The 72089-nt window shown below is 34.1% G+C and overlaps 2 protein-coding genes and 2 long non-coding RNA genes across 4 annotated transcripts; 2 read left to right on the plus strand and 2 right to left on the minus strand.

Annotated features, from left to right (window-relative positions):
• Window positions 1-6041: 6041 nt before the first annotated feature.
• On the minus strand, window positions 6042-6814 carry LOC120195720. The gene is made up of 2 exons (XR_005523100.1): window positions 6640-6814; window positions 6042-6344 (listed from the first exon to the last, which is right to left on the minus strand). It is a non-coding gene; the product is annotated as an uncharacterized LOC120195720 (long non-coding RNA).
• A 15618-nt stretch (window positions 6815-22432) lies between these two features.
• On the plus strand, window positions 22433-23577 carry LOC120195702 (senescence-specific cysteine protease SAG39-like). The gene is made up of 2 exons (XM_039197642.1): window positions 22433-22871; window positions 22957-23577. Exons 1-2 carry the CDS (start codon window positions 22433-22435, stop codon window positions 23547-23549), a joined length of 1032 nt encoding a protein of 343 aa, XP_039053573.1. The 3' UTR covers window positions 23550-23577.
• A 25211-nt stretch (window positions 23578-48788) lies between these two features.
• Window positions 48789-49543, minus strand: LOC120195716. Its single transcript, XR_005523099.1, has 2 exons — window positions 49375-49543; window positions 48789-49078 (listed from the first exon to the last, which is right to left on the minus strand). It is a non-coding gene; the product is annotated as an uncharacterized LOC120195716 (long non-coding RNA).
• Window positions 49544-65082: 15539 nt separating this feature from the next.
• Window positions 65083-66227, plus strand: LOC120195704 (senescence-specific cysteine protease SAG39-like). Its single transcript, XM_039197644.1, has 2 exons — window positions 65083-65521; window positions 65607-66227. Exons 1-2 carry the CDS (start codon window positions 65083-65085, stop codon window positions 66197-66199), a joined length of 1032 nt encoding a protein of 343 aa, XP_039053575.1. The 3' UTR covers window positions 66200-66227.
• The last annotated feature ends 5862 nt before the right edge of the window (window positions 66228-72089 follow it).

A 72089-nucleotide genomic window follows, 5' to 3' on the forward strand; every position in this document is an offset into this window, starting at 1 on the left:
CGATACATGGTAGTTGTGTGTACACAATATCCAAAGCTTGAAATGATGGATTCTCTTTTCAAACCATCTAGCATGGATGATGATGGTATCATGAGGGAAACCTTATTGGATTTCTATACAAGTCCAGACAAGGTAAGCCCATTTTTATCAAGGGCAAAAATTTGTTGGGGCAAGAACAAATTGACACGAGTCAAGAATTGCCAAGATGCACACTGGTGCAAATAAAGAGGGAAGACAACCGAATCAAGGATAGAATGAAGAGTACTCATGATTCCATCCCTAGCCATTTAATCAAGAAAACATACATCAACATATACATACATGTTACATGAAATTGCATCTTTGAATCATACATTCATCATCGCATTGTAATAAAAAAAGGTTTTTTCATACTCATTAGGATATTTTTATAATTGCGTTTGAGAAATTGATTTCATATTTCTAAAGATTGTCTTTCTAAAAACATCAATCTAGTCTTTCTTAAGATTGTTTTTCCTAAAATCCTTATTTCATTTTCTCTCAAATGTCATTTTTCTCCTCTCACGAGGACATCGTCTAATTTTCCATTCTCATCATCTAATTTTCCACTGACCAGATCTCCTCAACTCGAAGGAGCAGTGTCATCCTCAGTCAATCAGATTTCCTCATCACGTAGGAACCGTGTTGTCTCCAAATTATCTCTAAAGATGACTAGATGTCCTTATCACGAAGGAACAATTTCATCCATCGATCAGATCTCCTCAACGCGAATGAGTATTGTCATCCTCATACAATTAAACTTTCTTATCACGTAGGAACGTGTTATCTCCAAATTATCCCTAAAGACAGGTAAACGTCCCCATCGCGAAGGAATAATGTCATCCACCGACAAGATAGCCTCAACGTGAAAGAGCAGTGTCATCTCATATAGTCAGACTTTCTCATCACGTAGGAACTGTGTTGTCTTTAAATTATCCCTAAAGATGGCTAATCATCCTCAACATGAAAGAACAATATCATCTACCGACCAGATCTCCTAAACGCGAAAGAGCAGTGTTATCCTCAGACAATCAGACTTCCTTATCACGTAGGAACCGTGTTATCTCCAAATTATCCATAAGGACGACTAGATGTCCTGAACGAAGTAACAATATCGTCCACCGACAAGATCACCTCAACGCAAAGGAGCAGTGTCATCCTCAGATAATTATACTTCCTCATCACGTAGAAACCGTGTTGTCTCCAAATTATCCCTAAAGACTGCTAGACGACCTCATCATGAATGAAAAATTTTGTCTACCAATTAGATCTCCTCAACGCGAATAAGCAGTGTCATCCTCAGACAATCAGACTTCCTCGTCATGAAGGAACCGTGTTGTCTCCAAATTATCACTAAAGATGGCTAGACATCATCATCACAAAGGAACAACGTCGTCTACCGACCAGATCTCCTCAATGTGAAAGAGAAGTGTCATCCTCAAATAAACAGACTTCTTCATCACGAAAGAACCGTGTTGTCTCCAAATTATCCCTAAAGATGGCTAGACATCTTTATCACGAAGGAACAATGTCGTCCATTGACCATATCTCCTCAACACGAAGGAGCAGTGTCATCCTCAGACAATCAGACTTCCTCAACGTGTAGGAACCGTGTTGTCTCCAAATTATCCCTAAAGACGGCTAGACGTTCTCATCACGAATGAACAATGTCGTCCACCGACCATATCTCCTCAATGCAAAGGAGCAACGTCATCCCCAGATTGACCTAACTTCCTCAACAAGAAGGAACAGTGACATTTTTAGCAAATAATTTACCTAAAAACGGCAAGAACTCTTCAACATAGATGAGTTGTGTCATCTTCAACACCAAATTATCTCCAGATTGACCAGACATCCTCAACATAAAATAATAGTATCATTTTTAAATCCTCTATTTTCATAAAAGGAATTGGAGTTCCAGATGTGGAGCGAACATTGTAGCTAGATAAAATTAGGCCACTATTCGTCTTTGCTTCGTCATTGTTTACACAACAGATGAGCAAAGAGGGACCCTAATTTTGTCCTAAAATTAAAGAGGGAACAAAATGTAAGGACCAAACTTTTAATTGTACCATTTTCTGAAAATTAAAGAGTGAATGAAATGTAAGGACCAAACCTAATATTATACCATTTGTAATTTGGTGGGGCATTAAAAACCAATCAAAAACGGAACCCCCTCTCCCATTTTTATAAACAATAAAGAAAGATTAAAAAATGGTCTATCTTCTTCATATCGTGGTGTTTTTTGCTTGTATTCTTCCTTTTTTAGGATAGCTAGGTGTAGGGTTCCTCTTCGAGTTCCTCTTTGGAGCCTTTCGGCGATAAGGTGGTCGGTCTAGGAAGCTGGGTGGTCGGGAACAACTTCAAATTGAGGCTTTAGGTGAGGTTTAGGGGAAACATTTGGTTTTGTTTCAGTATTAGTTTTGGAACCCAACCACCGTGGTGGTGGTTGGAGAGTGAGGTCGTCGATTGTGGTCGTTAAGGGTGTTCGGTTGAGAGTCTTTTGGTCGCTAGGGGCATTGTACGTCATCTTTTTGTGTGAAGAAAATGGGAGCCTTGTCGAACGGTGGTCAGTGGTTGTAGAATGGTTGTTGTGTAGTGGCTGCAGAGTGTGATGGTCTCCAGCCCGATGCCCAACATGAGAAACGCCACCATTAGGCGGTGGTCGGGCCTAGCTTGGCCTGGGAGGAATTCTATTTGTGAGGCAGAATAGATGAAAAAGCTTTCATCTTGTTTTTGGGTAAATTATACGAAGGTCTCTGGATCTTTAGTTTGTTCTTACCTTTTGTCACATATTTCATGGGTAAATCACGTATAGGCCTCGGGTTTTAGCTCCACTTCACGTTTTGGTCACCTGTTTTAGGGGATAATCACCCATAGGTTCCTTCACTTCTGCCTTGTTTTTACATTATGGTCACTGATTTACTTTTATTTTATCTATTCTAATTTTAGCCCCCTGTTTTGCTTTATTTTAATTTGGTAACTATTTTGCTATTTTATTTTATTGCATATTAACCACTAGCTTTTATTTTATTACACTCTAACAATTGTTATTTATTTATTTTTTGTTTCTACTATTTTATTTAACCTTGTAGTGACCTGATCTAGGGTATGATCTACATTATTATGGCCCGAACTTTGCTAACTCCTAACTGTTTTTTTTATTAAATTATTTGAATTATTATTCGACCTTGTGGTGACCCGATCCTGGGTAAGACCCGTATTATTATGGTCCGGACTCTGCTAACCACTAACCACTAACTTTTTCTAATAGCTAACATTTCTAACCGCTAATTTGTAACACTCATTTCCCGTATACCCTTTTGTACACGATATACAGATGTCAATTCACTTTTAAAGCATTACCTCCTTTAAAACCCCGTAAAATTTTATTTCTTTTTATAAAATATTATAATTTAATAATAATAAAACCTTCATTAAACTTACATAAGTAAATAAAAAGTAATGTTCAAACATTTCATCTTTTTACATCATGGTAAATCAAATACTTTTCAGAGTGTTATTCCTAGGTCTATTACATGGCAACTAAATACATCAAAAGTAGACATGGTTGTCGTACAGTTACTGATGAGGTGACCCTTGATCCACGATGTCAAACAAACTCCTTACTCCTCTACTCGTATTAAAACCTACGCGTGAAATTGACACACACTAAGTAATCACTTAGTAAGGCATAATAATCATAAGGTAAATTCTAAACACGAGTATATTATAACAATTTGAATATCACTTGATTATTTCAATGCATTATACATTCTACGGTTTGCACCCGTAGTGCCAATACAGTAATTCACAAACTCATTATGAATTACATGTGGTTGCACACTTAGTGCCACTACGGAAATTCATAAACTTATTATGAATTTCTTAGGTTACACACATAGTGGCAATACGGAAATTCATAAACTTATTATGAATTTCTTAGGTTGCACACACAGTGCCAATACGAAAATTCATAAACTTATTATGAATTTCTTAGGCTGCACACACAGTGCAATACGAAAATTCATAAACTCATTATGAATTTCTTAGGTTGCACATATAGTGCCATTCGGTAATTGCAGTACATATATTAAGCAAAATGCATCTATGACTATCATAACATATAAGTACAAAATAAATGCACTCACCTGGCCTGCCTCACTATTATACCCAAAAATGTAAATCCGACTAATCGGTGACTTTATCTTTGCCTTTCGGTTTGCTTGACTCGGGAGCTTGATTACGATCTACACAAGAATTCATTAAAGACACATACCATATCAAATGTTAGTATATTCCCTAACATTTATACTTTAATAATACTCAAAAGTATTATTATTTAAATTTTTATAACAAATTTTAGCCTATCTTATAATTTCAGGCTCAATAGTATCGGTAACCCTACCATGGTATAGATACTTCTATACTATGGTACCGATACTCCCTTTCAGTATCGATACCATTTCTACATTATGGAATCCATGGTATCGATGCCTTTCTCTTAGTATTGATACTCATATTCTATGGTATTGATACTCCATTGCAGTATCGATACCATTTCTGCCTTCTGTAATCCATGGTATTGATACCTTCCATATATTATCGATACTAATTGCATCAGTATCGATATTGTTCATCTGATCTTCCCAAATTTAAACCTATAGTATCGATATTGTTCTTCCAGTATCGATACTCTTACCCAAATTTTCTATTGTTCAGCCCGATTTTTACCCAAATTAAGTCAAATTTCCTTATTTTTATCTCCAACAATACTATTAAACTCTTCTTTACTTATCCCAACTAACTTTCCTTCATTTAGCTTCTTATAACATATAAAATCTCTAAAGAACATCTCAAACCAAGAATCATACCACTTTTTCTAACATGTTTTTAATCCCATCCAATGCTTCTAATCTCTTATTTACTTCTTTGACAAGTCAAATATACTAGTAAACATCAATAAAAACTCATATTCCAACATATCATTCAAAAACTCATTTCCATCAATCTCAAATATTTCACTACTCACTTAGTTTTAATCATCCTTGAACTTCCCTTAAGCTTCTATATTACTCAGTGTTTCAAGAACAAATAAAAAAAAAGGTTTTAATCATCCTTGAACTTCCCTTAAGCTTCTATATTACTCAGTGTTTCAAGAACAAACCAAAAAAAAAAAGGAAAAACTAGCTAAATGAAACCTTATCTTTGGTTATGGAGGAGAGCACTTACACGGGAGAGAAGAAGGAGACGAGATAACTTTGTGGGTTTTTAACTTTCCACTTTTTCTTCTTAAATCCCTAATAAGGAAATAAATTTTAAATTCATTTCCCCTTAAAGGTCCAAAATGCCCTCTTTATTCATCCATTGTTACTAATTGGTCTAAAACACTATTCCAAATCATTTCTTATCTTTTATCATTTATTCAAATAAATCCTCCAATTATAAATCTTTTTAATAAAGTCATTGACATGTTATTTGGGGTATTACATAATTACTAATTGTTAACCTTTTATTTATTTGTTTGTTTTATTTTATGTTCGAACCATGTACGATCTTGCGACGACCCACCCCAGGGTATGAATCGCATTATTTACGGTCCGGGATAAATACTAAAATTCGATACTAACATTTTTTATTGCATTTTATTTCTATTATTTAATTTTAATGCACTTTTAAATTTATGCCTTTTTATTTTCTTTATTTAATTTTAGTCTTTACGTTTTACTTGCTTTAATATTATAATCGTTTATTTTTGTCTCTTTTTTCAGTACTTTAATTTTATTCCTTTAATTATTGTGTTTTATTATATGTTTATTTTACTTCTATAATTTAATTTTTGCATAGTTAGATTTTGTTTCCTTACATTTATACCTTGTATGGACATTGTATATTTGTTCATATTATTTATGTATGTATATATTATTTGTTCTTTGGAATTGGTTTTGAATGATTGTACAAAATGTTTGTTTCATTCATTTTTAATGCCTTTTTACTCGAATATTTTCAAGAACACTTATATATAGAATGGGCATGGAAAGATAAAACTTTATTTGTTGATTGTAAAGAATGTAGAGTAAGGTTTACATTCTTATTGAGGAAAACATAAGACTATGGATGTGCATTCTTGGGGAATGACAATTCAGACCTAACATATTACATTAATTATTATCACAGCAGTCCAATTTCAGTATTTTTTGGAGTACATGCAATTGGAAGTAGGGAGAAATTGGTGTCTCGTTTCTAAAAACAACAATCATCACCGCAGCATACTTTGCCACATCGAAGCATGAACTGTTTCCCAACGAAAAAGCAGCAACGGCAGCCTGCAAATATCATGAATATCATCATCTTCTTCTTCAAAGAGTCGAAACCACATAATAATGATAGTAATGTTATGTTGTAATTATGGATGGATGTAGGATCTTATGTTATGGAAGCGAGTTTGAATTTATAAAATTTCAACGAGACAAATAAAAACTACATTAAAAATTCAAAATATATCATAATTTTAAATTTTCAGGGGATGACGGTCTACACACACCCCTCGGTCCATCACTGATTGCAATCACTATTAAAACTCTTTTCTGCATTATAATTAAGCAAAATCCGTATGTATACCTTGGGGATAAACGGCTTGTTGGAATGTTCCCCGGCGAGCACCGGCCGTTGCATTCGCGCACAAAGCAATTGATAAAACCAGTGAAAGCCACATGAGACAAGTCACAGTTGTATTCCCTCTGGCCATGGTCTCTTGTTTTCTATAGCTGGTTACGTGATGGTCCAAGTACTTGTATCTCTTTCACCTCTACTTATACTAAAAGTTGGGTCACTTGGTAAACGAAGCATAGTCAGAAAGATAGGAATTTTTTTCATTTCACTTACTTATTTTATTTAGCCATATAAATTCGCAGGCTTGCCTTGGCATGCAACTTGGGTTGCAATTTTTGACCAAGATTCAACTTATTCTTTAATAATGCATTTGTTGATAACATATGTATATTTTATATACACAAATATTCTAATTTGAAATTTCTAAAAAAAATATCATTCATCTTTATCACTGAAATAATTTATAAGTTCAAGATAAACTCAGTTTATATGTTCATATAAATAAATAAATATCTTATAATCATCTTAATTATTTGAAAGAAAAAAAAAGAGCTTATCCTATTCAGATCATCATTGCACCAACGTAAGCGGAAGAAATGGTGGCAAACAATACCATTGAAATATCAAGGGATCGTTTTTATTAGGTCTACACTAGGACCAGTACTGTGACAAATTGCAGAAGAAAGCAATTTTTGTGGGGCTATATATGCATTGAATCTACCACTTTTGCGCCTACTGTTCCAAAGCATTATGTCTTGAAGCTTGGAAGTCAACAATTTCTGTGGGCTAGATTTTGAAATACTTGGTTCCAATCCATTTCGCTTCAAACACCTAAAGACCAGATATCTAAACGGAATGGATTAGGTCAAGTTTTCGTCAACTTAATCTAACTTAAAAAATATATATTCTTCATTCGAATTTGATCTAACTTAAAATATATATATCTTTTATCTAACTTGATTCAAAAAGCTTACTTTCTCTATCCCGACATGATCGAACCGAAAATTTTAGAGTATAAGCTTCATCTGACCCGACATAAAATAGAGATCTAATTAAAAATTAATAGAGAGAGAGGAGATATTAAAAAATTATCCATAAATTTATATAAAAAATTACATTATTACCCCAGATCGAGTTGGATCGGAGATTTTACATTCTTCACTCATATCCGAGCTAATCTCACTCTATATAAAATCCGACTCTAACTTGACTCAAACCTAATTTTTTTAAAACAACTCAGTCAAATCAAATGGGTCAAAATATATGGATTTCAAATTAAATTATTATTCCTACATATACCTTGTCATGAAAATATGACTTATGTCGACTTATTATAATCCTAACTACTAAATTTAATCTTAACTAGATAAACATAATTTTTTAAATAATCTAATCAAATTATAAGAGTATTAATAAATATTTTTTTTATAAAAAATGTATTTTAAAAACTTATGTAACATTTAATAAAATGCTAAAACAATTAACACCACAAGCATTTAACATACCAAATATACCTAAAATAAAAGCAAATTGGTAACTTTTGTCCTTGTAGTAGACTCAATTTATCAATTTTGCTCTTATCGTATTTTCGAATCAATTTAGCACTAGAAGTTTCTCAATTGCATCATTCTATATCCTACCCGTTACTTAAAACCCTAAATTATAAACCATAACCTCTAAGTCATAAATCATAAACCTTAAACCATAACTTAGGGTTTATAATTTAGAGTTCTAAGTTATGGGTAGAGTATAGAATGACGCAATTAAATAACTTTGAGGGCTAAATTAATACGAAAATATGATAAAAGCGAAAATGATAAATTAGATCTATTACATGGGTAAATGTGACCCTTAAGCCTAAATAAATAATGTATACAAATTATATATAAATTTATAAAACTCTTAACATAAAATAAATAATAGAAATACCAATATAATATTAAAAAATAACATAAAGATAAAATGATTAAAAGGACTCAACATAAACATTAAAACACGTTAAACATATATAGAATAATTTATTGAAGTATACAATTTATAATAGGATTTATACTATGCAAACCTAATGTTAGCTTTCAAATCGATGGTTTAGAGTGCACATATCAATTTATCTTAATGATTAAATAAATTTTTGATGTTTTTAAAGTTTATAAATTCGAGTATCAATGACTGTAGTAAGGTGATTGAATGTTAATTATCAAATAATTGAGAGTATTTAGAACAAATACTACTTTAACCATCTTAGCTAATAAAAAAATTGAAGGCTTCGAACGAGTTCAAGGATTGCTTTAAATGGATTATATATATTTCTTTCAATTAATTAAGAATAGGTTTTAATTTTAAATTAAATTTTGTTAAACAATAATTATTATCTGTATTAATTTTGTTAATTATTCATTGAAATACATATATTTATTGTTTCAGGGAGTAGTTAACAAGTGGACTAACCCTTTTAAATGCTTTAAAAAAAAACTATTGTTTCTCTGATTGATCTTATACATCTCCTATTGAAAACATCTACCAAATTTCTTCAACACATCACTTAAAAATAAACAACACAAAAACTTTTTTATCCAAAGGAATTGAGTATAATGTGTAATTGATTTACGAGTGAACCTTAAGGACAAATCCTTTTAAGTGCATCATTTATACTTAAATTTGATAATTAGTAAAATAAAATTAATTTGTAAACATGTTTCACAATTGATTCGACATAATTTTATATTAAGCTATGTTCATGCGTGAAGTTTGGAGTGTGGATCAATGTAACGCCTTGAAAATTACCTTGCCGGAAACTGTGAGACTTTGAATTAGTTACCGCGATGAAATTTGAAAAGTTAATCATATTTCGTTGGAGTTGGACGAGGGGATTATTAGGTGGTATGTGTTTAGAAAAAATTAGTCTTTTAATACATATATTATCGACGTAATTGATTAAACTCGAGATTTATAATAGAACATTCTCTTTTATCATTAAAATCCGTCGATATATTTTGTAGTCTAAATATTAAATAATGAGTTTTATATAAATTTATATTTTTATTATTAATATTTTAATAATTCAGAGAGATTACTTTTATATTGATGAGATTAAAAGTTAAAAATGTTGATATTTTTATTGTTAATATTTTAATCAATTTACGTTTTTAGACTATATAAGTGGATCGATCCTCATATATATCAAAATAACTCAGTTCTCAAATTATTTATCAAAATAACACATTTAACACAAACTAAATTATTTTAATGGTTAAAGGAATGATTGCTATGTTGATTATATCTCATATTAAGAGTGTAAATTCCTTGGGAAGAGTATTTAAAGAATATTCCTCACCTTTCTTTGTTGAATATAGTTAGATGACTCCATCCTGGATAAGGATGGGCATGAGACCCAAATCCGACAGGTTCTAATCTGATTTGATCGGGTTTGATTTTTAAAAAAAAATCGGATTCGGATTGAATCTGGTCGGGTTTTTTAATGTGATGTTCGGGTCGGGGTCGTGTTCGGGTTTAGGGTAAAAAAACCCGACCCGACCCGAATATATATATATTTACCTTATATATTTAAGATTAATTACAATAATACCCCTCTATATATTATTTTTTTCAATTAAGTTATTGTTTTTATTAAATAAAAATATTTTTTTATTATTTCGGGTCGAGTCGAATTTTTATGTTATATATCGGTTCGGTTTGGGTCGAGTGAAAACTTGTTTTGATTGGGTCGGGTCGGATCTCAGGTGGAAGACTCCTTGTTCTCGGGTCGGGTTGAGTATACTAAAAACCCGACCCAACCTGACCCATGCCCATCCCTAATCACACACGCGGTTGGTCGTGATTGGGGTCATATGTGTTTCTAACACGTTCGTGTGTATCTTACCTTTTTAGAGAAAATACGAAAGAATTTCTTTGAAATTAATGTTTAAAATGTAAAAAAAAATTAAATTAAATTGATCAAATTTGAGTTGTTAAACGTGGTTAGATGACTCCTGGCACGTGTGTCGCCGGCTCAATTTGATTATGAAAGTAATCATAATAATTCGTGTCTTCGATTCGTCCATAAGCATTTTTATCTTTTTATATAAAATATAAAAGAATTTCTTTGAAACGTGAAATGAGAATTTTTAAAACGTATTTATAGGCAAAATATTTTTTTTTAAATTGATCAAATGCGGGTTGTTGAACGTGGTTAGATGACTCCTTCACACTAGCGCTGTCGCTGTCCGGTCGGCTTGGCTCAACTAGACTCAACTCTGTTTGGGTTATTGAATGTGGTTAGATGACTCCCTTACACAGTCGCCGCGGTCCGGTCGGCTCAACTCGGCTTCATCTCGTGTTCATTTGGGATTAATCGTTATGAGTTGTGAAGGTCGAAGCTTTTAATGTGTTTAAGGAGTGGGTTTAGCATTTGATGTTTGGTTTAAGGAGATTTAGATGAGAAAGGAGGGACTCAATTTTACTCAGATTTTGGTTTGAGTTTAACCGACCACTATTGATGATGTAAAAACCCTAAATGTTTAGGAAAATCACCCTTTAGTCCCCCATAGTTAGCCGTGTATTTAAAAGTTAGTCACTATCTTTGCATTTTTTAATTGTTTTGCGAATCTGGCATGCTATTTTTATTTTTATTTTAATTTGGTCACTAGTTTTCTATTGTTTATATCACTGCAAATTTAAGGGACCAATGCTGTAATTTTCCTATTTGAATTACTATTTTTTTTATTTTTTCTTATAACATTCAATACAACCTCGTGGTTACTCGTCCTAGGGTACGACCCGTGTTATATGGTCCATGTAAAATTTAATTAGGCACTAACTTCTAATTTCTAACCACTAATCGCTAACTTTTAATTCTTGTATTTAATCAATTTTATGAGATTGTGATGACTCGCCTCGGGGTACGACTCACATTGTTCTGGTCTGAGTAATTTTAATTTGTTAATCTCTAATCACTATTTTCTAAAATTACTCGAATTAGTTCTATGATCTCGTAATGACCTGTCTCGGGGTACGACTCACGTTATTACGGTCTAGGTAAAAATAAAAAAATAAACTACTAACCCTCTAATTTTATACGATTGTAATTTCTATCATTTACATTTTTGTACTTTAATTTTTTAACATTTTGATTTCAATTCTTTAATTTTCAGCATTTACATTTTAGTCCCTTAAATCAAAACATTTAATTTTATACACTTTTAATTTGAACCTTATATTTTGTTTTCTTTCATTTTAGTCCCTTATTTGATATTTTTAATTTCATCTTTACAATTTAGATCATTTCTAATTTAGTCCATAATTTGGTCAATTAATATTTTTATTTAGCCCTTTAAATTTAGGTTTCTTTAAAAATGGTCCCTCAACTTTTTTAATTAGGAGAATTTTTAATTTGTTTCACGCTTTATGCTCGAGGTTCCATTATAATTATTCGATTTCATAATTGATTAAAATTAGCTAGGATTAATAATTAGAGCCTTAATTTTAAGTTTAGTTTCACTTTATTCATGCTTAATTTGGTACTCGCTTTATGCTTGAGGTTCCATTTTGATTATTTGATTTCATAATTGGATAAATTTCATTAGGTTTAATGTTAGAGCCTATATGTTTAGGTTTAACCCTTTAGATTCTTTAAAATTTTCAAAATTTTGTACTTTAAATTTTCATTTATTTTAATTTCAATTCTTTAATTTTCAGCATTTACATTTTAATCCCTTAAATTCCAACATTTAATTTTATGCACTTTTTAATTTGAACATTATATTCTATTTTTTTTTCATTTTAGTCTCTTATTTGATATTTTTAATTTCAAATTTACATTTTAGATTATTTAGAATTTAATCCATAATATGGTCAATTAGTATTTTTGATTTAGAACTTTAAATTTAGGTTTCTTTAAAAATAGTCCCTCAACTTTTTCTAATAAGGAGAATTTTTAATTTGGTCAACGCTTTATGCCTGAGGTTCCATTATAATTATTCGATTTCATAATTGATTAAAATTGTTAGGATTAATAATTAGAGCCATACTTTTAAGTTTAATTTCACTTTAGTCCTTTTAATTGGGGGAATTTTAATTTGGTCTTCGCATTATGCCTGAGGTTCAATTTTAATTATTTGAATGCATAATTGGATAGAATTCATTAGGATTAATGTTAGAGCCTATATTTTTAGGTTTAACCCTTTAGATTATTTAAAAATTATAATTTGACACTTTTGTCAGAGGGAACCCTTAATTAATCCATCTAGTGTAATTAGGTTCAATAATCAATTATTTGATTGCATGATTCAATTTCAAAACAAGGCCATATTCATTTATTAAGGGATTAATATTGTATTTCCACTTTTTCTCGGGGTGACCACTATTGATTCCCGAAGTAAATCAAAAACCTTTTCAGAGCCCCACATCATGATTTTAAAATTATTAAGACAATGTTCATTTATTTGTATTAATAATGAAACTTCTGTTTGTGCTCAAGGGTATTCGTTATTGGTCCTAATAAATTGATATCCTTTTTAAATTTGAATACTTAATGACTTTTAAATTTAATAAAAAAAATTTGAAATCAAAATTTTTAATTTTAAAACATAATTTAATCGATTAGGTACCAATTTTTATGCATTGCGGGGGTATTAATCCTTCTCCATGCATAACTGACTCATGAACTTGATTTTTGATTTCGAAGACCAAAACATCGATATTTTGATAAGATAAAATGTTTTATTAAAATTACTCGATTTTTGGTATTTCAATCCCACATTAAAAATGATTTGTGGTGACTCCCATTTTTTTATTTCAAAACTTTTCAAAAAACGCCATGTTTATAACTAGTTGAGTCAGTTTTCCCTTGGAAGGGTCAGTTACGATAGCTTGGTGACTTGCTGGGGACTTTTTTTTTCTAAAACAAAATAGAGAGTTGAGCCACGAGTCGATTACTCTTTATTTTAAATTTGGAAATTTTGAGTTTGATTTTATTTAATTAATGACCCATTACGTTCTTTTGAAAAATGAAAAAAATTCTCTCTGGTTACGGTATTCTATGTTTGAACATGTTTAGAACTGCTGCATATCATAACTCGATATTTAAGCTTTGTCTCGATTCACCTAAGCAGGGGAAATGGTACACCATCGAGGAATATTGTTTTTCTTTATATAGGTCTAGTAGAGTACTTCTAGAAAGCATTCTTTAAGTCTTCAAGGATATTATTTTCTTTTATAGGCATTTAGATATGTGATCCCCTAAACTGAATCCGATCTACAAAGTTTGTAATTGGGCTAGGATCTAAGTCATTATTTACCTTATTAGGTTATAAGGACAATTTGAGAACCCTGTTTAGAAGTAAACAATCACATAGAGAATTTAGTAAGCCCACCCCGCTAGAGTTGTACAAGAACCGTAAGAGAACTAGAACGCATGCTATTAGGGCTTTAAATCACTCTTTGTGTGGGTTTTCTTCACAATGCTTATTTATGAATTATTTTATTATCTTAATTTTTTTGTTAAATTGCATTTATTGTGCTTGTTATTTTAATCTTCTTGTATTATTTTTTTTCTTTTGTTTATTTGCCATGTTCTATTCATTCATAAACATGGGTTTAATTTATGAGTAATTGTCAAAAACAAAAAGCTTTTAATATGATGACATCATAGGAAGGGGTAGATAGAGGTAGTTTATGTATTCCTTAATGTATTGAGACGTTGTTTGTTCTTTGAAAGTTGTTCTATAATAATTACATTCGAATTAACACATGTTTCATATACAAGGCATATCATGGAAGGTTTTGATTCACGAGTTAATTAGTCACATTAGAAGAGTTTGATGCATCTTATTCCCGCATAGATGCATCGTCAAAGGACTATAATGTGCCTCAGAAAGGATATCTTTCTTTATTTCATCATTATCGGCAATGCAAAGTCTTCCACGATAGTATAAACATCCATCGTCCCTCATTACGAAGTCTTTGACCTTTTCTTTTTCGACTTGTGCCATTCTCGCCAAGCATTTCCCATCTCGACCTTGTAGTTCTTTTACTCGATTCAAAATAATCGACTTTAACTTAAGTTCAGAAATCAAGGCACATATTTCTTTAAAGACATGCGTGCATCCAAAGCCCGTAGAGCTGTAAAAGTATTTTGATTGAGCGCATCAACTACCACATTAGCCTTTCCAGGATGATAATCAATAATTAAATCATAATCTTTTAAAAGCTCGATCCATCTTCTCTGTCTCAAATTCAATTCTTTCTAAGTCAGCAAGTACTTTAGACTCTTTTGATCCGTATAAACATAGCAACGCTCACCATATAGATAATGACGGAAAATTTTCAAACCAAACACAACCGCTGCCAATTCCAAGTCATGTGTTGGGTAATTTCTGTCGTGATTCTTCAAATGTCTTGAGGCATAAGACACAACTTTCCCTTCTTGCATCAGCACACATCCCAGTCCATTATGGGATGCAGCACTGAAAACGACATAGTCTTTACCTGACTCAGGTTGTACAAGCATTGGGGCCTCTCTTACTATTCTCTTTAATATTTCAAAATTTTCTTGGTATTTCTCTGTCCAAACAAAAGGAAAATCCTTCCTTAACAAATTAGTTAGCGGCAAAGCTAACAATGAAAAGTTCTTCACAAACCATCTATAATAACCAGCAAGCCCCAAGAAACTCTGAATTTTAGAAACATTCTTTGGGGTTTTCTAATCCACTATAGCTTGAATCTTTTTGGGATCTACTCTTATGCCTTCTGTAGAGACTATATGACCAAGGAAAGCAATCTCAGCTAACCAAAATTCACACTTGGACAATTTGGCATACAACCTCTTTTCTCGAAGTGTCTGAAGAACCACTCGAAGATGAAAATCATGTTCCCCTCTTGAATTGGAATACACTAGAATATAATCTATAAATACCACCACGAATTGATCCAAGTAAGGTTGGAATACTCTGTTCATCAAGTCCATAAATGTCACCGGAGTATTAATCAATCCAAATGGCATTACCACGAATTCATAGTGTTTGTACCGAGTCTGAAAAGTTATCTTTGTAATATCATCCTCTTTGATCTTTATTTGGTGGTACCCCGACTTCAGGTCTATCTTAGAGAACATCGTTGCGCCTTTCAGTTGATCAAATAGATCATCAATCCTTGAAGATGATACTTGTTCTTTATCGTTACTTTATTTAACTGATGATAGTCAATATATAACCGCATAGACCCGTCCTTCTTTTTCAAAAATAGCACAGATGTTCCCAAAGGAGAAACAATGGGTATGATAAATCCTTTATCGAGTAACTCTTGTAATTGGTCTTTTAATTCTCCTAACTCCATTGGAGCCATTCGATATGGAGCCATAGAAACAGGTCTGGTGCCCGGGTAAACCTCAATCCTGAATTCCAACTCACGATCTAGAGGTGAACCCGGTAACTCCTTCGGAAAAACCTCTGGAAACTCCTTAACTGTTGGGATATCATGTAGTCTCACTTCCGACACCCGAGTTTCTATCACATTAGCTAGAAACTCTATACATACATTTGACATCATTTTCATTTGTAGTCATGGTCGATATCATATTGGATGGTGATTTCGATTTTTTGCCGATCACTACTACTTCAGAGCCTTTCGCATCCTTCAAGAATAATTGCTTCTTGCGAAAATTAACCCATCCATGATGTGGAGAGAGTAACACATGAGTATATTGTTTAAAGCATAATCATAGTAAAAAATGTCATATAATATTCGCGTTCATTTAATCCTTGATTTGACGTTCTCCTGTATTTTTAAAATAAAATTATCTTTATGTATGTATTCTCTATGATTTTTAGAAATAAATTTTATAGATGTTTCATACAACTTTTTTATCAGCATTGGTATTTGTGTAAATCAAAGTTGGTGTAATGAGATGTATGCTGCCAATTGTCATGCATTGTTAATAATTTGATTACTTGAATTAACAAGGATTAATTCTTGTAAGTTAAATATTGGCAATCCTTGCATGACACAAGAGTATATTGTTTAAGCATAATTATAGTGAAAACTGCCATATAACATATGCATCCATTTAATCCTTGATCTGATGTTCTCATGTAAGTTGTAGCACTGCCTGACATCTACCTTTCTAATTTACCTATTTGTTATTACCTTTTATTTCATCATACATCTTTTTGAAAATTTCCACACAACTCTCTTATAGTATGTTTTCCTCTACTTGGGTTCGACATCATAAGCTTTTATAGCTTTCACTTTAATACTTTAATACGATAGTGTATGATTTCACTTTACTGTAGCATTATCATAGCATCAGTGAACCCAATGAAGATAGGTAAAATAATGACACGAAAAAGATAGACCTCCACCATTAGAAAGAAGAAATCAGACCCCCACCACACTTTCCTCAAAGATTGATGAAACAAAATAAAGACCTTCAAATTAAGAAATTTGTAGATATCCTTGATCAGTTGAAAATCAATGTACCATTTCCAGAGGTCGTTGATCAAATGCCTACGTATGTGAAGTATCTCAAGGATATAGTCACCAAAAATGGAAGGTCGAGAAGTATGAAACTGTTGATATAACAAAAGAGTGTTATTTTTTACTGAGCAGTTTACCACCTATGCAGAAGGATCTTAGAAGATTTATTAGTCCATGCTCTATAGGTGATAATTATGTGGGAATGTCTTTATAGAATCTTAGCTTTAGTGTTAATTTAATGCCCAAATCAATGTTTATGAAGCTTGATATGGGAAATATAAGACCAACCACAATTATTTTACAATTGGCAGACCGATCCCATGTTCATCCTAAAAGGATAATTGAATATGTCATGGTGAAGGTGGAAAAGTTTACTTTCCCAGTTGACTTCCTCATCCTTGATTACGAAGCTGATGATAATGCACCCATCATTTTGGAATGACAAGTTCTAGCCACCAGCCAAATTTTAATTAACTTTGAAATGGGTGAATTCACCATACGAGTGGCTTATCAGAAGGTAACTATCAATATCTTTAACAACCTCAAATATAAGGATGATTTTGAGTAGTGTCAATACATTCAAGATGTAGGCTCTATGGTAGAAGAGTAAGTTGCAGAATTTTGTTGTAGCAATTTTTTGCAAATTGAGGATTTCTTGAAGCTCAATGAACAAGTTGAAAAGAAACTCCAGCAATTTCAAACGGAGGTACAACGTTCTAGCTTACTCATAGCTAAATCAGGTACGCAATTCAAAACTTTACATTTTACTAAATTTATTCCTTCTAAATCATCACTTGATCATGCATCTACATTAGAATTAAAGCCTTTTACATCACACCTTAAATATGTGTAGTTGGGTTGCAATGAGACTTTGTTTTTGATTATTTTCATCTAGTCTTAAACCTAAACAAGGACGTAGTTTGATAAATGTTTTAGCTCAACGTATGAAAGCTTTAGGTTAGACTATTGCTGATTTTATAGGAATAAGCCCTACTATTTGCATGCACAAAATTTTGCTTGATGAATGCATGATAATTCTATTAAACCCCAAATAAGACTCATTCTAGTTATGAAGAAGGTGATGATAAATGAGATAATTAAATGGCTCAACGCTAGAATTATTTATCCAATATCCAATAGTTCGTGGGTTAACCATCTACAATGTGTAACCAAAAAATGAGGTGACTGTGGTACATTTCAACTCCAGAGGATCAAAAGAAGATAACATTCACAATCAAATCTCTATACTGCCAGAGGATCAAATTTCTATACACCTTTCAGAAGATGCCCTTTGGACTTTGTAATGCTCTATCCACATTTCAAAGGGGTGTGTTAGCCATATTTTCAAACATGGTTGAAGAATTTTAGGAGATCTTCATGGATAATTTTTCTATCTCAGGAGATAACTCCGATTCTTAATTGGGAAATCTTGCAATTATGCTTAAAAGATGAGAAGAAGCTGACTTGCTACTGAATTGCGAGAAATGCTACTTCATGGTGGCCAAAGAGAATGTTTTAGGGCACAAGATCTCAAAAAAGGGGTAGAAGTGGATAAAGCAAATATTAAAGTGATTAAAAAGCTACCTCCACCCATTACATTGAAAGGCATTTGAAGATTCTTAGGACATACATGCTTCTATAGGATATTCATAAAGGAATTCCCCAAGATCTCCAAGCTACTATGCATTTTGCTACAACAAAATCAACCTTTCGTGTTTAAGGACAATTGATACAGCGCATTTAAGGACTTGAATGATTGACTTATCTCAACACCCATTGTTGTTCCCCTGTATTGAACTTCATCATACGAGCTTATATGTAATGCGAGTGACTACGTTGTGGGAGCAATACATAGGAAATGTCGAGGTAAGATATTTCATGTTATTTATTATACCAGTTACACTTTAAAAGATGCATAAATTAATTACACAACCATTAAGAAATAATTGCTAGTTGTGGTATTTGCATTTGATAAGTTTAGGACATACTTGATAGGCCCTAAGGTAATTGTACATACCAATCACCCAATTATTAAATACATAGTGACTACAAAGGATGCAAAATCTACACTTATTAGGTAGATACTTCTCTTGCAAGAGTTTGATTTAAAGGTTAGAGATAGAAAGAGGACTTGAAATCAAGTTGATGATGATATGTCTATGCTAGAGAATAAGGTTGAACTCGATGAGGAAATAAAAATTAAAGAGGAATTCCCTGATGAGAAATTCTTATTTGCTACGACAATTCTGTGGTATGCTGACATTGTTAATTTTCTTGTTAGTGGTATTTTGCCTCATGATTTGAATAGTGAGGGAATGAAGAAGTTCAGGCATGACGTGCCCTTATACTATTGTGATAAACCTTACTTATTCAAGCAATGCATGGATCAGACGATTCAAAGGTGTATCACCGAAAAGGGATAAAAGGAGATTCTTCACCATTTTCACTTTGAAGGTTCAAGGACTACTACAAAGGTCCTACAATATGGATTCTATTGGATGACACTTTTTAAGGATGCTCAAGACTCTTACAAGTCTTGCGATAGGTTCCAACGAATAGGGAATATCTCTCAAAGGCATGAATTTTCTATGTATAGGGGATTGAATTCATGAGTTTATTTCCTTCATCGTTCGAAGATTTGTACATCTTACTAGCAGTGGACTACGTATCAAAATGGAACGAAACATAATAACTCCAAGACCATCATGAATTTTCTTCAAAATAATATATTTACAAGATTCAGAACCCCAAAAGTCATTATAAGTGATGAAGTAACCCACTTTGACAACAAGTTAATTGTTAGAGCACTTTACTGATACGAGTAAGGCACAAGATGTCCACAACATATCACCCACGAACAAATGACCAGACTAAGGTATGCATATATGATTGCATTGATGTTTGATTGATGGATATTTGTAATGAATGACTATATGAAACTATGCCAATGTTATGTTTCAGCTATACTTGTACTAAGGTTATATGATGATTGGGTTTCTCTCCATGATCTTTACCTGATAGCTATGTGAGACCAAGAGAACATTTGTATAATAGGTGGGAATTTTACCGAGGCTTACATGATGCCAGGTTCCCCATATGTGATTAGTACCTGACGACTATTCTGATACCGTGTATTATCATTATGATTGTATGTTAATTGTGTATTGCATATGATGATGCCTATATGTGTTTTGTTTATTAGCGTTCAAGCTTCGTGGCTCGAGCCTTATTTGGATGGGTGTTTGAGCTTTATGACCCAAGTCTCGTCCTTATGTTTTATTGTGATTGAGATTATGATGTGGATATACATGAGATATTTTGCTAGATAACATTGATGACATTGATAGTTTTTCTTCTCTGACTATACTTGTTGGCATGCTTATGTTATGAATGCATGTGGTATGGTAAAGGTTTTGTCTAACGTTGAGCTTGTGAGCTCATTGTTATGAATGTGTTTCCATTTGCAGTTTAGATGTTATATAGAGTGTGATGGGACAATGATATCATCAAAGGAGTCTCAGCGGAGTATCAGAGGTATAACGATGATGACTTAGTGGGACAGTGAGGTTATGATTTGAAAATAACTCAATTTGTAATATTTCATTTATTTATTTATTGGGTTTTTCTTAAATTGGGATCTCACTTTTGTAAATTATTATGTTTTCACAATTGGTTTAAATGTTTTAAAAGTTGAGTATGATTTCGAAGAAAATAGTTAGTAAGTTTAGTGATTTCGTATGACACTTTAATACGTGAGATTAAGGTGTTACAAATCCTTTATCAAAATGATGGCATGACATGTTAACTCATGGGATAATGTACTAAAATGTTAGTGTGATACTTTTATAAATTTTTAATGATAAATCTAGAATAATTCAAAAAATTTCTTTAAAAATTAGAAAATTCTAAACATATATGAAAAGTAATAGTTTATTTTATGAAACTAATAAAATATTTGATAAGATAACAACAAGTATAATGATCGCATGTTAAAATAGACACCAAGTTTTGACTAAAAATCATATTGCAAAAAAAAAAGGTTAAAAGAAGAGAATTTTAACTAAAGCCCAAAACAGAAAAATAGAAGAGGATTTGCAAAATAGATTCACTTCTAGCTCTAATCCTTACTATTTAATAATCAAGATAATTACTTGGTTAAAAAGAAAACTTATTTCATAAAAGAGATTGTTTGTGTGAAACATTTTTTATAATTAAAGTGAAAAGAATTTGTCATAGTTTGTCATACTCTATCTAGAAGTCATGTGTTTTAAAAATGCACGAGATGGTTCTAATTTTCAAGGCAAAAAAAGTGCATCTTTCTTACGAACTCAATTATTGCACGTTTGAATGTCATAAGTGGATTCAAAATTTTAAGGCAAGACACGTGCTTCATTCTTACAAAGGCATTTATTGTAAAATAAGTAAATATAAGGGATCATGATTCGAATTGATATTTTGATGAATATAGATTTTGTGGTATTGATATGTCATTCGGTAATGTTGTAAGCATGATAATAAAAATATGATAATTGTTTTAATATGTTTGTCTAGTTTTACATGTTATTATTTGTATGTATGATTAGCATGTTTGAATTTATCATTCTCATGTGGCATAATAAAGTAATTTTGTCTCATTGAACAACAAAACTCAACGTTAGAAATCATTCTCTATGCATCAAATCCGAATAGTCTCATCATCGTATGAGGTTTAACTTTTATCATTTAGATGGTACCTTTACTTTCTCAAGTGGACATGTGTGAATGTATGAACTTTTAGTTATAATTGATTTGTAAATTCTATTAAATTTTTGCTATTTCATATATTAGGCAAATGTGAAAAATGTGAAAATGGTATTCATTTTATAAGTTAGCCTTTTTGATGACCAATATGGCAATTCAGATTCACTAGATTTTTTCAAGTTAGGTTTTGGGGTGTTACAAAATTAAAATTTTCAAAAGATTTTAAGGAGCTTAAAGGAATTTTCCATATTTTTCACCCATTATAACCCTCCCCTGGCTGATTACCAATTTACTCTAATTCTAGCTTGACAGATGAAGGAAACGGCACGGTTTGATTGATGCATGATGAGAGGGTATTTGAATACAAAATCAGACTGCTCCGAATTTCAAATTTTCCAGCAGCAATAATACGACAACGTACAAGTCTAGCAATATGTAGATGAAGTCGAATCCTAAGATGTATACAAGCTGAAATATGAAGTAGAAGCCTAAGATGAATACAAGCTGAAATATGTATATGAAGTAGAAGCCTAAGATGAGCATTGTAGAGGGACAGAACGCTTAAGTAGAAGCCTAAGATGAGCATTGTAGAATGGGTTCCAAAAAGCAATTCACATATTTGGCTATAATAGCCTTGATAGTATTAGTGGGGGCCAACTTAGTGTGTGAAGCCACCTCCCGCACTACAGTTGAAGATGCATCAATGTACGAGAGGCATCGACAATGGATGTCGCAATTTGGACGAATTTACAGTGACAACAATGAGAGGCAAAAGCGTTTCAACATTTTCAAACAAAACGTGGCGCTCATTGACTCTTTCAACAACGCCAATAACAAGCCTTACAAGCTTGCTGTGAATCAGTTCGCAGATCTAACAAATGAAGAGTTCACTGCTTCTCGAAATGGGTTCAAGGGCCATATGTGTTCCAACAAGGCTACTACTTTCAAATACGAAAACGTCACCGCATTGCCTTCTGTGGATTGGAGAAAGAAAGGAGCTGTGACACCTATCAAGGACCAAGGCCAATGCGGTCTGCTCTAATCTTAAATATTATTAACCTTTGTTTTACTAATGTTCTTTCTAACTAATTGTGTTGATCTAATTCTTATTCACAGGATGCTGTTGGGCGTTTTCAGCTGTGGCAGCCATGGAAGGGGTTACTAAGCTAACAACAGGTACATTGATTTCCTTGTCTGAGCAAGAACTTGTCGACTGCGACACCAAAGGTGAGGATCAAGGCTGCCAAGGTGGTTTAATGGACGATGCCTTCCGATTCATCCAAAAGAACAAAGGCCTAACAACCGAATCCAACTACCCTTACAAGGGAGTTGATGACACATGCAATGCCAACGAGGAAGCCAACCATGCAGCTACCATTAAAGGCTTCCAAGATGTGCCCGCCAATAGTGAAGATGCACTGCAGAAGGCCATTGTCAACCAACCGGTTTCGGTTGCAATCGATGCCGGGGGCTTCGATTTCCAGTTCTACTCAAGTGGTGTATTTACGGGACCCTGTGGCACGCAACTGGATCACGGAGTGACCGCCGTTGGATATGGACAGGATGACGATGGGACTAAGTATTGGTTGGTGAAGAACTCGTGGGGCAGTACCTGGGGTGAACAAGGGTACATTAGGATGGAAAGGGATGTTGATGCAAAGGAAGGTCTTTGTGGCATAGCAATGCAAGCATCCTACCCCACTGCGTAAACATAACTTACACTATAATCCTCCATTCCCATGCAGAATGTTCATATCGTTAATATATGAATGTACTGTATTAGGATGTAACAAAAATTTCATCATAAATATATAAATGTACTGTATCTAAAATTTTATCATAAATATATGAACTACTCTATCTAAAATTTTAAACTAAATAATAGATGGTTGAACTGGAAATTTGATTTTTACAAATTTGGTAAATTATGCAATTAGAACAAATTTATGTGCAAGCCTTCCTCTTTGTCCAACCTAAAAAATTAAAATATGATCATTCGGCCCTTAACAATCTCGTAAGAAAATGATGACGGGACACATTAACTCAAAGGATAATGTATAATTTTACTCTTCAACTATAACTAGCTTGTCAACGTCATACATTTAGAAATTTTCTAACATCAATTCATAAAAATATATCTAAAAATAAAAAATTCTAAAACTGAATATCCAAATTGACCAAATAAATAGCTGTTAAACGTCGAATCTCTTGTTATTAAAAATGATTTCGTTTCTGAATATCCAAATTGACCAAATAATGGCGAACGGAAGCATTTTCCTGATGGGACTTGACGATGCTAACGCACGAGCATGAAACCAGGATATAAGAAATAGAGGGGTCCGAGTGTAGAACAGCGTGGAGGTTTCAAAGTTTAAGAAAATATACCCACACTAACCATGATACCGAACATGAGAATAACGGGAGACTTTCACTTTGTCTCAAATTCGATCGATCATCAAAAGGATCTTAGCTTCGGATTCATGCCAGTTACAATTTATATGGCCCAACCTCTATAGGTTGTTTTCTTTTCTCAAGTAAATCGATCATCCAAAATCAATCTTTGGATCTCAGTCCTTTTGTGAACTAATCGAGACAATCATTACTAGAGCCAACTCAATTAAAAGATTTGGAAAAATCTGACTCGGTCTATAGCGTCTCAATGAGAATCGAATCTGATCTCAATTTTCCTTAGTGAAACGTAGTTAAGTGTGTTCACAAGAAGTCGAATATGCTACAAGCTGATCCTTCGTCTCAATTGTTAATCAAACGTGCACTTTTTGAAAAAGAAAGCATTTTTTATTATAAAAGGATGGCCTATTGCCTATCATTGATTCCAGAAAACTCAGAATGTAACATAAAGGGTATGAGGTGTTTTTCAATTCTCACGATCGAAATTGAGTCATAGCTTCAGCCTTTTACTATGAAATACTTAGCTAAGCATGGTAGAAACCATACTTAGCAATTTAAAAATAAAGAAAACAAAAAGAAAAGAAAGAACTTTTATAAAACTAATAAAGAAAGAACAAGCGAATCTGAGATATGTGAGATGATTCTTTTGGCACACCCCGATGGGTATTTATACTCTCCTAGAACCTTAAAAATGAAATTCTAAATAATAAAAGATAATTTCTTGAATTTGTTCAAAACTAAATCCTAAAGATAATTCCTAAAAGATAAAAAGATAATTCATGAAGATAATTTTAATTCAAATTCAAAAATGAAACTGATCTTCTCGTCTGCCTTCCAGAATTACTGACTATACATTCTAGATGCCACGTGGATGTCACGTCGGATATTGTCATGCCTCGAGTCAATCCCACTAAGCCAGGCTTGATTCTAGAAAAAAATTACAGAATTGAGCCATTTTAGTACTATTTCTGGAATCCAATGTCCTGCACAGAAAATGAACGAAAATGCCCGAATCAACAACATAATTAGTTCAATCAAGGAGCAATTATCAAAACAATATTATTTATTTAAATCACTCTTCACAATTAATGAATTGGAAAGTGTAATGCTATTTTTTGAGAAATATAGAAATGAAGGGTTTGAGTCTTGCATGGATATTAGCATAAGCATAACAACTGATATGAATATAAAACCAACACTTCCAACAAAAAGAAGACAATTTGGTGAGAATGATAATGAAGAAGAAGTACAATCACCCAAAGAATCTTTTAGAGATAATTATTTTCATGTGATTATAGACTTAACTATAACTTATTTAAAAAAAAAATAGATTTGAACAATTAAAATTATTTGACAATATTTTTGGATTTTTATTTGATTCCAAAAGATTAAAATGTTTGGGCAATGATGAATTACGAAAATCTTGAATGAATTTTAAGATTGTTTTTTCTCATAATGATTTGTCTGGTATTGATGCGTAAGATCTTTTTTTTAGAATTGGTGTTACAAATGACTTTTCCAAATGAGTTAATGTCAGCATTTGAAATTCTCAAATTTGTTAAAGTAGCGGATTGTTGTCCAAATGTTTCAATTTCTTACTGAATTCTCTTAACTATGATATTGATGGTTGCATCAACTTAAAGAAGTTTTTCGAAGTTAAAATTGTTGAAAACCTATATGAGGTTGTGTGTCACAAGAAAGATTGAATGGTCTATCATTTTTATTTATTGAAAAAAATATGTTAGATCATATTGATATAGACATTATTGTTAATGATTTTGCATCTAGAAATGCTCATAAAAATTGTTTTATGTAGTAGTTGAATGTTCAATAAATTTTCTTTATGTTTTTATGTGAAATTTGATATATTTATTAGATAGTTTGTTGAGTGTAATAAAAAATATAATTTATAAATAATTTTTTTTAATATTTATAATTAGAGACCCAATTTCTAAATTTATCCTAGGCCGCCAAAATCTTATAAACGAGTATAATGATGAGAAGACTTAAGTGACGCCAGACAGAATAGTGATTATCCTGTAGGCTAGCTCCGACAGACGATTCACAAGAGAAAATTCGCCCAAAAACCAGAGAAAAAGTCTCTAGGGTTTAATAAAATATTAAAAAATCAAAACTATCAAAAAGCAGTCCACAAGCCGGACTGTTATAGCAAAAAAATCGTCTTTATTCGAATTTTGCCAAAAATAGCAAAATCCCGAAAATCACTCTAAATTGAAATTCGAAATAAAATAAGCAATCTCCCAAAAATCCGGCCTAAATCGGATTTAAATTGACTTCCTAATTAACAATCGAAATATTACCATAAATAGTAAAAAATAACTAAATCTAGTGATTCAGAGGGGAAAACGGCAGAATTTGAGGTTGAAAAAAAGGCCACATGGAGCATAGCTCATGTGGAGAGCGTGCACGTCGAAAAGAGCTTTCCGGATTGGGGTCTTATGCGCGATTCTGACACCTGTAGCAAAAGTTATGGCCAAAAGACTAAAACATACTCAAAACGACCCCAATGAGGAACATGTCACAATCAATTCCCGCCTTTGCGCTGATCTGCCAACTCATGGTATCTCAGCGCCATCAACGTGCAATCTGACAGCTCAGCATCATCTGTCTCGGATCCCCCTGCATCAGTCACCCCGGGTTGGAAAGAACTCGTCCTCGAGTTCAGAGTAGTGTCATCAGGATCCACAAAACAATGACTCAAGTGCTTCACATTAAAGACATCAGAAGTCTTCAAGTGACTGGAAGTCGCAACCTGTAAGCATTATCATTGATCTTCTGCACGACCTCACAAGGTCCAATCTTCCGATCCTTAAACTTATTATACTCACCAACAGGAAAACGATCACGAGTTAATACAGCCCAAACAAAATCACCAACATCAAAAAGTACCTGACGACGATGATTGTCAACCCGAGTCTTGTACTTGGTATTGCTCTCATGAATGGTCTGTTTCACCTGCTCATGGATACCCTGAAGATACTTTGCCATCTCATCTGCTTTAGGACTAAAACGTCCTATACGTGGAATAGGGGCTAAGTCCAACACCCCGGATGGGTTCTGACCATAGACAATCTCAAATGGGCTTAAACCTGTGGTTCTATTTTTTGATCTGTTGTAGGCAAATTCTGCCTGAGGCAATGCCAAATCCCACTGCTTCGGCTTCGTTCCTGCCAAACACCTTAAAAGGTTTCCCAAACTTTGGTTCACCACCTCAGTCTGGCCATCCATCTGGGGGTGGTAGGCGCTACTGAAATTCAACTGCGTTCCCAGTTTCCCCCACAGGCTCTTCCAGAAATGACTGATGAACTTAGTATCACGATCTGAAGTGATGGATCAAGGAACACCATGTAAACGCACAATCTCCTTGAAATAGAGATGGGCAATCCGGTCAGTATCCATAGTCTTTCTGCAGGCTACAAAATGAGCCATCTTGGAAAACCTGTCAACCACAACAAAGATAGAATCAGAGGCCCTTTGGGTGCGGGGTAAGCCTAGTACAAAATCCATGCTGACATCGAACCAAGGAGCTTCAGGAATAGGTAAGGGAGTGTACAATCCCGCATTGGTGAGAACTCCCTTAGACCACTGGCACACATAACAACGGTCCACATAATGGGCCACATCACTAGTCAACTTGGGCCAATAAAATTCAGAAGAGATAAGGGCCAATGTCTTATCTCGGCCAAAGTGTCCCTCATTATGGAGTTCACTTATAATTTGCTGCCTCAATGAACAATCTGGAATGCACAATTGTAATCCACGAAACAGATACCCATTATGCAAAACAAAATCATGACGGTGACCCTCAGTTACCTCCTGAAATATCCTTCAAAAGGAAGGATCAGCTGCATACATATCTGTGAACGTCTCAAATCCTGCAACTTTAGTACTCATGGTGGTGAGAAATAAGGTACGATGGCTCAGGTCATCTGCGACGCGGTTCAAACTCCCTGCTTGGTGCCTCAGCGTAAAAGTGAATTCTTGCAAGTATGCTACCCACTTGGCATGACGTCTACTCAGCTTGTGTTGGCCATTGATGTACTTCAAGGCCTCATGATCGGTAAACAGAATAAACTCCTTCTGTACTAGGTAGTGACGCCAATGCTTCAGGGACTGAACTATGGCATAGAACTCCAGATCATAAGTGGAATAATTTTTCTTTGATCCCGATAGCTTCTCATTGAAAAAAGCAACCGGACGACCTGCCTGACTCAGAACACCACCAATGCCAACGCCAGATGCATCACAATTTACCTCGAACACTTTGTCAAAATCTGGAAGTGCCAAAACTGGAGCCTCGGTCATCTTCTGCTTGACCAGTTGAAAACTGGCCTCTACCTCCTCAGACCACTGGAAATCACGCCCCTTGAGGCACTCTGTGATAGGGGCGATCAGAGTACTGAAATTTCTAATGAATCGACGGTAAAAAGACGCCAAGCCATGGAAACTTCGGATGTCATGTAAGGTTCTTGGTCTGGGCCACTCCAAGACTGCATCTATCTTTGACTGATCTGCATGAACACCATCAGTAGACACAACAAAACCAAGAAAAGTCACAGAAGTAGTGAAGAAAGAACACTTCTTTTGATTGACAAACAAGCACTCCGTTTTCAGCATCTCAAAAACAGCACGGAGGTGATCGAAGTGTGAAGTCCATGTCGGACTATAAACGAGGATATCATCGAAGTAAACTACAACAAATTTCCCCATAAAAGGCCGCAAGACCTGATGCATAAATGTCATGAATGTACTGGGCGCATTGGATAACCCAAAAGGCATGACCATCCACTCATACAACCCTTGTGGCGTTTTAAACGCCATCTTCCACTCATCTCCAGGCCTTATTCTGATTTGGTGGTAACCGCTCTTAAGGTTAATTTTTGAGAAGATCTTAGAACCAGATAGTTGATCCAACATATCATCTAGACGGGGAATTGGAAACCGGTACTTCACTGTAATTCTGTTGATCGCTCGGCTGTCAACACACATACGCCAAGAACCATCTTTCTTTGGCACTAACAGAGCAGGGACTGCACATGGGCTCATACTCTCTCGGATATAGCCCCTCTCCAACAACTCTTCCACCTGTCGCTGCAACTCTTCGGCCTCCTTGGGACTGAGGCGATATGCTGGTCGATTTGGCAAACTTGACCCAGGAACAAGGTCAATTTGATGCTGAATATCCCTCATAGGTGGTAGTCCAGGAGGAAGATCCTCTGGCATCAAGTTAGAGAATTCTGCTAGCAACCGCTGCACCTCTACTGGTAAATCTATATCCACGTCTATTGCATTGTTCTCGCAAGGTAGCAAGGCATAGACCACGTCGCCATGCTCAATCTCATCTAAAAACCTGGACATAGAAAACAGATTAGTATTATGGGTTACTGGGGTAGGAGTAAGTCCTTCCCGCCGGGGTGCCAACACAATCTTTTTTCCCTTGATGCTAAGGGAATATGTATTCTTCCGTCCATCATGAATGACACTGCGATCATACTGCCAAGGTCGACCCAGCAATATATGACACGCATCCATAGACACAACATCACACCAGGCATTATCAAAATATTTTCTACCAATTGAAAAAGACACGAGGCATCGCCTATCAACTGTTACCTCACTGTCTTTATTTAGCCATGACAACTTGTATGGCTTAGGATGACGGTCCGTCTTCAACTGCAATTTCTGGACAACCTCCTCGGACACTACATTCTCACAACTGTCGCTGTCAATGATCATTTTGCAGACTTTATCTGCAACTGTGCAAGTCGTGTGGAAAATATTGGTTCTCAACCAATCGTCCCCTGAATCGCCCTTGGCGGTAAGTAGACTCTTGCGAACGACCAGAGTCTCATGACCATCTCCATACAGCACATCATCAGTCTCATCATCGTCATACACGGGTTCGCCAATCTCCTCAGTCTCGTCTTCCACGTTTTCCTCAATCAACAAATTTTTGCCCTTTTGACTAGCAGGCTTCCTGCAATCAGTCGCCCTATGCCCTTGTTCACCACAATGAAAACATCTAATAGTAGGGTTAGAATTACCCTGCGGTGGCTGCTGAGCAGGACGGGACTCTTGAGGGCGAACTGGTCGACTGTTGTGATCGCTCCTGATCACTGGTCTCCTGTTTTGTTGTTTTTCAACAGCAAGTGCACGCTGGTATGCTTCCGAAACACTCCACAATGAATGAAGGCTGAGGACATCTTGCAAGGGCTGGCGTAAACCCCCTAAATATCGCGCCACCATCTGCTCCTCCGTCTCAGATAAATCGTTACGGGCGACCAATTGGTAAAACTCCTCCGTGTAATCATCGACTGATCGCGCGCCCTGCCTCAACGCATGAAGTCGCTGAAATAAGGTTTGCGTGTAGCCGAAGGGAAGTAAGTGGCCCTTCATCTTCTTTTTCATCTTCTCCCAATCAGTGATCTTGGCTTTGCCCTGTCTTTCTCGTGAACTTCGTAACTGTTCCCACCACGCAGATGCTCTGCCCTTGAGTTTGATGGCGATCAGTTTCACTTTCACATGATCGGGGACTTCCTTATATTCAAAAATACGCTCCACTTCATTAATCCAATCCACGAATCCCTCGGCCTGTAATGTACCAGAAAACTCAGGGAGATCGACCCAAAAACCGAGGTCTCCATGACGCTCCTCCCAACCACGGTGCTCCCAGAATCCTACGCCCCGGAATCCTGTGCGATTGTGATATGGGTTTTCGAAAGTGGAATTGGTATCGTGATCAGAGGCCTCACGATCCTCTAAATCCTGCGCCGCCAGGCGCTGGGTTAATTCTACGAATTGCCTCTGCAAATCCGCAATCATCACATCCTGAACGCTGCGATCATGGCGTTGGGCTTCCTCATTCGGAACCTGCTCACGACGACCACGACCACGACCTCCAGCCATTGAAACTGGTGAAATTTCCCAAGAAGATGTTGAAGCTCTGACACCAACTGACGCCAGACAGAATAGTGATTATCCTGTAGGCTAGCTCCGACAGACGATTCACAAGAGAAAATTCGCCCAAAAACCAGAGAAAAAGTCTCTAGGGTTTAATAAAATATTATAAAATCAAAACTATCAAAAAGCAGTCCACAAGCCGGACTGTTATAGCAAAAAATCGTCTTTATTCGAATTTTGCCAAAAATAGCAAAATCCCGAAAATCACTCTAAATTGAAATTCGAAATAAAATAAGCAATCTCCCAAAAATCCGGCCTAAATCGGATTTAAATTGACTTCCTAATTAACAATCGAAATATTACCATAAATAGTAAAAATAACTAAATCTAGTGATTCGGAGGGGAAAACGGCAGAATTTGAGGTTGAAAAAAAGGCCACATGGAGCATAGCTCATGTGGAGAGCGTGCGCGTCGAAAAGAGCTTTCCGGATTGGGGTCTTATGCGCGATTCTGACACCTGTAGCCAAAGTTATGGCCAAAAGACTGAAACATACTCAAAACGACCCCAATGAGGAACATGTCACAATCAATTCCCGCCTTTGCGCTGATCTGCCAACTCATTGTATCTCAGCGCCATCAACGTGCAATCTGACAGCTCAGCATCATCCGTCTCGGATCCCCCTGCATCATTAAGTTACAAGGTTGGTGAGAATATATAAGTCTACTTGGTTGTCATATTTCAACCATTTAAAATTGCTACTTATTAATTCATGTCTATGATTGGTTCTAGGAAAAACGTAGTATTTAAAAGTAGTATTTAAAAGTGCTTATGATGCATGATCACCTTTGAGGATAAATTCGATACGCTTTTGTTCCTGATTGAATTAACCTGATCCAAGAAAAGGAGATGTATTGGAACTTTGGTTGAAATTGCACAAAAATGGAGTATATTGTAATTGTAATGATAACAATGGTAAATCTTTAATGGAATTTGGGTAGATGATTAGATGACGGAGGATGAATGATGGTGGATCATATAATAAATATCCACAGAGATGGAAAATGTAGGATAGACTAGATATCAGTCTAAAAGAACTAAAGGATGAGCCAACAATGTAGAAAGTAAATACCCTAAACTTGTATGGTTTCTCTAAATAATAACAAGGAGGATAAAACGTGATTCACTTAAGATAGGAACCAATGGTATAAAAAGATGAATGAATGCCACACTCAGAAAGTGATATGTTCAGTAGAGATGTCACAAGCTAGGCTTGATAAGTCTAAGGATAAACAATGAGAAAAACTCAATTGTATTTTAAATTTAAAAGGTTTACAAACTATGTTTCAAATGAGAAAAATAAGCCTCTCTGTATAGGCTTTTACAAACATATGAAAATGCTAAAATAAATAAAGATATATGAATGTATCTAAGATGAATGAATTCTTCATGTTTGTCGTCCGTTTAACTTGTAAAGGAATGAATGAATTGACCTTTGGTTGATGCTTGTGTCGTCCATGTACATGCAAGGAAAATGGATGAATGAATGTTCATTAATGATGTCCATGTATGTGAACATGCATGTTTCTTTTCGTTCATGTATGTTCCTTGAAGCTTCTTCCTTTCATATATTTTTAAAAGGTGAATGAATGTTCCAAAGCTCCAAATCTATTCCCCCTTGTGTCGTCCATTGCATGAAAGAAAGGTGAATGTTCCAAGCCTTCAATGCTTCCCTTTTGTGCCATCCAAGTTGGATGAATGAATGTATTTGATTTTGGTGAATGCATGCAACGTCAAAACCACGCATATGGAGAATGTATGATGTCCAATATTCAAAGTGAAGCATGCATGCCATATTTCCTCCTAGCTCCTTGATGTGGTGTGAAGACAAGTAAAATATTAATCAATGATTGTATTAATTGAGGATTCCAACTAGAATTAACTAACTGAATCTCCAATGCTTCCTCCAATCTTGTTTGACATCTTTTTGGTGGAAGTTCTTCCTTGTTATTGAAATATGACCAATCAAATCCAATCTTGCTACGTACAGCTTGAATTAAACTTGCATGAGCTCCTTGAAGCTTTCCGAAAATTGATAGTTTGTCTCGATCAAATGGCTTTATAAAAGTTGCTAAAAACCTTTCCATGATTATGGTCGTGCACGCCCCATTCCCGAATCAAAAAATGTTGATAGAAGAGAGAACGCTGATGTTGGCCTTGTGCCTTACCATGGGTGCACCATTCCCTCCATTTAGAAGATTTGTCCTCGAATCGATAATGCCAAAGTAAGAACGAAAATCATCAAACAAGAAGTACTTATCATGGGTGGAGTATTCCAATTGAGTCCCTCATGTTTTTTCGACAAAGCCCTGAAATAAGACAACACGTTTAGGAAATTTCGGGTCATCTTTTGGTAAATGATTTGTCACCTTCAATTGGACTCAAACTTTTCACGTTTTCTTCGGAGTCTTGAGAATAAGAGTAATCAGCCTTCCATTGAACTTAATTGGGAATTTTGACTGAAAGTTCATCCAGCAAAATCTCTCTCGTATAGCCAAGGCCTCCCTAAGACAAACTCTTCTTCAATCAACCAACACAAATCGAAAGGTTGAGGATGTCTTGTTGTGGCTTCAAGTCGTTCTTCCAAGGTTACGCATTTTAATTTTGTAAAACAGTATTTATCTTTAACCATACTATCAACCTATTCTTTCGTGTGACACCTAGTTTCAAGAACATTTTCTGATTGTCGTCCATCATTTGTGGTGTAATTAATTAAGGATTGATCATACTCAAATGACTCTCCTTTGGTTGGTTACTCGACCATACTTGTCTCTTCTACAGTCTTATCTTTCTAATTATCTTTAGGGGCAGCTTCACCTTCATTTTTAGGCATCACGGTGCTTTTATTAAACCATACTAGGAAGAATGTCAGTCAGCCTTTCCCCAAGAATTTTATTGATAGTTTTGTAAAGTATGGAGCAACAAGACATTGGTCTAAAATCTCTCACCATACTCAAATTTGGGACCTTATGAACATGTACAACCAAGGTAGCATTGAATGCGGACAAGAAGGAAGAAGTAACAAAACAAATTGTCTCACTGCAACAATGAAGTGACAACTCACTATAGACCAAGCTTTCTTGAAAAAACAATTAGTGTAACCATTAGGGCAGAGTGCTTTATCATTATCCTGGCAAAAAATTACACCATTAATTTCATCAACAGAAATATATTGAATTAGGGAATTACCTTCACTAAGGGGCATAATGTAATAAATAAGATCCTTCAAAAGTTCTACATCACAGTGTTGCACACTAGAATCAATAGTACCTATTAGTTTAGTAAAATAATTCACCACCTCATCAGTTAAGGCATCAAAAGTCTCAGACGGTTACCATACTCTTCATTAAGGACTTGACAATGACCTTTTAGTTTTTGAAGCCGCAATAGAGTGAAAAAATAAAACACTTGATCATCTTCATGCAACCATTGCACCCTAGCTTTTGCTTATAGAAAAGGTCCTCAACCTTCTCCAAATCTTGAAGATCCTACCAAAGGCTCATGTCTTTCTCGTGACTGAACCCATTAGTCCCAAGGGAAAGATTTAAGACATGTTTTTCTAGCTCATCTCTTTTCTGTTGAACCTTCGGAGTGATATCACAATATTTTGATTTATTCAACTCTCAACCTGCCTTTAAAGTGCTTCAGTTTATGGACAATTCCTGCAACAGATCACCCTGCACATGAAGCTACCAAGACTGGTTAACAATCTCCAAAATATTTGGGTCGAGAGTCCAAAAATTAATAAAACTTAAATGGTTTTGGCCTGTTTGAAGGGACCTCCTTCGATAACCAGACCATAACAGGACAATGGTTAGAAACTCCATGGGCGAGGAAATCTACAAAAGAACCAGGGAGAAAATATAACCAACAAGAATTAATGAGAACCCTATCAAACTTCCTTGCCAAAACATTTACAACATGTTTGTTAGACCAGGTGTAGTTAGAACCAAGGAAGGGATAATCTCTAAGACCCATGTCTCCAACACATTCTTGAAAATCTATATCCCTCAACAAATGTCATAAACTCCTCCTAATAATACCATTATTACTAACATACATAATAGAAATGATCAAAGGATGACCAACATTGGATGAAAATAGATTCATCCATAACATGAAATAAGAATCCAAACCCTTCCACCACAATACCCAAATCCTTCAATTCTCATCATAACTATAATTGAAACAAAAAATTCAATAAAAAAACTTGTTGCCAATAATATTCATTGATATATTCTATCACATTAGGAGAAGAAGAGAGACGAGGAAACGAGAAAGAATTGGGAATGAAGAGCGAGGGTTATGGATTGAAGAGAATGAATTGGAAATTGAAGCACGTGAAGGGCAGGTGAGTAACTTACCCGGCTGAGTTGGAGCATCCCAAGTCTGAAAGCCCAGTACCTGCAAAAGAGAAGAAAAGATAAGATAGAGTTAGTTAGTAAGGATAGCCACCTGGCATCCTTAGATTCTCAGTACAATTTGTACCTAAATAATAGCTGAATGTTGAGGCATTTTTTATCATGACTTGAACGAATGAACATTCCATTTCCTCTGAATTTCCTCCTTTTTTCTGCTAACTTTTTCTCAATTAATTCTCTATTCTCTCGAGCTATAACAATTGGTATCCAAAGCCTCTATTCCTGGCAAGTTTTGAGTGGTTATGCCAAAGAAGAATCAGAATATCGCTGACACTGACCTCTCTACGCTGCAAAAATAGATTGAAGATTTAGCTACGTTGGTGAAACAAGCTCAAGTAGAAACTAATCCCCTAAATGGTGGGAAGGTCAAGAAAACCATATTAATTCACGGGAATCCAGGATGACCCCCAACCAAAGTTATGTAGAGGAGATATTGAAGATTTTGACGGACAGAAATGGTGATCAAGAGATCTCTGCTAGTGAACAGGTACAAACTCCTAATACTTCTGAAAACGAAGGAAAGAAACATGTTATGGTCACTTTGATTAATGATAAGTCCCTATTTACTTATAAACCTGATGAACCTTGGATTTTAAAGGCTAAACCTGATTATTTTACATCTCCTAAGAATAGTTCTAAGCATAATAATCAAATGGGTGAAAAAGTGAATATAAACATATTTTGTTTAGTTCTAAAGTTGATAAACGAGGCCCAGAGGGTTCCTTAAATATTTCAGAATCGATGTGGCATCGACCTAAGATTGAACTGCATTTTTCGAAGGGGTCAATCCTAGGGGTGGCTCCAAAAATGTCTTAAATATTTTCCCATTAAAGAGTGAATGAAATGTAAGGACCAAACTTAAAATTATACCATTTTTAATTTGGTGGGGCATTAAAAGCCAATCAGAAAACGGAACCCCCTATCCCATTTTTATAAACAATAAAGAAAGAAAATAAAAAAAAACGGTATCTCTTCTTCATATCGTGGTGTTTTTTGCTTGTCTTCTTCCTTTTTTAGGATAGCTAGGTGTAGTGTTTCTCTTCGGAGCCTCTTCGGGGTTCCTTTTTGGAGCCTCGTCGGTGATAGGGTGGTCGGTCTAGGAAGCTGGGTGGTCGGGAATAGCTTCAAACTAAGGCTTTAGGTGAGGTTTAGGGGAAACATTTGGTTTTATTTCGGTATTAGTTTTGGAACCCAACCATCGGTGGTGGTGGTTGGAGAGTGAGGTCGTCGATTGTGGTCGTTAAGGGTGTTCGGTTGAGAGTCTTTTGGTCGCTAGGGGCTTTGTACGTTGTCTTTTTGTGTGAAGAAAACGGGAGCCTTAGGCTTGTCGAACGGTGGTCAGTGATTGTAGAATGACTATTGTGCAGTGGCTGCGGAGTGTGATGGTCTCCATCCCGATGCCAAGCATGAGAAACGCCACCATTAGGCGGTGGTCGGGCCTAGCTTGGCCTGGGAGGAATTCTGTTCGTGAGGCAGAATAAATGAAAAAGCTTTCATCTTGTTTTTGGGTAAATTATACTAAGGTCTCTGGATCTTTAGTTTGTTCTTACCTTTTGTCACATATTTCATGGGTAAATCACATATAGGCCCCGGGTTTTAGCTCCACTTCACGTTTTGGTTACTTGTTTTAGGGGATAATCACCCATAGGTTCCTCCACTTCTGCCTTGCTTTTACATTATGGTCACTGATTTACTTTGATTTTATCTATTCTAATTTTAGCCCCTTGTTTTGCTTTATTTTAATTTGGTAACTATTCTGCTATGTTATTTTATTGCATATTAACGACTAGCTTTTATTTTATTACACTCTAACATTTTTTATTTATTTATTTTTTGTTTCTAGTATTTTATTTGACCTTGTGGTGACCTGATCTAGGGTATGATCTACATTATTATGGCTCGAACTTTGCTAACTCCTAACTATTTTTTTTTTATTAAATTGTTTGAATTATTATTCGACCTTGTGGTGACCCGATCTGGGGTATGACCCGCATTATTATGGTCCGGACTCTACTAACCACTAACCACTAACTTTTTCTAATAGCTAACATTTCTAACCGCTAATTTGTAACACCCATTTCCCGTATACCCTTTTGTACGTGAGATACATATGTCACGTCACTTTAAAAGCATTACCTCCTTTAAAAACCCGTAAAATTTTATTTCTTTTTATAAAACATTATAATTTAATAATAATAAAACATTCATTAAACTTACATATGTAAATAAAAAGTAATGTTCAAACATTTCATCTTTTTGCATCATGGTAAATCAAATACTTTTCAGAGCGTTATTCCTAGGTCTATTACATGCCAACTAAATACATCAAAAGTAGACATGGTTGTCGTGCAATTACTGATGAGGTGACCCTTGATCTGCGATGAAAAACAAACTCCTTACTCCACTCGTATTAAAACCTACGCGTGAAATTGACACACGCTAAGTAATCACTTAGTGAGGTATAATAATCATAAGGTAAATTCTAAACACGAGTATATTATAACAATTTGAATATCACTTGATTATTTCAATGCATTATACATTCTACGGTTTACACCCGTAGTGCCAATACAGTAATTCACAAACTCATTATGAATTACATGTGGTTGCACACTTAGTGCCACTAGGAAATTAATAAACTTATTATGAATTTATTAGGTTGCACACATAGTGCCAATACGGAAATTCATAAACTTATTATGAATTTCTTAGGTTGCACACAAAGTGCCAATACGAAAATTCATAAACTTATTATGAATTTCTTAGGCTGCACACACAGTGCAATACGGAAATTCATAAACTCATTATGAATTTCTTAGGTTGCACACACAGTACATATATTAAGCAAAATGCATCTATGACTATCATAACATATAAGTACAAAATAAATGCACTCACCTGGCCTGCCTCACTATTATACCCAAAAATGTAAATCCGACTAATCAGTGACTTTATCTTTGCCTTTCGGTTTGCTTGACTCGAGAGCTTGATTACGATCTACCCAAGCATTCATTAAAGACACATACCATATCAAATGTTAGTATATTCCCTAACATTTATACTTTAATAATACTCAAAAGTATTATTATTTAAATTTCTATAACAAATTTTAGCCTATCTTATAATTCCAGGCTCAATAGTATCGGTAACCCTACCATGGTATCGATACTTCTATACTATGGTACCGATACTCCCTTTCAGTATCGATACCATTTCTACATTCTGGAATCCATGGTATCGATGCCTTTCTCTAAGTATTGATACTCATATACTATGGTATAGATACTCCATTGCAGTATCGATACCATTTCTGCCTTCTGTAATCCATGGTATTGATACCTTCCATATAGTATCGATACTAATTGCATCAGTATCGATATTGCTCATCTGATCTTCCCAAATTTAAACCTATAGTATCGATACTGTTCTTCCAGTATCGATACTCTTACCCAGATTTTCTATTGTTCAGCCCGTTTTTTACCCAAATTAAGTCAAATTCCCTTATTTTTATCCCTAACATTACTATTAAACTCTTCTTTACTTATCCCAACTAACTTTCCTTCATTTAGCTTCTTATAACATCTAAAATCTCTAAAGAACATCTCAAACCAAGAATCATACCACTTTTTCTAACATGTATTTAATCTCATCCAATGCTTCTAATCTCTTATTAACTTCTTTGACAAGTCAAATATACTAGTAAACATCAATAAAAACTCATATTCCAACATATCATTCAAAAACTCATTTCCTTCAATCTCAAATATTTCACTACTCATTTAATTTTAATCATCCTTGAACTTCCCTTAAGATTCTATACTACTCAGTGTTTCAAGAACAAACCAAAAAAAAGGAAAATCTAGCTAAATGAAACCTTACCTTTGGTTATGGAGGAGAGCACTTACACGGGAGAGAATAAGGAGAATAGATAACTTTGTGGGTTTTTAACTTTCCACTTTTTCCTTCTTAAATCCCTAATAAGTTAAATTCATTTCCCCTTAAAGGATCAAAATGCCCTCTTTATTCGTCCATTGTTACTAATTGGTCTAAAACACTATTCTAAATCATTTCTTATCTTTTATCATTTATTCAAATAAATCCTCCAATTATAAATCTTTTCAAAAAAATCATTGACCTGTTATTTGGGGTATTACATAATTACTAATTGTTGACCTTTTATTTATTTGTTTGTTTTATTTTATGTTCGAACCATGTACGACCTTGCGACGACCACCCCGGGGTATGACTCGCATTATTTACGGTCCGGGATAAATAATAAAATTCGATACTAACATTTTTTATTGCATTTTATTTCTATTATTTAATTTTAATGCACTTTTAAATTTATGCCTTTTATTTTCTTTATTTAATTTTAGTCTTTACGTTTTACTTGTTTTAATATTCTAATCGTTTATTTTGTCTCTTTTTTCAGTACTTTAATTTTATTCCTTTAATTATTGTGTTTTATTGTCTGTTTATTTTACTTCTATAATTTAATTTTTGCATAGTTAAATTTTGTTTTCTTACATTTATACCATGTATGGACATTGTATATTTGTTCATATTATTTATGTATGTGTATATTATTTGCTATTTGGAATTGGTTTGAATGATTGTACAAAATGTTTGTTTCATTCATTTTTAATGCCTTTTTTCGAATATTTTCAAGAACACTTATTTGTAGAATGGGTATGGAAAGCAATGATTGGTCGAAGTAGTGCGATCCGATACGACATTCGAACTAAATGTGAACTCCAAATAAATTGAATTTATTTTTTAAAAAGTGATAATTAATTCGTTTTTATTCAAATGACGCAATGCATGTTTTTTAATAATTTATTTTATGCAATTATCGATAGTCGATTTATATTCGATTTGTGCTTTTTGATAACGTTGGGGAGGGGACATTTCTCATATAAAGGAAAAATAAATGGGATAGTCTTCCCTTTGGAGGATATGTAAATCCCATGATTTCTTCTCAAATTAAGGAATGTTTCCTAATAATTAATTTGAACCAAATTAATTAAACTTTAATAAATGGATCATATTCTAACTGTATATTCGATTTATAATTTCCACTACTGCGACAATATATAAGCGACTAAGTACTAATTTTTGGCGTTGTGGCCTGGTAATCCTTCACCACGCGTAATCGACTCTCGAACCCGTTAAATCAGAGTTTTGGTAAACGCATACCAACTTTTGTCTTTTAAATTATTTTTCTAAATTGTTTAAAAGATGTTTTAGGTATTCAGCCTACCTAACCTAAAGGTCGATGGCGACTCCAATTCAAAATTTTCAAATTAATTCAAAATTGCCAATTTTTTCAAATATAGTCATAAATTTTTAAAACTTAATTGTTTTAAAAAAATAGTTATGAGAATAGAAAAAAAGTAGTTATGTTCGAGTTGAATGAGAAACGTTAACAAAGCTTCAAGCAACTTAAGATCATTCTAGATGAGGCATCAGTCTTGACACAACTAGAATCAGGGAGAGATTCTATGATTTTCAATGATTTATCGTTGTTGGAAATATGGACTGCAAAACCACACCGTTAGCACTAACAGGAAAGATAAACAATAATTTAAAATAAACAGATTCGTAACCTGTGTTGTGTTATAACCACTGCCTTAGAAATGAATTCGCCCCGATGTGTGTAATCGCTACAGTAGGTAGAGTCCCCCGAGGTTAACACGGTCGATCCAAATTTCGTACACCCGAAACCGGAGTGGACTGCTGATGGTATTGTACTTCTGATCGGAAAGCACACAGAGAACAAGTTTAGAAAACACTTGGAGAGTGAATTCTGAATGTTGGGAAGCTGAATCCAGCTCTCTATTTATAGGCTAGAAATAGGGTTAAAATCATCCATAAAAAATCATGATTAAAACCCTTCATTATAACAGCTGAAACGTCCAGATGAATCTGTCTAAAAAATAATTCAGTTTTTCATTTGTTTCTTTCAAAGAAAAATTCGTCAAGAATTTTCTCTAAAAAATAGTATCCACACGGACGTGTCGAAAACACATTACGACCACGACCACGAGACGGGACAGTGGCGGCAACTGTGCGTGAGATTTCCCCTTGTTCTATTTCGTTCAACAAGGAAGTGGAGAATCCAGACCTTAAATACCCATTCCCAATAGTGCTTCCAATACTATGTGGGATTGATCATTACCAACTATCGTTATATAGACTCGTACGCATTGTTATTTGGGAAGGAAAAGTCAGCACTTTTGTGTCAAGTTAACTCAAGACGTATGGGCATAATTACCTTACTCACGACTTAAGTTGGTTACAATGATCTTTGCTTTGAAGGCATTATCTATATTATCTACTATCTGTTGTGGAATTCGGGTTAATTTCCACCAATAATAACAAATTCACCTTTTAAACTATTATCTAGGTGACTAGTGTGAAAACGATTGTACTAAAAATCACACCAAGGTAGATTCCCAAGAAAGAGGAGGGGTCACAATGGTCCCTCTTAAAACCCACTTTCCTTAGACAGAACTACCAAGACAAGTAATTTTAATAGGACAATAATTAACAACAACTATACCCGACAATAGCTATAAAATAGACATAAAGAGAACACCAAAATTTAACGAGGTTAGGCCAAAATTTTGCCTACCTCCTTGAACACTACTAAAATAATATTTCACTAGTAGAGGAAATATTACAGAGAAAGAAATAATACAAATAGCCTTTAATATAGAAGAAGGCTTATATTTGTGGGATGATTAACTAAGGAGGAGGATGGCTTTATTTATAACAAAATAATTTCCCCTCCTCCTTATACACAACCAATGTGGGACTTTGCCAAAAACCAACAAATCTCCACCTTGGCAAATTCCACACACATCTCTAAAAAGACAATCTTTTAATTTGTAACAATATTGACCAAGTCTAAACAATGTTTATACTTGACCGCAGTTACCGCTTTTGTCAACATATCAGCAGGTTCTCAGTGGTCCGAATCTTCTGGATTATGACTCCACCTTCTTCTAGAATCTCTCGTACAAAGTGATATCGAACATCGATGTGCTTCGTCCTTGCATGGTAAACCTGGTTCTTTGCTAAATGAATAGCACTCTGACTGTCACAGTGCACTTTGATGTGATTTTGTTCCATTGTAACTTCCATATACTCTGTCTTTGCCTCTGTAGTAGACAAAGCCACTGTTGACTGTAAGGTGGACTTCCAACTGACTGATGCCTTTGCAAATGTAAACACATAACCAGTAGTTGATCGACGCTTGTCCAAATCACCTGCATAGTCTGAATCACAATACCCAACTACACACTGACCGTCTTGTTTGTCCTGCTGAAAGACCAAACCAACATCTACGGTGTTCAGAATATACCGCAGAATCCATTTCACAGCTTGCCAATGCTCCTTTCCAGGATCATGCATATACCTGCTCACAACGCCAAATGCCTGTGAAATATCGGGTCTCGTACACACCATTGCATACATCAAGCTACCAACATCACTTGCATACGGAACCTTTGACATGTATTCCCGTTTTGCATCATCATTAGGTGACATTGATGCACCAAGCTTAAAATGAGGAGCAAGAGGTGTACTAACTGGTTTTGACATCTTATTTATGCCAAAACGTTTTAGTACCTTCCTTAGATATTCTTTATGAGACAAAAAAAGCCTCCCCAATTTCTTATCCCTTGATATCTCCATGCCTAGAATCTTCTTCGCTTCACCAAGATCCTTCATCTCAAACTCCCTGTTCAATTGAGTCTTTAGTTTTGCAATTTCTGTCTGACTCCTGGAAGCTATCAACATATCCTCAACATAAAGAAGAAGATATATATAGGATCCGTCTTCTAGCTCGCGTAAATACACACAATGATCATATTTGCTTCTTGTGTACTTCTGCCCTATCATAAACTTGTCAAATCGCTTGTACAACTGCCTTGGAGATTGATTCAATCCGTACAACGATTTTTCTAATTTTCACACCATCTCTTCTTTTTCAGCAACTTTGAATCCATCTGGCTGAGTCATGTAGATTTCCTCATCCAAGTCTCCATGTAAAAATGCAGTTTTTACATCCATCTGAACTAGTTCCAAATCCAACTGCACTACCAAAGCCAATAAAATACTGATGGAAGAATGTTTTACAACTGGAGAAAATACTTCATTATAATCAACTCCCTCCGTTTGAGCGTAGCCTTTAGCCACCAATCTTTCTTTGTAGCGGATGTTATTCTTTTCAGGAAATCCATCTTTCTTTGCATATACCCACTTGCACCCAATTGCCTTCTTTCCCTTCGGAAGACTAGCTAGTTTCCACGTCTGATTCTTTTGAAGGGATTGCATTTCTTCATTCATGGCGATCCTCCACTTTTTATGTTCTGAACTTTGAACTGCTTCATTAAAAGTGGCAAGAACGTCATCAATTGCAATTAGTGATGCAAAAGAGACCATATCAGCATAACGAGCAGGTTGTCTAATGGTCCTCTTTCCCTTTCTGAGTGCAATTGATTCATGTTGCTGTGGAGGTTCTTGGGTCTGAACCTCTTCTTCATCTGACTCTTCTTCTACCATAGGAGAGTCAACATCAATTTCTTTACTGGTTGGGACAATCTTGCTTCCTTCAAACTCCACCTGTTTGGGAGTTCCATCTGTCTGGTCCAATTTTTCTGAAGTCACCTTTCTCAACATGGTAGATTCATAAAAGGTAACATCCCTGCTGAAGATTATTTTCTTTGTTTCTGGACACCAAAGACGATAGCCTTTTACACCAGAGGTGATCCCCATAAAGATCGCCTTCTTTGCTCTTGGATCCAGCTTTGACCCCTTAACATGGTAGTATGCAGTGGAACCAAACACATGTAAGGAATCATAATCTATAGCTGGTACTCCAAACCATTTATCTAATTATGTTTTACCACCAATAGTAGTCGATGGTAAGCGGTTGACAAGGTGACAAGCATAGACCAAAGCCTCAGCCCAAAATTCTTTGCCTAACCCAGCATTAGACAACATACACCGAACCTTATCCACTAATGTTCGGTTCATACGCTCTGCCACCCCATTCTATTGTGGTGTACCTCTGGCAGTGAAGTGCCTGACAATAACTTCCTCTTCACAGACTTTCAAAAATGGATCATTTTTGTACTCTCCACCATTGTCTGTACGGAGACGTTTGATTTTTCTGCCTGTTTGAGTCTCCATCATCTTTTTCCATTTAAGGAAAAATCATAGCACCTCATCCTTTGTCTTCATTGGATACACCCAAACTCTCCGGGAAAAATCATCAACAAATGTGACATAATAGTGTGTTCCTCCCAATGAAGTTGTCTTGGAAGGCCCCCATACATCTGAATGAACATAATCCAAAATACCTTTAGTATCATGGATTGCTGTTCCAAATTTCACCCTCGTCTTCTTCTCTTTGATGCAATGCTCACAAAAAGCTAATTTACAAGTCCGAGCACCCTTCAATAATCCTTGATCTATGAGTAATTTCAAGGATTTTTCACCAACATGCCCCAAGCGCATATGCCATAACCTGGTTGCTTCTGACTCATGTTCATCAGTAGAAGCTGCCACTGCTGCTGTCCAAACAATTGTACTACCCAGAAAGTAATACACATTGTTTCTTTTTCGGATTCCCTTCATTATCACCAGTGCACCAGAGATAATCCTCATAATCCCATCTTTTGCCCTCACTTCTAAACCTTTTGACTCTAAGGTTCCCACAGAGATGAGATTTCTCATTAAATCTGATACATAATGGACACCTGTTAAGGTTCTGATTGATCCATCCTGATTCCTCAAGCGAATTGTACCAATCCCAAGTGTGTCAAGAGGGGAATTATTTGTTGTGTAGACAATTCCACCTTTTAGTTCTTTAAAATCAAAGAACCATTCTCTATTGGGGGTCATATGGTGGCTACAAGCTGAATCTAACAGCCATGAACTGGAACAGCTGGTTGATGGCGTAGCAGCGAATGCGAAATCTAAATCTGAATCTGCATCATCATACTCGACCACATTTGATTCTGAGACAACCTTCCCCCTTTCAGGTTTTCCTTTATTCTTTAGCTTGGGACATTCTTTCTTCCAGTGCCCTTTTTCTCGACAAAAGGCACATTCATCTTTGCTCAATCTGGACTTTGACTTCGATCTCCCTCTGCTTCCTTTATTTTGACTCTTTAAACGGCCTCTAACAACAAGAGCTTCTGCTTCGATACTTGTGTTTTCTTGTTTGTCTTTCTTTCTCAATTCATAACTATACAAGGCAGCAGTTACTTCACTGAGAGACACATCAACATTCCCATGAAGTAGAGTAGTTTCAAGATACTCAAACTCATCAGGAAGTGATCCCATCAACATCAGAGCCAGATCTTCGTCTTCAAAAGTCACGTCCATATTCATCAGATCAGTCACCAGCTGATTAAAGCTAGTAATGTGATCATTCATAGTGGTACCTGGTACATAGTTGAAGCGGAACAATCTCTTTTTCATGTAGAGTTTGTTCTGACCGCTTTTCTTTAAACATTTCTCCTCCAGTGCCTTCCACAATTTACTTGCACAAGTTTCCTTAGAAAATGCATATTTCTGCTCTCTAGAAAGACACGATCGAATAGTACCACATGCCATTCTATTGATCCTCTTCCATTCTTTCTCCTCAACATCATCTGGTTTCTCTCCTTCAATAGCAATGTCTAGACCCTGCTGAAATAGGTCATCTAGAACCTCACTTTGCCACATGTCGAAATGATCGGTGCCATCAAAAATCTCCACTGCAAATCTAACATTTTTCACAGCATTTCTTTCCAAAATTGAAGATGAAGAAGTGTCTGCCATTTCTGCTACAAATTCTATTTAACAGCTACCAATGCGGAATGTCAATTATCCCAAGGAAATTTTTTCTGATGTGGAAGATCGGTCTTAGCCGCAACCACAGAGCATACTAAAATAAACCAAGAGCTCTGATACCAATTGTTGTGGAATTCGGGTTAATTTCCACCAATAATAACAAATTCACCTTTCAAACTATTATCTAGGTGACTAGTGTGAAAACGATTGTAATAAAAATTACACCAATGTAGATTCCCAGGAAAGAGGAGGGGTCACAATGATCCCTCTTAAAACCCACTTTTCTTAGACAGAACTACCAAGACAAGTAATTTTAATAGGATGATAATTAACAACAACTATACCCGATAATAGCTATTAAATAGACATAAAGAGAACACCAAAATTTAACGAGGTTAAGCCAAAATTTTGCCTACCTCCTCAAACACTACTAAAATAATATTTCACTAGTAGAGGAAATATTACAAAGAGAAAGAAAGAATACAAATAGCCTTTAATATAGAAGAATGCTTATATTTGTGGGATGATTAACTAAGGAGGAGGATGGCTTTATTTATAACAAAAGAATTTCCCCTCCTTATACACAACCAATGTGGGACTTTGCCAAAAACCAACACTATCCCCTATATGAGTATGGTTGAAGATAAAAGATTGCTATCTGACGTATGGGTTGAACTCGATTTGGTCAAGAAGTGGAAAGAGGATAGAGAGGAAATGAAAATTCGACGACCAAGCTAAATCCCGTAAAGGAGGGAGAAGCGTCTAACTTTGAAATGCGGGATGATGAATTTTTTACTTCAAAAGTCGATTGTGTGTTCTAGGAATTAGTGAGTTAAGAGATAGGATCCTTCAAGAAACCACAATCCATATATTTCGCATTCAAAGAGCAATAAGATGTACCAAGATTTGTGTCATTTGTATTGGTGGCGCGATATCGTTTGAAATGTATTCAAGTATGTTGTGCCTTGCAAAACCATCTAGGGATCTCTCTGATGTGGCAAATCCCATGAAATTTGCTTGTAATGTTGCCGGTTGGAGCGAAAGGAAATGTCTCACATGCATGCATCAGTTATCAGCTGCAAATGCACAATGAATAAAGCTGTAACTTTGATGGAGTTGGTATGGTCATATTTCTTGTTGGTGTCACGGATACCAATTCAGGTTTTAGACCGTATCAAAGGTGACTAATCCGCTGTATTTTAATTTTATGGCATTGGGCCTTTAGAATGCGAGGAAAAAAAATCTTTTAGGTGGGGTTTTCACAGTACCCTCTATATGAATGCCATGCTTATCCATATTCCATTGGTCATACTTTTTATATCATCAATGTCGTACTTTTTCAAGTCGGATTGGTCCGGTGTACGGATGCTATAATTATCCATATTCCATAGGTCATGGTCTCTACTCCCAACCAAACTAAACCCTTTTTTGCAAATTAATTGTTCCTTGCATTCATGGATGTACAGATGATATTATATTAGAGATGAATTTATACAATTTTAGGAAAAATAAATTATCAATAAAAAATAAAAAAAAATTTAAAACATATGAAAATTTTAAATTTTCAAACCATCCCTCGATTTATCCTCCTTACATTGTACCTTAATTAGTAGCAAACCTATTTTTCCATTTTATAGATGTTCCTTTAAAGTATACAGTTAATTCTACAAGTAGTCATGTATGCCCGGGGATTAGGGACGGGTAAGGATCAGGTCGGGTCGAGTCGAGTTAGATTTTCGATCCACTCAATCCGATCAAAAAATAAAAAAATTATACTTCCTCCACCCAACCTAAACCCAATCGAAAAAGATACATCTTTCACCCGACCCGAACCCAATCCATTTTTTGAGATAAAATTCGAACTCGTCCCGACCCAAAATAATATATTTACTAAAAATATTATTTTTATTCAATAAAATAGGGATTTAATTGAAAAGAAATAATAAATAGAGGGGTATTATTATAATTATCCCTAACTATATAATATAAAATTACAATTTTTCGGGTATAGTATTTTTCACCCTAAATCTGAATTTGACCTGACCCGAATATAGCCTCTAAAAAACTCGACCCGAACCCAATTTGTTTTTAAAAAATCCAATTTGATTGAGTCAGATCGAAACTCATCGGATTTGGGTCTCATGCTCATCCCTACTTGTGATGAACAGAAGAGGCACCCAGGGCAATAGTCTCTATTAAAAATTTTAAATTATCATATATCTAAAAAAATTCTTTATATTTTCTATTAATTATATATTTTTATTTTCCTAAAATTTTAAAAATTCGCTATACAAAGATAAAACTTTATTTGTTGATTGTAAAGAATGTAGAGTAAGGTTTACATTCTTATTGAGGAAAACATACGAATATGGATGTGCATTCTGGGGGAATGACAATTCAGACCTAACATATTACATTAATTATTATCACAGCAGTCCAATTTCAGTATTTTTTGGAGTACATGCAATTGGGAGTAGGGAGAAATTGGTGTCTCGTTTCTAAAAACAACAATCATCACCGCAGCATACTTTGCCACATCGAAGCATGAACTGTTTCCCAACGAAAAAGCAGCAACGGCAGCCTGCAAATATCATGAATATCATCATCTTCTTCTTCAAAGAGTCGAACCCACATAATAATGATAGTAATGTAATGTTGTAATTATGGACGGATGTAGGATCTTATGTTATGGAAGCGAGTTTGAATTTATAAAATTTCAACGAGACAAATAAAAATTACATAAAAAATTCAAAATATATCATAATTTTAAATTTTCAGAAGACAAACGGTCTACACACACCCCTCGGTCCATCACTGATTGCAATCACTATTAAAACTCTTTTCTGCATTATAATTAAGCAAAATCCGTATGTATACCTTGGGGATAAACGGCTTGTTGGAATGTTCCCTGGCGAGCACCGGCCGTTGAATTCGCGCACAAAGCAATTGATAAAACCAGTGAAAGCCACATGAGACAAGTCACAGTTGTATTCCCTCTGGCCATGGTCTCTTGTTTTTTATAGCTGGTTACGTACTGGTCCAAGTACTTTTATCTCTTTCACCTCTACTTATACTAAAAGTTGGGTCACTTGGTAAACGAAGCATAGTCAGAAAGATGGGAATTTTTTTCATTTCACTGACTTATTTTATTTAGCCATATAAATTCACAGGCTTGTCTTGGCATGCAACTTGGGTTGCAATTTTTGACCAAGATTCAACTTATTCTTTAATAATGCTTTTCATCTATTCATTTATTTATATGAACATATAAACTGAGTTTCTCTTGAACTTGTTAAATTATTTCAGTGATAAAGATGAATAATATTTTTTTTTAGAAATTTCAAATTAAAATACTTGTGTATATAAAATATACCTATGTTATCAACAAAGTAAAAAAAATTATCTAAATAAATAACATCTTAAAATCATCTTAATTATTTGAAAAAAAAGAAAGAGCTTATCCTATTCAGATCATCATTGCACCAACGTAAGCGGAAGAAATGGGGGCAAACAATACCATTGAAATATCAAGGGATTGTTTTTATTAGGTCTACACTAGGACCAGTACTGTGACAAATTGCAGAAGAAAGCAATTTTTGTGGGGCTATATATGCATTGAATCTACCACTTTTGCGCCTAATGTTCCAAAGCATTATGTCTTGAAGCTTGGAAGTCAACAATTTCTGTGGACTAGATTTTGAAATACTTGGTTCCAATCCATTTCGCTTCAAACACCTAAAGACCAGATATCTAAACGGAATGGATTAGGTCAAGGTTTCGTCAACTTAATCTAACTTAGAAAATATATATTTTTCGTTCGAATTTGATCTAATTTGAAAAATATATATATTTTATCTAACTTGATTTGAAAAGCATACTTTCTCTATCCGGACATGATCGAACCCAAAATTTTAGAGTATAAGCTTCATCCGACCCAACATAAAATAGAGATCTAATTAAAAATTAATAGAGAGAGAGAGGAGATATTAAAAAATTATCCATAAATTTATATAAAAAATTACATTATTACCCCAGATCGAGTTGGATCGAAGATTTTACATTCTTCACCCATATCCGAGCTAACCTCACTCTATATAAAATCCGACTCTAACTTGACTCAAACCTAATTTTTTTTAAAACAATTCAGTCAAATCAAATCGGGTCAAAATATATGGATTTCAAATTAAATTATTATTCCTACATAAACCCTGTCATGAAAATATGACTTATGTCGACTTATTATAATCCTAACTACTAAATTTAATCTTAACTAGATAAACATAATTTTTTAAATAATCTAATCAAATTATAAGAGTATTAATAAATATTTTTTTATAAAAAATGTATTTTAAAAACTTATGTAACATTTAATAAAATGCTAAAACAATTAACACCACAAGCATTTAACATATCAAATATACCTAAAATAAAAGCAAATTGGTAACTTTTGTCATTGTAGTAGACTCAATTTATCAATTTTGCTCTTATCGTATTTTCGAATCAATTTAACACTAGAAGTTTCTCAATTGTATCATTCTATATCATATCCCTTACTTAAAACCCTAAATTATAAATCATAACCTCTAAGTCATAAATCATAAACCTTAAACTGTAACTTAGGGTTTATAATTTAGAGTTTTAAGTTATGGGTAGAGTATAGAATGACGCAATTAAACAACTTTGAGGGCTAAATTAATACGAAAATATGATAAAAGCGAAAATGATAAATTAGATCTATTACATGGATAAATGTGACCCTTAAGCCTAAATAAATAATGTATACAAATTATATATAAATTTATAAAACTCTTAACATAAAATAAATAATAGAAATATCAATATAATATTAAAAAATAACATAAAGATAAAATGATTAAAAGGACTCAACATAAACATTAAAACACGTTAAACATATATAGAATAATTTATTGAAGTATACAATTTATAATAGGATTTATACTATGCAAACCTAATGTTAGCTTTCAAATCGATGGTTTAGAGTGCACATATCAATTTATCTTAATGATTAAATAAATTTTTGATGTTTTTAAAGGTTATAGATTCGAGCATCAACGACTGTAGTAGGGTGATTGAATGTTTATTATCGAATAGTTGAGAGTATTTAGAACAAATACTACTTTAACCGTCTTAGCTAATAAAAAAATTGAAGGCTTCGAACGAGTTCAAGGATTGCTTTTAATGGATTATATATATTTCTTTCAATTAATTAAGAATAGGTTTTAATTTTAAATTAAATTTTGTTAAACAATAATTATTATCTGTATTAATTTTGTTAATTATTCATTGAAATACATATATTTATTGTTTCAGGGAGTAGTTAACAAGTGGACTAACCCTTTTAAATGCTTTAAAAAAAAACTATTGTTTCTCTGATTGATCTTATACATCTCCTAGTGAACACATCTACCAAATTTCTTCAACACATCACTTAAAAATAAACAACACAAAAACTTTTTATCCAAAGGAATTGAGTATAATGTGTAATTGATTTACGAGTGAACCTTAAGGACAAATCCTTTTAAGTGCATCATTTATACTTAAATTTGATAATTAGTAAAATAAAATTAATTTGTAAACATGTTTCACAATTGATTCGACATAATTTTATATTAAGCTATGTTCATGCGTGAAGTTTGGAGTGTGGATCAATGTAACGCCTTGAAAATTACCTTGCCGGAAACTGTGAGACTTTGAATTAGTTACCGCGATGAAATTTGAAAAGTTAATCATATTTCGTTGGAATTGGACGAGGGGATTATTAGGTGGTATGTGTTTAGAAAAAATTAGTCTTTTAATACATATATTATGGACGTAACTGATTAAACTCGAGATTTATAATAGAACATTCTCTTTTATCATTAAAATTCGTCGATATATTTTGTAGTCTAAATATTAAATAATGAGTTTTACATAAATTTATTTTTTTATTATTAATATTTTAATAATTTAGAGAGATACTTTTATATTGATGAGACTAAAAGTTAAAAAATATCGAATTAATATTTTAATTAATTTACGTTTTTAGACTATATAAGTGGACCGATCCTCATATATATCAAAATAATTCAGTTCTCAAATTATTTATCAAAATAACACATTTAACATAAACTAAATTATTTTAATGGTTAAAGGAATGATTGTTATGTTAGTTATATCTCAAGTGTAAATTCCTTGGGAAGAGTATTTAAAGAATATTCCTCACCTTTCTTTGTTGAATATAGTTAGATGACTCATCCTGGATAAGGATGGGCATGAGATCCAAATCCGACAGGTCCCAATCTGATCCGATCGGGTTTGATTTTAAAAAATATCGAATTTGGATTGAGTCAGGTCGGATTTTTTAATGTGATGTTCGGATCGGGGTTGTGTTTGAGTTTAGGGTAAAAAAACCAGACCCGACCCGAATATATATATTTACCTTATATATTTAAGATTAATTACAATAATACCCCTCTATATATTATTTTTAATGTGATGTTCGGGTCGGGGTTGTGTTTGAGTTTAGGGTAAAAAAACCAGACCCGACCCGAATATATATATATTTACCTTATATATTTAAGATTAATTACAATAATACCCCTCTATATATTATTTTTTTCAATTAAGTTATTATTTTTATTGAATAAAAATATTTTTTTATTATTTCGGGTCGAGTCGGATTTTTATGTTATATATTGGGTCGATTTGGGTCGAGTGAAAACTTGTTTTGATTGGGTCGGGTCGGATCTAGGGTGGAAGACTCCTTGTTCTCGGGTCAGATTGAGTATACCAAAAACCCGACCCAACCTGACCTATGCCCATCCCTAATCACGCACGCACGCCGCCAACATCTGACCAGTTAGGTCGGTCGCGATTGGTTAGATGACTCCTGGCACGTGTGTCGCCGGCTCAATTTGATTATGAAAGTAATCATAGTAATTCGTGTCTTCGCATTTTTATCTTTTTATAGAAAATATAAAAGAATTTCTTTGAAACGTGAAATGAGAATTTTTAAAACGTATTTATAGGCAAAATATTTTTTTAAATTGATCAAATGCGGGTTGTTGAACGTGGTTAGATGACTCCTTCACACTAGCGCTGTCGCTGTCCGGTCGGCTTGGCTCAACTAGACTCAACTCTGTTTGGGTTATTGAATGTGGTTAGATGACTCCCTTACACAGTCACCGCCGTCCGGTCGGCTCAACTCGGCTTCGTTCTGTAGGCTTGTAGATGGGTTATAGAAACCCCAAAGATTTCTGTAACAAGGGATTTTTTTTTGAACTCCCCCATATTGGAAACAACAAGAAATATGAAAAAAATAGAATCCATTTTGAAGGTATTTGGCCTTTTTCTCGGTAAATATTTCTTCGTTTATAAAAGAAAATAGAGTTAAGGTTTCACCTGAGTCGTTCGAACACTGGTGGAGTTCCTTCGGCTTCATCTCGTGTTCATTTGGGATTAATCGTTATGAGTTGTGAAGGTCGAAGCTTTAAATGTGTTTAAGGAGTGGGTTTAGCATTTGATGTTTGGTTTAAGGAGATTTAGATGAGAAAGGAGGGACTCAATTTTACTCAGATTTTGGTTTGAGTTTAACCGACCACTATTGATGAGGGCAATCGGACTGGTGAGCATCGTCGGTCTACGACGGTTGGAGTGGAGGCTTGGGTCTGGGGATTCGGCTGTGGTGACGATGAAGATAGGGGGACAGTAAACAAAAGGGAGTGACTATGTTAGTGTTTTAAGTTAGGTTTACCCAAATCAAGAAAAAGATGGTGTAAAAACCCTAAATGTTTAGGAAAATCACCCTTTAGTCCCCCATAGTTAGCCGTGTATTTAAAAGTTAGTCACTATCTTTGCATTTTTTAATTGTTTTGCGAATCTGGCATGCTATTTTTATTTTAATTTTAATTTGGTCACTAGTTTTCTATTGTTTATATCACTGCAAATTTAAGGGACCAATGCTGTAATTTTCCTATTTGAATTACTATTTTTTTATTTTTTTCTTATAACATTCAATACAACCTCGTGGTTACTCGTCCTAGGGTACGACCCGTGTTATATGATCCATGTAAAATTTAATTAGGCACTAACTTCTAATTTCTAACCACTAATCACTAACTTTTAATTCTTGTATTTAATCAATTTTATGACATTGTGATGACTCGCCTCGGGGTACGACTCATATTGTTCTGGTCTGAGTAATTTTAATTTGTTAATCTCTAATCACTATTTTCTAAAATTACTCGAATTAGTTCTATGATCTCGTAATGACCTGTCTCGGGGTACGACTCATGTTATTACGGTCTAGGTAAAAATAAAAAAATAAACTACTAACCCTCTAATTTTATACGATTGTAATTTCTGTCATTTACATTTTTGTACTTTAATTTTTTAACATTTTGATTTCAATTCTTTAATTTTCAGCATTTACATTTTAGTCCCTTAAATCAAAACATTTAATTTTATACACTTTTAATTTGAACCTTATATTTTGTTTTCTTTCATTTTAGTCCCTTATTTTATATTTTTAATTTCATCTTTACAATTTAGATCATTTCTAATTTAGTCCATAATTTGGTCATTTAATATTTTTATTTAGCCCTTTAAATTTAGGTTTCTTTAAAAATGGTCCCTCAACTTTTTTAATTAGGAGAATTTTTAATTTGTTTCACGCTTTATGCTTGAGGTTCCATTATAATTATTCGATTTCATAATTGATTAAAATTAGCTAGGATTAATAATTAGAGCCTTAATTTTAAGTTTAGTTTCACTTTATTCATGTTTAATTTGGTACTCGCTTTATGCTTTAGGTTCCATTTTGATTATTTGATTTCATAATTGGATAAATTTCATTAGGTTTAATGTTGAGCCTATATTTTTAGGTTTAACCCTTTAGATTCTTTAAAATTTTTAAAATTGTGTACTTTAAATTTTCATTTATTTTAATTTCAATTCTTTAATTTTCAGCATTTACATTTTAATCCCTTAAATTCCAACATTTAATTTTATGCACTTTTTAATTTGAACATTATATTCTATTTTTTTTTCATTTTAGTCTCTTATTTGATATTTTTAATTTCAAATTTACATTTTAGATTATTTAGAATTTAATCCATAATATGGTCAATTAGTATTTTTGATTTAGAACTTTAAATTTAGGTTTCTTTAAAAATAGTCCCTCAACTTTTTCTAATAAGGAGAATTTTTTAATTTGGTCCACGCTTTATGCCTGAGGTTCCATTATAATTATTCGATTTCATAATTGATTAAAATTGTTACGATTAATAATTAGAGCCATACTTTTAAGTTTAATTTCACTTTAGTCCTTTTAATTGGGGGAATTTTAATTTGGTCTTCGCATTATGCCTGAGGTTCAATTTTAATTATTTGAATGCATAATTGGATAGAATTCATTAGGATTAATGTTAGAGCCTATATTTTTAGGTTTAACCCTTTAGATTATTTAAAAATTATAATTTGACACTTTTGTCAGAGGGAACCCTTAATTAATCCATCTAGTGTAATTAGGTTCAATAATCAATTATTTGATTGCATGATTCAATTTCAAAACAAGGCCATATTCATTTATTAAGGGATTAATATTGTATTTCCACTTTTTCTCGGGGGTGACCACTATTGATTCCCGAAGTAAATCAAAAACCTTTTCAGAGCCCCACATCATGATTTTAAAATTATTAAGACAGTGTTCATTTATTTGTATTAATAATGAAACTTCTGTTTGTGCTCAAGGGTATTCGTTATTGGTCCTAATAAATTGATATCCTTTTTAAATTTGAATACTTAATGACTTTTAAATTTAATAAAACTTTTTTGAAATCAAAATTTTTACTTTTAAAACATAATTTAATCGACTAGGTACCAATTTTTATGCATTGTGGGGGTGTTAATCCTTCTCCATGCATAACTGACTCATGAACTTGATTTTTGATTTCATAGACCAAAACATCGATATTTTGATAAGATAAAATGTTTTATTAAAATTACTCGATTTTAGGTGTTTCAATCCCACCTTAAAAATGATTTGTGGTGACTCCCATTTTTTTATTTCAAAACTTTTCGAAAAACGCCATGTTTATAACTAGTTGAGTCAGTTTTCCCTTGGAAGGGTCAATTACGATAGCTTGGTGACTTGCTGGGGACTTTTGTTTTCTAAAACAAAATAGAGAGTTGAGCCACGAGTCGATTACTCTTTATTTTAAATTTGGAAATTTTGAGTTTGATTTTATTTAATTAATGACCCATTACGTTCTTTTGAAAAATGAAAAAAAATTCTCTTTTGTTACGGTATTCTATGTTTGAACATGTTTAGAACTGTTGCATATCATAACTCGATATTTGAGCTTTGTCTCGATTCACCTAAGTAGGGGAAATGGTACACCATCGAGGAATATTGTTTTTCTTTATATAGGTCTAGTAGAGTACTTCTAGAAAGCATTCTTTAAGTCTTCAAGGATATTATTTTCTTTTATAGGCATTTAGATATGTGATCCCCTAAACTGAATTCGATCTACAAAGTTTGTAATTGGGCTAGGATCTAAGTCATTATTTACCTTATTAGGTTATAAGGATAATTTGAGAACCCTGTTTAGAAGTAAACAATCACATAAAGAATTTAGTAAGCCCACCCCGCTAGAGTTGTACAAAAACCGTAAGAGAACTAGAACGCATGCTATTAGGGCTTTAAATCACTCTTTGTGTGGGTTTTCTTCACAATGCTTATTTATGAATTATTTTATTATCTTAATTTTTTTTGTTAAATTGCATTTATTGTGCTTGTTATTTTAATCTTCTTGTATTATTTTTTTCTTTTGTTTATTTGCCATGTTCTATTCATTCATAAACATGGGTTTAATTTATGAGTAATTGTCAAAAACAAAAAGCTTTTAATATGATGACATCACATGAAGGGGTAGATAGAGGTAGTTTATGTCTTCCTTAAAGTATTGAGACGTTGTTTGTTCTTTGAAAGTTGTTCTATAATAATTACATTCGAATTAACACATGTTTCATATACAAGGCATATCATGGAAGGTTTTGATTCACGAGTTAATTAGTCACATTAGAAGAGTTTGATGCATCTTATTCCCGCATAGATGCATCGTCAAAGGACTATAATGTGCCTCAGAAAGGATATCTTTCTTTATTTCATCATTATCGGCAGTGCAAAGTCTTCCACGAAAGTATAAACATCCATCGTCCCTCATTACGAAGTCTTTGACCTTTTCTTTTTCGACTTGTGCTATTCTCGCCAAGCATTTCCCATCTCGACCTTGTAGTTCTTTTACTCGATTAAAAATAATCGACTTTAACTTAAGTTCAGAAATCAAGGCACATCTTTCTTTAAAGACATGCGTGCATCCAAAGCCCATAGAGCTGTAAAAGTATTTTGATTGAGCGCATCAGCTACCACATTAGCCTTTCCAGGATGATAATCAATAATCAAATCATAATCTTTTAAAAGTTCGATCCATCTTCTCTGTCTCAAATTCAATTCTTTCTAAGTCAGCAAGTACTTTAGACTCTTTTGATCCGTATAAACATAGCAACGCTCACCATATAGATAATGACGGAAAATTTTTAAACCAAACACAACCGCTGCCAATTCCAAGTCATGTGTTGGGTAATTTCTGTCGTGATTCTTCAAATGTCTTGAGGCATAAGACACAACTTTCCCTTCTTGCATCAGCACACATCCCAGTCCATTATGGGATGCATCACTGAAAACGACATAGTCTTTACCTGACTCAGGTTGTACAAGCATTGGGGCCTCTCTTACTATTCTTTTTAATATTTCAAAATTTTCTTGGTATTTCTCTGTCCAAACAAAAGGAAAATCCTTCCTTAACAAATTAGTTAGCGGCAAAGCTAACAATGAAAAGTTCTTCACAAACCATCTATAATAACCAGCAAGCCCCAAGAAACTCTGAATTTTAGAAACATTCTTTGGGGTTTTCTAATCCACTATAGCTTGAATCTTTTTGGGATCTACTCTTATGCCTTCTGTAGAGACTATATGACCAAGGAAAGCAATCTCAGCTAACCAAAATTCACACTTGGACAATTTGTCATACAACCTCTTTTCTCGAAGTGTCTGAAGAACCACTCGAAGATGAAAATCATGTTCCCCTCTTGAATTGGAATACACTAGAATATAATCTATAAATACCACCACGAATTGATCCAAGTAAGGTTGGAATACTCTGTTCATCAAGTCCATAAATGTCACCGGAGTATTAATTAATCCAAATGGCATTACCATGAATTCATAGTGTTTGTACCGAGTCTGAAAAGTTATCTTTGTAATATCATCCTCTTTGATCTTTATTTGGTGGTACCCCGACTTCAGGTCTATCTTAGAGAACATCGCTGCGCCTTTCAGTTGATCAAATAGATCATCAATCCTTAAAGAGGATACTTGTTCTTTATCGTTACTTTATTTAACTGATGATAGTCAATATATAACCGCATAGACCCGTCCTTCTTTTTCAAAAATAGCACAGATGTTCCCAAAGGAGAAACAATGGGTCTGATAAATCCTTTATCGAGTAACTCTTGTAATTGGGCTTTTAATTCTCCTAACTCCATTGGATCCATTCGATATGGAGCCATAGAAACAGGTCTGGTACCCGGGTAAACCTCAATCCTGAATTCCAACTCACAATCTAGAGGTGACCCCGGTAACTCCTTCGGGAAAACCTCTAGAAACTCCTTAACTGTTGGGATATCATGTAGTCTCACTTCCGACACCCGAGTTTCTATCACATTAGCTAGAAACTCTATACATACATTTGACATCATTTTCATTTGTAGTCATGGTCGATATCATATTGGATGGTGATTTCGATTTTTTGCCGATCACTACTACTTCAGAGCCTTTCGCATCCTTCAAGAATAATTGCTTCTTGCGAAAATTAACTCATCCATGATGTGGAGAGAGTGACACATGATTATATTGTTTAAAGCATAATCATAGTAAAAAATGTCATATAATATTCGTGTTCATTTAATCCTTGATTTGATGTTCTCCTGTATTTTTAAAATAGTGTTATTTTTTACTGAGCAGTTTACCACCTATGCGGAAGGATCTTGGAAGATTTATTAGTCCATGCTCCATAGGTGATAATTATGTGGGAATGTCTCTATAGAATCTTAGCTTTAGTGTTAATTTAATGCCCAAATCAATGTTTATAAAGCTTGGTATGGGAAATGTAAGACCAACCACAATTATTTTGCAATTGGCAGACCGATCCCATGTTCATCCTGAAAGGATAATTGAATATGTCATGGTGAAGGTGGAAAAGTTTACTTTCCTAGTTGACTTCCTCATCCTTGATTACGAAGCTGATGATAATGCACCCATCATTTTGGAATGACAAGTTCTAGCCACCAGCCAAATTTTAATTGACTTTGAAATGGGTGAATTCACCATACGAGTGGCTTATCAGAAGGTAACTATCAATATCTTTAACAACCTCAAATATAAGGATGATTTTGAGTAGTGTCAATACATTCAAGATGTAGGCTCTATGGTAGAAGAGTAAGGTGCAGAATTTTGTTGTAGCAATTTTTTTCAAATTGAGGATTTCTTGAAGCTCAATGAAGAAGTTGAAAAGAAACTCCAGCAATTTCAAAAGGAGGTACAACATTCTAGCTTACTCATAGCTAAATCAGGTACGCAATTCAAAACTTTACATTTTGCTAAATTTATTCCTCCTAAATCATCACTTGATCATGCATCTACATTAGAATTAAAGCCTTTTACATCACACCTTAAATATGTGTAGTTGGGTTGAAATGAGACTTTGTTTTTTATTATTTTCATCTAGTCTTAAACCTAAACAAGGATGTAGCTTGATAAATGTTTTAGCTCAACGTAAGAAAGCTTTAGGTTAGACTATTGTTGATTTTATGGGAATAAGCCCTACTATTTGCATGCACAAAATTTTGCTTGATGAATGCATGATAATTCTATTAAACCCCAAATAAGACTCAGTCTAGTTATGAAGAAGGTGATGATAAATGAGATAATTAAATGGCTCAATGCTAGAATTATTTATCCAATATCCAACAGTTCGTGGGTTAGCCCTCTACAATGTGTAACCAAAAAATGAGGTGACTGTGGTGAGCAATGAGAATAATTAAATCTTACCTACAATAATCGACATGAGGTGGAGGCTTTGCATGGATTGTAGGAAGCTTAACAAGGAAACCAAGAAGGACTATTTCCCTTCCCATTTATCGATCAAAAGTTGGATCGATTGGTAGGAAAATCTTTATACTTCTTCATCGATGGATATTCAAGGTATAATCAAATTTCTATAACGCTAAAGTAACAAGATAAGATAACCTTCAAATGCCCCTATGGTACATTTCAACTCCAGAGGATCAAAAGAAGACAACATTCACAATCAAATCTCTATACTGCCAGAGGATCAAATTTCTATACACCTTTTAGAAGATGCCCTTTGGACTTTGTAATGCTCTATCCACATTTCAAAGGGGTGTGTTAGCCATATTTTCAAACATGGTTGAAGAATTTTAGGAGATCTTCATGGACAATTTTTCTATCTCAGGAGATAACTCCGATTCTTAATTAGGAAATCTTGCAATTATGCTTAAAAGATGAGAAGAAGCTGACTTGCTACTGAATTGCGAGAAATGCTACTTCATGGTGGCCAAAGAGAATGTTTTAGGGCACAAGATCTCAAAAAAGGGGTAGAAGTGGATAAAGCAAATATTAAAGTGATTGAAAAGCTACCTCCACCCATTACATTGAAAGGCATTTGAAGCTTCTTAGGACATACATGCTTCTATAGGATATTCATAAAGGAATTCCCCAAGATCTCCAAGCTACTATGCATTTTGCTACAATAAAATCAACCTTTCGTGTTTGAGGACAATTGATACAGCGCATTTAAGGACTTGAATGATTGACTTATCTCAACACCCATTGTTGTTCCCATGTATTGAACTTCATCATACGAGCTTATATGTAATGCGAGTGACTACGTTGTGGGAGCAATACATAGGAAATGTCGAGGTAAGATATTTCATGTTATTTATTATGCCAGTTACACTTTAGATGATGCATAAATTAATTACACAACCATTAAGAAATAATTGCTAGTTGTGGTATTTGCATTTGATAAGTTTAGGACATACTTGATAGGCCCTAAGGTAATTGTACATACCAATCACCCAATTATTAAATACATAATGACTACAAAGGATGCAAAATCTACACTTATTAGGTAGATACTTCTCTTGCTAGAGTTTGATTTAAAGGTTAGAGATAGAAAGAGGACTTGAAATCAAGTTGATGATGATATGTCTATGCTAGAGAATAAGGTTGAACTCGATGAGGAAATAAAAATTAAAGAGGAATTCCCTGATGAGAAATTCTTATTTGCTACGACAATTCTGTGGTATGCTGACATTGTCAATTTTCTTGTTAGTGGTATTTTTCCTCATGATTTGAATAGCGAGGGAATGAAGAAGTTCAGGCATGACGTGCCCTTATACTATTGTGATAAACCTTACTTATTCAAGCAATGCATGGATCAGACGATTCAAAGGTGTATCCCCAAAAAGGGGTAAAAGGAGATTCTTCACCATTTTCACTTTGAAGGTTCAAGGACTACTACAAAGGTCCTACAATATGGATTCTATTGGATAACACTTTTTAAGGATGCTCAAGACTCTTACAAGTCTTGCGATAGGTTCCAACGAATAGGGAATATCTCTCAAAGGCATGAATTTTCTATGTATAGGGGATTGACTTCATGAGTTTATTTCCTTCATCGTTCAAAGATTTGTACATCTTACTAGCAGTGGACTACGTATCAAAATGGAACGAAACATAATAACTCCAAGACCATCATGAATTTTCTTCAAAATAATATATTTACAAGATTTAGAACCCCAAAAGTCATTACAAGTGATGAAGTAACCCACTTTGACAACAAGTTGATTGTTAGAGCACTTTACTGATACGGGTAAGGCACAAGATGTCCACAACATATCACCCACGAACAAATGACCAGACTAAGGTATGCATATATGTTTGCATTGATGTTTGATTGATGGATATTTGTAATGAATGACTATATGAAACTATGACAATGTTATGTTTCAACTATACTTGTACTAAGGTTATATGATGATTGGTTCCCCATATGTGATTAGTACCTGACGACTATTCTGATACCGTGTATTATCATTATGATTGTATGTTAATTGTGTATTGCATATGATGATGCCTACATGTGTTTTGTTTATTAGCGTTCAAGCTTCGTGGCTCGAGCCTTATTTGGATGGGTGTTTGAGCTCTATGACCCAAGTCTCATCCTTATGTTTTATTGTGATTGAGATTATGATGTGGATATACATGAGATATTTGGCTAGATAACATTGATGACATTGATAGTTTTTCTTCTCTGACTATACTTGTTGGCATGCTTATGTTATGAATGCATGTGGTATGGTAAAGGTTTTGTCTAACGTTGAGCTTGTGAGTTCATTGTTATGAATGTGTTTCCATTTGCAGTTTAGATGTTATATAGAGTGTGATGGGACAATGATATCATCAAAGGAGTCTCAGCGGAGTATCGGAGGTATAACGATGATGACTTAGTGGGACAGTGAGGTTATGATTTGAAAATAACTCAATTTGTAATATTTCATTTATTTATTTATTGGGTTTTTCTTAAATTGGGATCTCACTTTTGTAAATTATTATGTTTTCACAATTGGTTTAAATGTTTTAAAAGTTGAGTATGATTTCGAAGAAAATAGTTAGTAAGTTTAGTGATTTCGTATGACACTTTAATACGTGAGATTAAGGTGTTACAAATCCTTTATCAAAATGATGGCATGACATGTTAACTCATGGGATAATGTACTAAAATGTTAGTGTGATACTTTTATAAATTTTTAATGATAAATCTAGAATAATTCAAAAAATTTCTTTAAAAATTAGAAAATTCTAAACATATATGAAAAGTAATAGTTTATTTTATTAAACTAATAAAATATTTGATAAGATAACAACAAGTATAATGATCGCATGTTAAAATAGACACCAGGTTTTGACTAAAAATCATATTGCAAAAAAAAAAGTTAAAAGAAGAGAATTTTAACTAAAGCCCAAAACAGAAAAATAGAAGAGGATTTGCAAAATAGATTCACTTCTAGCTCTAATCCTTACTATTTAATAATCAAGATAATTACTTGGTTAAAAAGAAAACTTATTTAATAAAAGTGATTGTTTGTGTGAAACATTTTTTATAATTAAAGTGAAAAGAATTTGTCATAGTTTGTCATACTCTATCTAGAAGTCATGTGTTTTAAAAATGCACGAGATGGTTCTAATTTTCAAGGCAAAAAAAGTGCATCTTTCTTACGAACTCAATTATTGCACGTTTGAAAGTCATAAGTGGATTCAAAATTTTAAGGCAAGACACGTGCTTCATTCTTACAAAGGCATTTATTGTAAAATAAGTAAATATAAGGGATCATGATTCGAATTGATAATTTGATGAATATAGATTTTGTGGTATTGATATGTCATTCGGTAATGTTGTAAGCATGATAATAAAAATATGATAATTGTTTTAATATGTTTGTCTAGTTTTACATGTTATTATTTGTATGTATGATTAGCATGTTTGAATTTATCATTCTCATGTGGCATAATAAAGTAATTTTGTCTCATTGAACAACAAAACTCAACGTTAGAAATCATTCTCTATGCATCAAATCCGAATAGTCTCATCATCGTATGAGGTTTAACTTTTATCATTTAGATGGTACCTTTACTTTCTCAAGTGGACATGTGTGAATGTATGAACTTTTAGTTATAATTGATTTGTAAATTCTATTAAATTTTTGCTATTTCATAAATTAGGTAAATGTGAAAAATGTGAAAATGGTATTCATTTTATAAGTTAGCCTTTTTGATGACCAATATGGCAATTCAGATTCACTAGATTTTTTCAAGTTAGGTTTTGGGGTGTTACAAAATTAAAATTTTCAAAAGTTTTTAAGGAGCTTAAAGGAATTTTCCATATTTTTCACCCATTATAACCCTCCCCTGGCTGATTACCAATTTACTCTAATTCTAGCTCGACAGATGAAGGAAACGGCACGGTTTGATTGATGCATGATGAGAGGGTATTTGAATACAAAATCAGACTGCTCCGAATTTCAAATTTTCCAGCAGCAATAATACGACAACGTACAAGTCTAGCAATATGTAGATGAAGTCGAATCCTAAGATGCATACAAGCTGAAATATGAAGTAGAAGCCTAAGATGAATACAAGCTGAAATATGTATATGAAGTAGAAGCCTAAGATGAGCATTGTAGAGGGACAGAACGCTTAAGTTGACCCAAGTTTCTGGAGCGTATAAGAAATATCAAAGTCAGTGTGGCTTATCAAATTTTCAAAGAGTTTATTGCAGGGCACGGAGATAGAGTGCAGGGGGAGCGAAATGGAGTATATAAGAGGAAGAATTGATCATCATTTTTCTCATTCATCCATTTATCAATTTTCATATTCTGAGAATGGGTTCCAAAAAGCAATTCACATATTTGGCTATAATAGCCTTGATAGTATTAGTGGGGGCCAACTTAGTGTGTGAAGCCACCTCCCGCACTACAGTTGAAGATGCATCAATGTACGAGAGGCATCGACAATGGATGTCGCAATTTGGACGAATTTACAGTGACAACAATGAGAGGCAAAAGCGTTTCAACATTTTCAAACAAAACGTGGCGCTCATTGACTCTTTCAACAACGCCAATAACAAGCCTTACAAGCTTGCTGTGAATCAGTTCGCAGATCTAACAAATGAAGAGTTCACTGCTTCTCGAAATGGGTTCAAGGGCCATATGTGTTCCAACAAGGCTACTACTTTCAAATACGAAAACGTCACCGCATTGCCTTCTGTGGATTGGAGAAAGAAAGGAGCTGTGACACCTATCAAGGACCAAGGCCAATGCGGTCTGCTCTAATCTTAAATATTATTAACCTTTGTTTTACTAATGTTCTTTCTAACTAATTGTGTTGATCTAATTCTTATTCACAGGATGCTGTTGGGCGTTTTCAGCTGTGGCAGCCATGGAAGGGGTTACTAAGCTAACAACAGGTACATTGATTTCCTTGTCTGAGCAAGAACTTGTCGACTGCGACACCAAAGGTGAGGATCAAGGCTGCCAAGGTGGTTTAATGGACGATGCCTTCCGATTCATCCAAAAGAACAAAGGCCTAACAACCGAATCCAACTACCCTTACAAGGGAGTTGATGACACATGCAATGCCAACGAGGAAGCCAACCATGCAGCTACCATTAAAGGCTTCCAAGATGTGCCCGCCAATAGTGAAGATGCACTGCAGAAGGCCATTGTCAACCAACCGGTTTCGGTTGCAATCGATGCCGGGGGCTTCGATTTCCAGTTCTACTCAAGTGGTGTATTTACGGGACCCTGTGGCACGCAACTGGATCACGGAGTGACCGCCGTTGGATATGGACAGGATGACGATGGGACTAAGTATTGGTTGGTGAAGAACTCGTGGGGCAGTACCTGGGGTGAACAAGGGTACATTAGGATGGAAAGGGATGTTGATGCAAAGGAAGGTCTTTGTGGCATAGCAATGCAAGCATCCTACCCCACTGCGTAAACATAACTTACACTATAATCCTCCATTCCCATGCAGAATGTTCATATCGTTAATATATGAATGTACTGTATTAGGATGTAACAAAAATTTCATCATAAATATATAATGTACTGTATCTAAAATTTTATCATAAATATATGAACTACTCTATCTAAAATTTTAAACTAAATAATAGATGGTTGAACTGGAAATTTGATTTTTACAAATTTGGTAAATTATGCAATTAGAACAAATTTATGTGCAAGCCTTCCTCTTTGTCCAACCTAAAAAATTAAAATATGATCATTCGGCCCTTAACAATCTCGTAAGAAAATGATGACGGGACACATTAACTCAAAGGATAATGTATAATTTTACTCTTCAACTATAACTAGCTTGTCAACGTCATACATTTAGAAATTTTCTAACATCAATTCATAAAAATATATCTAAAAATAAAAAATTCTAAAACTGAATATCCAAATTGACCAAATAAATAGCTGTTAAACGTCGAATCTCTTGTTATTAAAAATGATTTCGTTTCTGAATATCCAAATTGACCAAATAATGGCGAACGGAAGCATTTTCCTGATGGGACTTGACGATGCTAACGCACGAGCATGAAACCAGGATATAAGAAATAGAGGGGTCCGAGTGTAGAACAGCGTGGAGGTTTCAAAGTTTAAGAAAATATACCCACACTAACCATGATACCGAACATGAGAATAACGGGAGACTTTCACTTTGTCTCAAATTCGATCGATCATCAAAAGGATCTTAGCTTCGGATTCATGCCAGTTACAGTTTATATGGCCCAACCTCTATAGGTTGTTTTCTTTTCTCAAGTAAATCGATCATCCAAAATCAATCTTTGGATCTCAGTCCTTTTGTGAACTAATCGAGACAATCATTACTAGAGCCAACTCAATTAAAAGATTTGGAAAAATCTGACTCGGTCTATAGCGTCTCAATGAGAATCGAATCTGATCTCAATTTTCCTTAGTGGAACGTAGTTAAGTGTGTTCACAAGAAGTCGAATATGCTACAAGCTGATCCTTCGTCTCAACTGTTAATCAAACGTGCACTTTTTGAAAAAGAAAGCATTTTTTTATTATAAAAGGATGGCCTATTGCCTATCCTTGATTCCAGAAAACTGAGAATGTAACATAAAGGGTATGAGGTGTTTTTCAATTCTCACGATCGAAATTGAGTCATAGCTTCAGCCCTTTACTATGAAATACTTAGCTAAGCATGGTAGAAACCATACTTAGCAATTTAAAAATAAAGAAAATAAAAAGAAAAGAAAGAACTTTTATAAAACTAATAAAGAAAGAACAAGCGAATCTGAGATATGTGAGATGATTCTTTTGGCACACCCCGATGGGTATTTATACTCTCCTAGAACCTTAAAAATGAAATTCTAAATAATAAAAGATAATTTCTTGAATTTGTTCAAAACTAAATCCTAAAGATAATTCCTAAAAAATAAAAAGATAATTCCTGAAGATAATTTTAATTCAAATTCAAAAATGAAACTGATCTTCTCGTCTGCCTTCCAGAATTACTGACTATACATTCTAGATGCCACGTGGATGTCACGTCGGATATTGTCATGCCTCGAGTCAATCCCACTAAGCCAGGCTTGATTCTAGAAAAAAATTACAGAATTGAGCCATTTTAGTACTATTTCTGGAATCCAATGTCCTGCACAGAAAATGAACGAAAATGCCCGAATCAACAACATAATTAGTTCAATCAAGGAGCAATTATCAAAACAATATTATTTATTTAAATCACTCTTCACAGTTAATGAAGTGGAAAGTGTAATGCTATTTTTTGAGAAATATAGAAATGAAGGGTTTGAGTCTTGCATGGATATTAGCATAAGCATAACAACAGATATGAATATAAAACCAACACTTCCAACAAAAAGAAGACAATTTGGTGAGAATGATAATGAAGAAGAAGTACAATCACCCAAAGAATCTTTTAGAGATAATTATTTTCATGTGATTATAGACTTAACTATAACTTATTTAAAAAAAATAGATTTGAACAATTAAAATTATTTGACAATATTTTTGGATTTTTATTTGATTCCAAAAGATTAAAATGTTTGGGCAATGATGAATTACGAAAATCTTGAATGAATTTTAAGATTGTTTTTTCTCATAATGATTTGTCTGGTATTGATGCGTAAGATCTTTTTTTTAGAATTGGTGTTACAAATGACTTTTCCAAATGAGTTAATGTCAACATTTGAAATTCTCAAATTTGTTAAAGTAGCGGATTGTTGTCCAAATGTTTCAATTTCTTACTGAATTCTCTTAACTATGATAGTGATGGTTGCATCAACTTAAAGAAATTTTTCGAAGTTAAAATTGTTGAAAACCTATATGAGGTTGTGTGTCACAAGAAAGATTGAATGGTCTATCAATTTTATTTATTGAAAAAAATATGTTAGATCATATTGATATAGACACTATTGTTAATGATTTTGCATCTAGAAATGCTCATAAAAATTGTTTTATGTAGTAGTTGGGTGTTCAATAAATATTCTTTATGTTTTTACGTGAAATTTGATATATTTATTTGATAGTTTGTTGAGTGTAATAAAAAATATAATTTATAAATAATTTTTTTTTGCATACGTTTAATTGTTTTTAATATTTATAATTAGAGACCCAAATTTTAAATTTATCCTAGGCCGCCAAAATCTTATAAACGAGTATAATGATGAGAAGACTTAAGTTACAAGGTTGGTGAGAATATATAAGTCTACTTGGTTGTCATATTTCAACCATTTAAAATTGCTACTTATTAATTCATGTTTTTATATTGCATGAATTTACCAATCATTAAACAAGCCTTTAAAGTATTCTTTAAAAAAATATAAGTCGAGTCAAACCATAATATTTAAAGGCTAAGATAAACATTAAAGCATAATTTATAAATTTTAATTAGTTTTGTTACAAAATATATTAAAAATAAGGGGAACATATTGTACAAATTTTAAATGATTATTAAAGAAAAGTGTGAAAATACATGTCTATGATTGGTTCTAGGAAAAACGTAGTATTTAAAAGTGCTTATGATGCATGATCACCTTTGAGGATGAATTCGATACGCTTTTGTTCCTGATTGAATTAACCTGATCTAAGAAAAGGAGATGTATTGGAACTTTGGTTGAAATTGCACAAAAATGGAGTATATTGTAATTGTAATGATAACAATGGTAAATCTTTAATGGAATTTGGGTAGATGATTAGATGACGGAGGATGAATGATGGTGGATCATATAATAAATATCCACAGAGATGGAAAATGTAGGATATACTAGATATCAATCTAAAAGAACTAAAGGATGAGCCAACAATGTAGAAAGTAAATACCCTAAACTTGTATGGTTTCTCTAAATAATAACAAGGAGGATAAAACGTGATTCACTTAAGATAGGAACCAATGGTATAAAAAGATGAATGAATGCCACACACAGAAAATGATATGTTCATTAGAGATGTCACAAGCTAGGCTTGATAAGTCTAAGGATAAACAATGAGAAAAACTCAATTGTATTTTAAATTTAAAAGGTTTACAAACTATGTTTCAAATGGGAAAAACAAGCCTCTATGTATAGGCTTTTACAAACATATGAAAATGCTAAAATAAATAAAGATATATGAATGTATCTAAGATGAATGAATTCTTCATGTTTGTCGTCCGTTTAACTTGTAAAGGAATGAATGAATTGACCTTTGGTTGATGCTTGTGTCGTCCATGTACATGCAAGGAAAATGGATGAATGAATGTTCATTAATGATGTCCATGTATGTGAACATGCATGTTTCTTTTCGTTCATGTATGTTCCTTGAAGCTTCTTCCTTTCATATATTTTTAAAAGGTGAATGAATGTTCCAAAGCTACAAATCTATTCCCCCTTGTGTCGTCCACTGCATGAAAGAAAGGTGAATGTTCAAAGCCTTCAATGCTTCCCTTTTGTGCCATCCAAGTTGGATGAATGAATGTATTTGATTTTGGTGAATGCATGCAACGTCAAAACCACGCATATGGAGAATGTATGATGTCCAATATTCAAAGTGAAGCATGCATGCCATATTTCCTCCTAGCTCCTTGATGTGGTGGGAAGACAAGTAAAATATTAATCAATGATTGTATTAATTGAGGATTCCAACTAGAATTAACTAACTGAATCTCCAAAGCTTCCTCCAATCTTGTTTGACATCTTTTTGGTGGAAGTTCTTCCTTGTTATTGAAATATGACCAATCAAATCCAATCTTGCTACGTACAGATTGAATTAAACTTGCATGAGCTCCATGAAGCTTTCCGAAAATTGATAGTTTGTCTCGATCAAATGGCTTTATAAAAGTGGCTAAAAACCTTTCCATGATTATGGTCGTGCACGCCCCATTCCCGAATCAAAAAATGTTGATAGAAGAGAGAACGCTGATGTTGGCCTTGTGCCTTACCATGGGTGCACCATTCCCTCCATTTAGATGATTTGTCCTCGAATCGATAATGCCAAAGTAAGAACGAAAATCATCAAACAAGAAGTACTTATCATGGGTGGAGTATTCCAATTGAGTCCCTCATGTTTTTTCGACAAAGCCCTGAAATAAGACAACACGTTTAGGAAATTTCGGGTCATCTTTTGGTAAATGATTTGTCACCTTCAATTGGACTCAAACTTTTCACGTTTTCTTCGGAGTCTTGAGAATAAGAGTAATCAGCCTTCCATTGAACTTAATTGGGAATTTTGACTGAAAGTTCATCCAGCAAAATCTCTCTCGTATAGCCAAGGCCTCCCTAAGACAAACTCTTCTTCAATCAACCAACACAAATCGAAAGGTTGAGGATGTCTTGTTGTGGCTTCAAGTCGTTCTTCCAAGGTTACGCATTTTAATTTTGTAAAACAGTATTTATCTTTAACCATACTATCAACCTATTCTTTCGTGTGACACCTAGTTTCAAGAACATTTTCTGATTGTCGTCCATCATTTGTGGTGTAATTAATTAAGGATTGATCATACTCAAATGACTCTCCTTTGGTTGGTTACTCGACCATACTTGTCTCTTCTACAGTCTTATCTTTCTAATTATCTTTAGGGGCAGCTTCACCTTCACTTTTAGGCATCACGGTGCTTCTGTTAAACCATACTAGGAAGAATGTCAGTCAGCCTTTCCCCAAGAATTTTATTGATAGTTTTGTAAAGTATGGAGCAACAAGATATTGGTCTAAAATCTCTCACCATACTCAAATTTGGGACCTTATGAACATGTACAACCAAGGTAGCATTGAATGCGGACAAGAAGGAAGAAGTAACAAAACAAATTGTCTCACTGCAACAATGAAGTGACAACTCACTATAGACCAAGCTTTCTTGAAAAAACAATCAGTGTAACCATTAGGGCCGAGTGCTTTATCATTATCCTGGCAAAAAATTACACCATTAATTTCGTCAACAGAAATATATTGAATTAGGGAATTACCTTCACTAAGGGGCATAATGTAATAAATAAGATCCTTCAAAAGTTCTACATCACAGTGTTGCACACTAGAATCAATAGACCTATTAGTTTAGTAAAATAATTCACCACCTCGTCAGTTAAGGCATCAAAAGTCTCAGACGGTTACCATACTCTTCATTAAGGACTTGACAATGACCTTTTAGTTTTTGAAGCCACAATAGAGTGAAAAAATTAAACACTTGATCATCTTCATGCAACCATTGCACCCTAGCTTTTGCTTATAGAAAAGGTCCTCAACCTTCTCCAAATCTTGAAGATCCTACCAAAGGCTCATGTCTTTCTCATGACTGAACCCATTAGTCCCAAGGGAAAGATTTAAGACATGTTTTTCTAGCTCATCTCTTTTCTGTTGAACCTTCGGAA

The sequence above is a fragment of the Hibiscus syriacus genome, unplaced genomic scaffold (assembly GCF_006381635.1).
Source record: "Hibiscus syriacus cultivar Baekdansim isolate YM2019G1 unplaced genomic scaffold, ASM638163v2 tig00117017_pilon, whole genome shotgun sequence".
In the NCBI taxonomy this organism is placed as follows: domain Eukaryota; kingdom Viridiplantae; phylum Streptophyta; class Magnoliopsida; order Malvales; family Malvaceae; genus Hibiscus; species Hibiscus syriacus.

Excerpts from the sequence above, each read along its gene's own strand:
- LOC120195704 (XM_039197644.1), top strand. The coding sequence starts at position 65,083 with ATGGGTTCCAAAAAGCAATTCACATATTTGGCTATAATAGCCTTGATA. Across the intron at positions 65,522-65,606 it reads CAAGGACCAAGGCCAATGCG|GATGCTGTTGGGCGTTTTCA; the intron begins GTCTGCTCTAAT and ends TCTTATTCACAG.
- LOC120195702 (XM_039197642.1), top strand. The coding sequence starts at position 22,433 with ATGGGTTCCAAAAAGCAATTCACATATTTGGCTATAATAGCCTTGATA. Across the intron at positions 22,872-22,956 it reads CAAGGACCAAGGCCAATGCG|GATGCTGTTGGGCGTTTTCA; the intron begins GTCTGCTCTAAT and ends TCTTATTCACAG.